A 72089-nucleotide genomic window follows, 5' to 3' on the forward strand; every position below is an offset into this window, starting at 1 on the left:
TAAATTGCCCCCGTCATCCTTTACTGTATGTATATAGATTTGGGAGCCTTGTTTACATAAGGCCCTAGGAAGGAGCCTCCCTGGTTTGCTCCTCCACCAGAAGTACCCACTTACACATTTTCTGAATGCTAATTTTGTCCTACCATCAAGTAGTTTTTTTGAGGCTGTTCTCGGTTCTACATCGCTATCTGTGTAGAGGGAACTTTTATGTCTGGTCTCTAATGATTTAATCTTATAGAGTATCTTTTTGTTTTTTTGAAGAATGACCCCAGTTGGATACATTTTCCTCTAATGACACATTTCTGAGCATCCCAAAGCGTGATCTTTTAAGTCTTATCATTGTCATTTAATGTGATATATTCATCTAATGAATCTAGATATTTACAATACTTATGTTGTAATAATTGTTCTTTGCGTTTCCAGGTCCAATGTTTGGGAGCAGGCTCAGTCAAAGCCAAAGTGCCTAGGAGCATGGTCAGATCCCACTATTTGCCCCATTTGTGAATCTAGGAGAATGTCCAGGCGTCTGTGCTTAATAAATAAGCTATCAATTCTGGAGTAATTAGAGCGTGGAGTAGAGTAATAGGTGTAGTCTCTTCCATTAGAATGCAAGCGATACCTTGAATCAATAAACTGGTGTTCAAAAATGTCAGCTACCTGGCTTCTTGCAAAAGCAATCTGTTTACCCTGCCTGAAGTGTCAATTTGAGGATCCACAGCCCAATTAAGGTCTCCACCCAGCACTAGGCCACCTTAGTTTTTTTTCATCAATAAATTCTAAGAAACAGGAAAGGAAAGCTGGCTGATCCTGGTTGTGGAGCATAGATAGCCAAAAGTAAAAATGTGGTATTTTGGCCTTCACTAATAGGCCTCCACCCTTCCCCACAGGGATTACTATTATTGCTGCCAGATGTACCCTTTCAGAAAATATGATCGCCCCCTCCTTAGCTATCGCAGCAAAGCCCCTTTGATTCCTCGCCAATGAATGTTACATATTTCTTCTCCTAATATTAGTGGGAGGAAAAATGAGCAGAGAAACGCAAGGAAAGAAATGGACCAAACAATAGCAACATCAAAAACATTGTAAACACAACATTCTGGTGAAAACAATAAAAAGATAATTCCGTTTCAAAGAACATGGAAGTTTGGAAATTTCCCAAGAACCATAGGAATTAGCATGGTCGAGTGTACTGGGGTAGGTGTGATGGGGGTAGCTTAAAATAAGTCAGATCAGTGTTGTAAATTGGAAGTAATTAGTAAACATTTATAAGGGCTAGTTAGTATGATGTCAACCCAGAGGGAAGTATGGTCAATATATTGTCATAAATTAGAACAATCTGAAAGTCAAAGAAATACGGCACTGATCTTTTTTTTTTCTTTCTTCAATAATAAGGCACGGTAAAGCATTGGAGAGAAGTGTGAAGCCTAAAGAAACAAAAGGGGGCTTTAACACCATTAATAACCTGGATATAGGGAATATATGTAAGACATTTCATTAAGCAAAAGATACATTAGAAAAGGTGAGAAAGCTTAGATGAGAGAAAAATTCTGACTATAGTCTGTCATCCAGTAGTGGTTTGGCCTCCAGATGTCGATACAGGTCCTCCTCCTACTTTTCTCAAGTGCTTCACAGAAAGGTTGCAAATCTTCTGGGTCTTTGAGGACATTTGACTTGCCAGTGGGTAGGACCTGGATACTTAATGGATAGCCCCAGCTGAATTTATGATTGTTTTCTCATTTCATCTGCTAGTGGTTTAAATATCCTCCTTTGCTGTAGGGTACGCCATAATAAGTACTGAAATATTTGAATCGGGTGTCCATTGAAGTCAATGCCCTCTACTTGTCTGGACTTCCTTACAATTTCCTCTTTAACTGTGAAATAATGGAGCCTGGAGCTAATAGCTCAAGAATTGCCTGACTGTAAATTGCAGGGACGAAGAGCCCTATGAATGTTGATGGTATTATCTGGGTGCTTATCATGAGCTCATTAAAAATAATTTATCATGGAATCCACTATTCCCAGAGTAGAAACATCTCTCTGGTTCCCTTATAATCTACCAACTCCTACTTGCAGCCAAGATGTAACATAGGACCCCACGTTAGCTGAGGAGCCCTGTTTTAATATGCTTGTGGCCCAGGGAGGAGAGGGAGAACCCCCATAAGTAACACTGTAGAGAGTCACTTACTTAGGAGTGGGGACCTGATAGGCAGCAACATGGTGCAGGGATTCAACAGACACCTGCACTCTAAGTCAGGCTTGCACTGTATGATCTGAGCTCTGGTATTCCACTGACGACAAGGGCATATGGAACCCATTTTATGTGGCGTGTTTTTTTTTTTTTTTTTTACCCCAAAGGGAGGCACCAGGGGTCCAGGATGAGCCTGCCAAAGCTCAGTACTCAGTCGGATCAGTTAAGTCGAGTTGCACTATATTGGTGAGATATGCAGTTGCTTGGGTTTAGACTGTCACAGCTGACAATATCCAGTTGGCACCTGTGGCAACACAATCCAACACTCATCCGAGATTGGAGAGTCCAGGGAGGCACAAGGTCCGGCCCAAAAATTGATGGGCTGGATGGCCGCAGAGTGGATTTTTATATCTTTAGCACCCCAGCTAAAACCTGAAGACCAAGCACTCAAGTGGGAGTAGGTGAGTAGCAATGTTGTTCCAGGGGGCCTGTGGAGCTTAAGTTGGTATCCGTAGTCCCCCTACCGTGATGGCAACAGAGAATTTGGGCAGAGCCACACTGGCATGGGAATCAGCCTGCAGACAGACCTCAAGACGATGGCCAGGTGGAAAAGAGGGCACAACTGAGCAAAAGGGTATCTCAGGACGAAGTAGTAGAGGATTCCTCTCAGACTCATAATCAAATTCTGAGCACTGTAACCCCTGCTGATATAAATTGCTACCATCCACTACGGCTGCCAAGCCACACCTTGTGCTATCATTTGAAAGCGTTACCACTTCTATATACCAGCAAAACCTTTGGTAGTTCAAGCTGGGGCATTCACCATGCAAAGGAGAAAAGACATCTGTAAATTATCTGAGGACCAACTGTTTCTACTTCTGTCTGGAAAAAGGGTATAAAGGTTATTTCCAAACAACCTAAAGTCCATTATTCTATAGCTAGAAAGATTATCTACAAATGGAAACCACTGAATAAAACTGGGAGTGGGCACCCCAGCAAACTCACCCAAAGATCAGACTGTATAACCCAAAGAAATCACATCATTTAGGGCACCATGATCATATTACACCAAAGCATTTTAGAGTAAACCATAATGCTTGCTGTCCAAGATTTGTAGCTTGACTTATGCAAGACGAAGATGAACCTCTAAGCATAGCAGCAAATTTACAACTGAATAGCTGAAGTTTTAAAAAATAAATAAATAATAATTTAAAAAAAAGTCAAAGAAGGTGCACTTTCTTTTTAATTTCTGTACATGAAGGCCAGATTCCCCTCCCCCTTAGTCCTACACCTTTTCAATGGAGACCAGGTGTGATGACAGATGATACTCCAGGGTTGCACAGCCTTACCACCTAACCCTTAAAAGGTCCTCTTGACTTGCAGCTGAGAATGGGCAGAGGTACTTCCACCTGTATATGACCACCATCCAGCCATCAAGAATGTAAAAATGTAAAAATAAAAAGGGGCCTATGCCCATCTATAGAATGGCAGAGAAGCAATTATAGGAAGTATAGCAGGTGGCAGTTTGCCAGGGACCAGGCTTTCACTACCACTGAAGAAAAATCTGAATGCAGATATTACTTTCTTAATAGGAATGAAAACTCATTGACAAACTCTTAAATAAGCCCATGTATAGATTCCTAAATGTCTGTTGCACCTTATACTAGATACAGACATTAATATAAACTCATATGGTGCCATAATGGTATTAGTACAGTAAAAATGTTTTTCTTTCTAAAAAGTCCATTTGCAATTTTTCTTATAGAAAAAGATTTTAGTGCATAATATTCATATTGCAGGGCTTTTATAACACCTTTACTAACTCTGGCTGTGGGAGGCAATGTGCCTTTGTAGGATGAAAATGTGAACAATTATTCTTTTTGCCTGCTTTCTGTCAATCATATTTTGGTTAGAATCCTTCACAATACAAACATCTTAGTGGCATGGAATAATGAGAGGGGAGGGTCTAACAGTGGTAGCGGCATAATATCATTGAGGGTAAGGCCAGGTCAGAACTGAAAAATAAAAATAAAAAAATAGAACGGGCCAATAAAAGACATACATAAATATTTCTCTAAACCTTTTTATATTTAAAAAAAAACAAAAAAAACCCCAAAAACTACCACAAGACTATTTTGGGGTAATGTATTCCATTCGGCTAGGCCATGTTTAAATAACATTTTCAACTTTCCCTTGAATAAAGCACTCAGTCTCATCTCACCTTAAGAGGTTGTCATAAGCATCTTCTTCCAATATTTAGCATACATAAGGAAATGATGCCACATAGGATTTCTGTTTTGCCTTGTGGCATGGCATTTAAAGTGGCAACTGGCACTTTACACCACTATTAAGAGAGCACTTATCTATTCGTTAATAGAATAGAAAACTGAACCAAAAAAATAATATCTTAGTTTTAAAGATAACAGCAGTCCTGAGTGCCACTATCAAAGGGCATTTATAATCAGTTCTATATTGCAGAATGCCAGCTGTATGAAAGAGCCCTTTGTAAGTAAGTACTATTGCAGTTAACAACTGCGCATCCAAGTTTTGGTTTGAATGCGACACCTATTCAGTATGTAAGTCTGTCACCACCTACAACACATGTGTAGATTCGAATGTGCAAAGAATGTGTGTTTTCTGAACTTTGCCCTTGAAGGGAATCAACCCCAAAAAAAAGATAAAAAAAAAAAATACCCACATAAAATGTGAATTAATACTGGTGACCCAAAGCTACGTATACCCGTGTCAATGGACAAAAAAAAAAAAAAGGTGTATACACACAATTCATGTATATACATAAACGAAACATTAAATTGCTGTTCAAACAAGACAGGTGTCAAAAGTTCAGAGGTTGTATAACAGTGATCATATAATACATAGTATGGTACAAACCATAGAACAAAAAAGGGAATAAAAAAAACAAAAAAAAAAAACAACAAAATACACCTGAAATATTATTGCATCATCTTTCATCAAAAACTTAGTCATACCAAACCTTTTCTTTATTTACAGTGGTTTTTTTTTGTTTTGTTTTTTAAAAAAGAAAAAAAAAAAATGGGGAAGTAGTAAGGATAGAAGATAAAATATAACACTCACACTGACAGATACAGCAGAGAGGGGCTGGGGCTGAGTGTTTTGACATATATACTGTAGTTCTATATATAAACCACTCTCAATAGACTCCCTTTGGTAGAAACAGTAATAAAGGTGGTTGTAGTTTCCAGATGCACCCCCACCCCCATATTACTATGGTACAAAGATAGGTAACAGAAGGATAAACTGCTTGCTATAAAATAAGAGATGGGGAGAGAAGATGTATTGGGGGCTTTTGTTAACGTTATTTACACACTTATATACACACACCACGGGTGAAAGTAGGTCTGCTAAGACTAACTGGTGGGGAGGTTGGCAGGAGATTCTCAGTAACACTAGACCACTTTCTCTGTCAGGTGGGGCTTGCAGCAACTCCTCTGGCAGCAGAAGAGATTAATAAATCCTCTAACCGAGGGTTAGGCCCAGCCAGTACTCTGTAAATGATCCTGCTGGTTTAGACAAAAGATCACGAGCGTCAAACAAGTCAGTCCAGCAAGGAAGGGCTGGATGTCTTTAATATCTATGGGTTTTTAAAAGCAGGTCCATATTTTACTCGGTACTTGTAGATATCCACAAAGTGTAGGGTCTCAGAGTCCCGGGTGGTAGCACAGGGTACCATACCCTCCACCCCCTCTCCCATCAGCCACTTTCTAGTATCTGTCGCCATCTCCCGGCTCACATGCTCCAGATTCCACTTGCTCAGCCATGATTGGAAGCGCTGGTGTAGTCGTTTGCTGACTCTCTCATGGGACTAGGCGAAACACACCAAGATAGAGATTAATATCAGGTTTTAGGAAACAAAAAAAAAAAAAACAAACGCATCAAATGGTCTTATTTTAACATTTAATGTAAACTGGATTCTTACTGTTGTTCAAATAATTCTGGTTTTAACTACAAACCGCATCCATCCAATGTATTGTCTCCCATATGACTTACACTACAGTCTACACAGCATAATGTTCATTTTCCCCCACAATGCAACAAAGTACATATTGGGTGCGATGAATTTTTATATTACAGCTCCAGATTGAGTAGCGACAGTGACCTATGAGGGTCTAGCCAGGCCGCTCAGTTTCTTCAATGTTTTCTGTCTAGACACAAAGCAAGACCTCTAGACAAATTTGGGCCCATTGATAAAGATGATCATTTTAAGGTACTGGGAAAATCAATTTTGCATTTCAGATCAACAACCTTAAGGAGACCTGTAAAGCAACAAATACTTTTTTAACAATGGTTTAGTTCTATGCAATCATGCACTGGTAACACTGACATATGTACAGTTTTATTTTGACAATACCTCTCCACTTTGGGTCTTTCATGCTATTGCTATCCATGGAAAGGTTGAACAGACTGCAAAATGCAATCTAAATCAGAGTTGTATTTCTAAAGCTTGGCAGCATTTAACTATGAAAATACCTTTAAAATTAAAATGCTGTCAAATAAGCCATATTATTTTGAATAGTCTTTTTGTTCTTCATCTAAAGTCACGTGCACAGCTGCCTTATAATATGACCGAACATAAAAATGGAGACAGTGGAGCATGACCATCTTCCATCATGCATAATGCTAGCCCAGGCTTGCATATACCACTAATATCAAGTCTGCACACAGTCTAAATCTACCACACATCTTAGTCTGCCCACACTTGCACCACTGGCTGCTCCGTTTCAAATACATAGCCCACTGTATACTCAGACCTACCTCTTGTGCCCTTAATAAGGCAGTTCGGCGGTACATGTAGTCCTCAGATTTGATGACATACACCATCTTGTAAGAGTTCAGCTTGAATTTGCACTGCAGCTTGTCCAGACTCTCTAGATTCTCCAGGGTCCGCTTCCCATTCCCTTCTTTCTCTTGTTGTTCTCGGCCTCTCTGGCACTTCCGGATTCTGCGCAGATTCCTGTTTATCCACAAAGATAGGAAGGAATAGGGATTTACCTGTGATAGAGGTCACAGCTTCTAGTTCCATTTGGTTTATATCATCATGTAAGAACAAGCGCAGTTCTAGAACATAAAGAGTTTGCAAAAGTACTCAATCCCAACCTAAGAGCCATTTACAAAAGGAGATATTTATCCAGCTTTATAGTGCCTGGGTAAATGCATTGCTACCTTAACCCAACATAAGAACCATTAATTATATCCATATGTACTGACCATCTGCATAATAAGAACAAACATGCTGCATCAATGATTGCAAAGTGTCATGCATACTGAATTATTGATCTAGAATGTCTTTTTTCTACACCCCAGTTAGCACTGTGTCCCCACACTGGTATATTCCCCCAATGAAGGTGCTTGGTGCATTAGATTGCCACAACCGCAACTTACTGTCTCTTTGGTGCACTAGTTACATACTTTCAATTGCACATTTCTTGCATTGAACCTCTATTTCTTCTGCATTTGATTGCCATCATATACTTGATCAGGTTCACTGTTAACAAACTTGGGTGCTCAACCTTTGTGGAGTTAAGGCTAGTGATGTTTTGCAAAACAATTTTTTACACCGATATCACATCTGCAAGTGTGACTAGGGCTTAATGACGTGAGAGAAGGGATTAGATATATGAACATCTGGAATTATTATTCCTACAGGTCTACAATGTCTATAATGTTGCCCAACTGAAAACAACAACAACCCTGGTACTGTGGAACAGAAATGTGAAAAAATATGCTGACAGAATTGATTGCACTGTACTATATTTGTACTTCACAACACATAATCCATGACTTATAAGTTTGACACCACCAACAAAAACGTGATCGATTACAAGGAATGGACTATTAGACAAATACAAGAAGGAATAGTTCACATGAAGAGAAGCCAAAGCTGAAGAGGAGTGGTCAGACTAAATGTGAAGATAGGATTACTGGAATAGCTTCCCAGCAGAGATGAAGAGGCCAATACAGCAAAAATCTATTTTTGAAGAAAAAAACAAAAAACCTGTCAAATGTTTTCATTCACTAAAGTTAGTGATGGTATACCTGGCACAGGTATCAGATGATGAGCTCACCTGGGTAAGAAAACAGGTTTCTGTGCGAGATGCTCTCTCAGCTCTGGGGAAGTAGAGTCACAGTTCATGTATCTTTCCACATAGTCCGACCAGCGCTTAAAGAAAGAAGACAATGGGTTCAGGATTAGTGCTAGAGCCCAGAATGCCAGAACCATGACAGGCAAGCAGAGAATAAAAGAGTGGAATTGCATAGTGGAGAAGCGGCAGGAAGGCAAAGCGGCTTCTATTTCATTACTCTGCATTGTAAGGAGAGAAGGCATTTAATGGGACATAAAACTTTACTGTATTATTTTAAAAACAAATGTTTGGCTCATGTTCCTGATCATATTAGAGATGTTCTATGTAAAAATTGAGACAAGCTGAACATTCAGCAGCACTGTTGGGTTCCGGTTTATGAATAAGGGCTAATGTTATCTTCGCTGCTCCAGTGATATGACAGCTCTCACATACACAGTTCTGACCCATATATAAACTTGCTTAATATCTACAGCTTAGCAATATGGTAGATATATGTTTACATTTCCATTTCCCGACAGTTATGGTGTTATTTAGATCTCCTAGTGGCTACTAGTTTAAAACGCATTATTCTAATATACCCCAATTACTCAAGAGCTCCAGTCTGCTCTCTCATTGCAGCAAGCAGATTGTCAACCTGTGATACTTATAGGAGACAGGTTAAAGTCAACTTAAGCTAAATAAAAACTCACTCAGCATTTGTTAGATGGGGAAGTGCTGCAATGTGGGGTCTCAGAAGAAATGTGCTGTATATAATAATCAAGAAAATTCTACATCTGCTCTAATCTCAATAGTAGCATAAAAACAAAACAAAAAAAAAAGAAAACACAACACACACACACGCACAATAAAAACAATCCCTCTGCTGCAGCATACATTGCTGCGAATGGGAATTTAATGATCCATGCCAGGGGTTAGTGATGTGGATACATTTTCCCAAATATGACTGTATGCAAAGATAAACTGCTGACCGAGGCAAACCAAGGTGTTCCGATATTCAAAAAATACAATGGTCCCCTAATAACAGCAAACAATTAAAGTTGTGCTCAATATAAAAAATGTTTTGTTAACAAAATCAGATTGTTATTTATACCGTTTCAGACAGTGAATACAATAATGTGCTTTGACACTAGTCAAATGTACTTTAAGAGGCGGTAAGGCTATACTCATTTTTATTGGCTTGATATTTTATTGAAAGCATGTGACTGCAGCCTGCTTTAGAAGCATTTTTATCATTCATGTCATTGCTTTTCCTGCAGCTTTGTAACACTTTCCATTAGGTGTGATAAAGAGTACCTCAGAAGACTGCGAGACACGTCTGAATTTTCATGAGGTTTTCGTTAATATGGTGTAGTACATTAAAAAGAGCATTTTGAATTGTAAAGATCAGTGTAGCATTAACAACCATATTTATGCGAGTTTCTCAAGCAATATGCTATCAAATTAAAAAATTTCCCCAGAAAAAATAAGTTAGCCATAATGAGGGAGACTTTTCTTATACATGTTTTTGTAGATGCTTACCACTTCAGCTAGCATGGAACAGAAGACTAACTTCAAGTGGTATATTACCATGCATATTACACATAGAGGTAGCGGACAAAAAAATAGGAAGGAAAGAGAAATAAAAAAAGGAAAAGAAAGGAAACACCCAGGTAGAGGAGGATCAGTGTGCTTACTGAATGTGAAGGTTTCCACAGAGGAGTGTCTCATGCATTAATAAGTCTCATTCCAGCTTAGCCAGAGTAATCTACAAAAATGCTGGACTGTCCTGGTTGTCTATCACTATGGCTAGAATGACTGCAAGGAGACCTCAATGACTTTCAAAGAGGAGCGATTTTTGAGGCAGGATTGGCAGGAGCATCGATACAAAAAGACTGCTCAAGTTGCTAATGTTTCACAATAAGAGTCTAAGCAGATGTCAGCTTGTAAATTTGTGTGAACAACTCAACTGGAGATACATGGTACCATATACTCCAGTAATATGGCATACAAGGCAAAACTGGTGAGCAATTGCAGATCAATTAATGGGAAATTTCAACCTTCGGCATGAGAAGCGACTCATCAAAAATGGTCCAACAAGACCTCTGAAGGAGATCATAGTCCAGTTGCATTGCAAAAACCACTTCTCACAAATGGAGATACATGTTTGCAAATGCAGTGGTGTAAAAAGCATTGGCAATGGACTACCGAACAATTGAGGAAGGTTAAATGGTTAGAAGAGTCATCCTTCATGTGCATGTGTTGTTCCAACATAAAGTTGTGGGGCACATTTTCCTGGCATTGTGGTGCTTCCCTTAGAAGGAAAGGTCAAAGCCATCTGTACTTCAGTGTAGAGTAAATCATCTCCACTCCATGTTGCAGCATTTCTTTCACACCATGAGGGGTGTTTTCCAGGATTACAATGCCCCATCCACTAAGCACACGTGGAAACCAAGTTGTTTGAGAAGCAGGACACCGACTTTATCCACGTCATGATTTTGGTTTATTACTAACAAATCACGAATTAATGAGATCTGCTGGGACAACATTCGAGACATTTTCAACCTCCATTGACCAGGTGTTCAGAGACTGTGGAAGAATGGTGCTACATATCTCCTACACAATTCCAGACATTGGCGGAATCAATGAAAAGGTTTATGCAGGACGCAAGTTATTGCCTAATGCCTTATTAAGCACCTTTATATTGGTGTTTATATTTATGGTTGACTACCTGTGTAACAGCAGAGTTAGGATGTAAGCAGATACTACTGGAAGACAAGCAGTGTGCCGGAACAGTAATTCAGGATTGGGATAACAATAATGACATTTCTGTAAAGAACAGAGAAGCTGAAAGGACATTGGAAAGAATTTATGACACATTCCAATGATAATGAGCAACTTCAAATTGATAAACACTAATGATTTCACCCTACTTTGGCTGAATGACCAGCCACTATAAAAAGGTCATTCTTCAAGTATGAAATAAACCTAGTAATTTAAAAAACGGAAAAACAAAACAAAAAAAACCAAAACAAAAAACATAAGTGGAGTTTCTAGAGAATAACTTTGGTACACATTTTACTGACTAGTTAAATCAAATGCAGAGAACCTTAATTCTCCTACAAGTGGAAGCAGCCACACAACTTATCTATAAAAGTAGCCCCAATTTAGCCATATTATCAGGAAAAAAAACCTGAAAAATGTATTCTTGCATTGTACATAAGTCATTGTACTCATGTCTCTAACAGTCATCATTGTCCAATTCTGCTAACGGTTCAGCCACTAAAGAGAAAAAACCCAGGGCCAAAGAAAGCCAGGCAGTGAAAAAGCAGGTGGGAGTATGCGTAATGTACTTTAAAATAAAAATAAATTAAAAATAAAATCCCAACATGCATAGTAAAGCACATTTTAAGCATATAAAACATGTACCTCTAGTTCAATTTTGCAAGCAGACTTCTACAAAACACGAACATATTATAATGTTTTTAAAAGGGGCACAATCCCAAAGTCACTTTAAATGGATTATTGCACCATCTGTGTACATAGTCCAATCATTGTATATGGCAACTACCAGGTCGCTGGAGGTTTGAAGTTGAAGCATACAAGTGTTAAGTCCAGCAATAAGATTTAAAAATGGCCAATGACATGCCTCTCCATTCAAATCACCTGAAGGTGGGTCAAACCTGTGATCCTCAAAGTATTTAAACTAGTAATAATCTCAATGAAGTCCTGCACCAAAGTGAAGGAAGAAATTAACCTGCAATCATTTGTGTATGCGGCATGTAAAAATAAAATGCAAATGATGTAATATATGTAGTGGAAAAAGTTGAATATTGCTATAGCATCTCTTCCTCCTTCACTTCCATGGCTCAGCTTCCAATATTACTGGTGACAGCACGCTAGTACTTATCACTATATTCTGCCATGGTTACACATTACCTTGCTTAAGCCAGAAGCATCCATGTTCATGCAGACATGGCAAGGTTACCTGCCAATGTAAAAGCAGTACTATATAGAATAGTCATCAGTTTCTGATGCACAAGGTTTTGATGTTGCAACATTAAGTTTCTTTACGGAGTATGTATACATTGTGTTCAAATTGGCGCTCATCAGTTTGAGGCTATTACATTACTATTTTAAAAGATGTAAAGAAAAACAAAGAAAGGATGTAAAGCCTGAATCCACTGTTTTCAGCAGTTAGGAAAGAAACCCAGAGAAATTTAACTTTCCATGTTCCTTCTGTGCCAGTGGTCAAATAGAGGAACTACACGTGACCAAGTACAACACGGTCTTCAGATTTTGTATAGTTCAATACAATACTGTAAACAGCAGTTTCATTTCTTGTATCATAAACAGCAGCAACCCCGCTCTTATGAACGCTGTGCATTTCTACCAGGAAAACAGTATATAAAACAATGACAAGACACTAACCTTATGTTGGGCCAGTAAGACATTAAAACATTTAACATAGACATACACAAAGACAATTGAAATGTCTGAGGTATTGATATTTTCCATGCAAAAAAATAAATAAAAAGTAAACAATAAAGCAGACCTAGCCAACTTGTGGTTTTCCGGTTGTTGTAAAGCTACAAGTCCCATGACACCCTGCCAGCTTTCATCTAGCCATCTACTAGCAAAGCATGCTGGGGCTTGTAGTTTCACAACACCTGGGGTATATTTACTAAACTGCAGGAAATATTGCCTATAGCAACCAGATTCTAGTTATCATTTGATACATTCTACAAAATGATAGGTAGAATAGGCAACATCTCCACTTTTTCAAACCTGCAGTTTAGTAAATATACCCCCTGGAGAGTCACAGGTTGGCCAGGCCTGCAATAAAGACTATTGAAAAGTAGTGTAAGTAGTGGGAGAAGTGAGCTGCTAATGACTTACAAAACACCTAGGGTTAGATTTACATATCAACCAGACTCTAGCTATCATTTTTCTACAGTAACAACTCCACTTTTCCTTTTTAGAAGTTATAGTAAATCTACCCCCTAAAAATGTAAAAAAAATGACTAACTCAATTTTATAAACATTTGCAAATATTGCAGCTTTTGGAACTCATTGCTGTAGGAACACTAGTGCAGTTATACATTGGCTGCTGAATAATGGATTCTGATGATTGATAATTAAATTTGTGTCAGCATCACAAGTCTTGTGTGTAAATTTAGTGGCAATACAATAGCTTGGAATACCCCCACTGCGGCTAATGCAGTTTGCCAAATGTTCTTCGTGCCCAGTACACCCAAAGGACTACCAACAGGCTAGAATTTCTTTTAGTTTCTTAATTTAGAAGAGGGGAGGGATAGTGGGCAACCCTCAATTATTAGGCATTGTACAAAAATTGGATACACAAGAATTTATAGTGCTCATTTCTACATACACCTGAAACAAAATAACCAACAAACATTTGTGTTCTGTACAGTATTCGGTCAACAGATCAAAATGGTTAGTGAAAAAACGAACAAAAAAGATTTTTAGGCTATTCATGAATGCTATAGGCCACTTATTTCCTGGGAGAAAATGTGTTTTAAAATTCACCACTCAGGTAGTGGCTAAAGGGCCACATATACCATACTGTAAATTAAATTTGTTACCTATGACACTAGCACATTAATCCTGGGTCAAACACCCATTTTAAAATTAGTGCATTTTGCACAATGTAGGGGAAAAAAAAACAACACACAAATCTGTAGGTTTGAAACAATTTTCTAATGTGTTAATGTGTTAAGTTTATACTTCATTTTAGAATATACATGTATATATCCCGATACTTTTGACCACGTCTGTGTTGAAAGACCATATTTCATATCGGTGTTTCAGAATTAGTAACAACTTACTCACCAAACATTAGGTATAATAAAGTTAGAGGAAACTAATGAGAGGACTGTTTATTCACGTAACAATCACATATCCACACTTACACTGATCTTACATTGTTTTTAAATGTAGTATAACCGTGAACTTCCCATGGCAGCTTAAAAATTAAACAGCCAACAACAACATCACTGTGGACGTGAAGTCTTTCCCTGTCAATTCCAGCATGGTCATCTGCTGCGGTTATCTAACAGCAAACCTCTTGTAAGCGGCGATGACAAGTGAATGGGCAGTTGAGCAGGTCAGCAGTTTGGAGACACACTAAGCTTATGCTCTGTTTCTAAATGCCAAGTGTGGATTTGTGATTTTGTGTTCGGTGAATAAACAGTTCTCTAAAAGCTTCTATTTTGACAAGTGCATGTCTATCCCAAACATACTAAGTAGAGCACAAAGTGGAAGTGGACTTCATTGTTGAGCCAAGTGCGGTTAATTATTATAACTAAAAAAAAGTAGGAACCTCTGTTCTTATTTGCCGATTACAGGTAGTAATGTGTTTGCACCATCATCTGTTCCAGATGAGATTACAACAGTGAATGCTGCATCATACCATTATTTTGTTTTAAGAACAACACAAAGGTCATGCAATTAACAGTGAAACCATACAAATTGGTAACATAGTCCTTCAGAGTAACCAGTGAAGGACATTTAAAAAGGTTTATATACACGGATCCCTGTTTTTAACAGGATTCCGTATCAGAAAAGGGGAAGAAGTGTTTAATGCATAAGATGCCAGCACATGACTAGTTGTGTGGTGCTAAAAATAATAAAACTTATGTGGTCCACTATTCCTTTTTAAAGTCCTGGCACCAATCCCTATTATAAGGATTGGCTTTAAGAGAGGAGGGGGCATACAACGCACACTTAAACTACAAGCCAACCACAGCAACGCAGCATAACCGGTAACGGGAAGCATTCACTGCTCTCTCAGACAGTAGCACAATTGGATTCTAAGATCTGTTATCCTACTCATTTCTTGGCTTCATGTATGTAGAGGACAGGGTGGAACCAGTTTAAAATGAATTGTAAGAACACACTTAGCAGAAATTTAGGAATATTTCAAATTGGAGAAATTTGATACCTGCCCTCCATAATACCTCCAGAAATAATATCAGCTACGATAAAAATATATTTTGCCTGGACACAAACTGACATCTTTCTACTGAGATAAACAAGATTTTTTTTTTAGCAGACCTGTCTGCAGTTCTATAGTGTTATTATATTCTGCTTTACAATATAGAACCCCGTTCATGCAGGAGAGGACATGTAGGAGCACTCCTTCAAACACAACTGCACACATTTTTTACATACGTTTTTAAAGACTTTATGACTACAGTACATAACTAAGATGTTTATTTTCACCTTTTAAATGGCACTAGATAAAACAAAAACCCCACCATAATCTGACTCATCGCCATCGGTTACAATACTCAAATGTCTTCCATAGAGTATTGATCATGTGTTTTTCAACAAGATTATATACATGGGAGAAAAGAAAAAAGTAAATGAAAAATGCGTGAGTGAGTCCTTGTGTGTTGCTATTAGATGAGCAACTAGTATTGTGGTTAATTACTATTTGTACAAGGAAATTAGTAACAAAACAAAAACTCTCCATTCAGAAGGAATTTTATGCCAATCTGATGCCATCCCTATATGAAGGAATCAAAAATTCTACATTAAAGGAAAAATAAAAAACAAAAAATATGTTAAACTGCCCAGTTGACGCTTATGTAGTAACAAAATAAACTGCATCCATTTAAAACCAAGCAAATGATGACACTTTGGGCTTGTTTAATATGCTTAGAGAATTTGCATCAGGTTGTGTCATTGGTGGCAGGTGTAGCCATGACCCCTAAGGTACCAGGATTCTAAGCTCAACTCCATTAATCTTATGCATTTGATACCATAATGTTGGGAAGGGAGGGGGCTATCCATCATCTAAACAAGTAGCAGAGCTCAGTTTTAAACTAAACGCTAGGAAGTGGCTTAAGTTTACAAACAGAAAAGTACAACAATATAACTAAACAAGACTGTTGCACAAAATTTGAATTGAAAGCTATTTGAGGCAACCCTTGTGCAGCTTTGATCCTTCCATATATTTTACATTACCTTGTGCACTTATTCTGTTTGGTGTACTTAATTGTTCTGCATATCTCTTGTGGCTCCAAGAATAAAGGCAGATTATCATGCAACTTTTAGTGGTTGCAATGTGTTGTAGACACATTGAGTCAGTGACTTAAGAGTTAGTATTAAAACAAACACAAAAAAAGACCCACAACATGGATGTCTAACATTCTTTCCAACAAGCTGGACTGCCAAAAATCAGCCCCAGATAGAAACCATACGCAATACACTTTACCAAACAAACATTTCTTTTGCAGCTTTAAAATCGTTGCTTGCCAACTGGTAGCCTCTACAGTGTTTTTGGTGGCCCCCAATTTTCCAGGAAAGCTCCACAGATTGTTGCATGACAATTTTTGATTAGTATTTGGCCCGTGAACATATGGTTAGAGATAAAAGCAGACTTCTTCATGGAAATACTCTGACAACTGTGATAAATGATTTCCACTGGTACACTACTTAAAGTAGCTACATTTGCCAAAGAGAAAGTAGAGAAGAAGAAATAAGCTTAAAAAAATAAAGACACTGTACAGTTTAGAGAGTTCAGAGAAAGCTAATGAATAAGGGTTAATATGGGGAGGGGGCAGGGATGTGACAGGAAACAAAACAAAAAAAACAAAACATAACAGAACAAATCACTGAGTCATCCTGGATCGTTAAAACAAGTTTATTATATTACAATTTGATTCTGGTTCCAAAATTTTGGATATTTTTGGAAGGTTCTCATTTTTCTGGATTCTGTAACAAACCACAGATGGGTAGCATTCTGTACAGGTATATAAAAAAAGCAGATAGTAACCGAGAGCCCCTCAGGCACGAGTCGGGCTTACCTCGGTCTCCGCTGGGTCATCTGAATTTTCTTCCTCAGTGTCCAACAGTTCAATTGTTAATTGGACTTGGCCACAACTCTGGGAGAACAGCAACTGCAAATTATATATAAAAAGTTACAATTAGTTAAGAATGGAATGTTAGGAGTTTGTCATGTACTCTTCTGTTTTCATTCTTGGCAACAAACCTAACCTGTGACTTCTCCTACCTATTGGCACCTAATACTTCATTTCCAGAAGAAGCATGAGCCCTATATACGCCAATGGTAGCTGTGACCCCCCCTTATCTGTATCATGTCCATATAGACTATGCAGATTGACAGTCCTATTAAACAGCATTTCTATCAGTACATGTGTAGCATTCACTGGAAGATCATATTTATGTCACTTTCTCATAAACATACACATTTAGTATTTATTGGTGGATGCAGTACAAAGTGGTGTTTTGCCTCATGTAAAGTACAACCTCAACGAAATAACCATTTACTAATGAAGCAGTAGTCTGAACAAACAGTAGTGTGTAGTGTGTAGTAGTAGTAGACTGACTGCCCATACAAAAGGATCTCCCATCTCCTTCATTGTGTATTCTCTTTGGGGGGATCCAAACTTGAACAGTAAAAAGGCCAGTAACTAGAGACTGCCAACGACTGCAGACTATCTCCTTTTAAGAAGAATGTATATGGCACAGGGTTCCAGCATTTCATAAAGACTACTTTCCAGTAAGGCGGAGCAATGTATTATATGCCTTAGAAAGCAACTCAGCTTTCACACAATAGGCACAGGTGCTCAACGTCTGCACTCATTCAGGATAGGAGACATTGTATTTGTATGTTTTATTGACGTAAAATAAAATGTAAACATTAACTGTTACACAAGTTTGAACAATGTTTTTAAACATAATTCATTTTCTTACATTTCTAGTATTCCCCATTGTGTTTCTATAAAGAACTTAAAACAGTTTTGAAAAGAATATTTTCTATCAAGAAAGAGGACAAATGCAAAATCTAGCAGAGATGTGCACCTCACCTTGAAACAATTCTCATCAGCCATCAACTGTTCAGCCTTTCGCTGGTAGTTGGCCTCACCCAGGCTGCGGGACGCTTGGGTACCAAGTAGACCCCCTGTGGCATTACAGTTGCTCTCAGAGAGGTAGAGATCAGTCACCTGCACACAGATTTCATCACTGACAATGTGCTGGAGCTACAAGAGTAAGCAAGAAAAAGTGGGGTCAATTAACAAAACAAAATCATGCAAACACAAGCAACTACTGGTCTTTCAATCTAAGCAAAATCTTCATTCAGGTAATAATGTAAAGCACCCTGTTTGCTTTAGCTTGTAGTTTTAGTAGTCATCAGTGGAGAATAAGCAGCTGATTACAGTGAAATTACCAAACCTACAGTTAACAAATTGTAACAGAACACTGGAATCAAGGTCCTTTAATTGTTAGAATACATTGGGCTAGATTTTGTAGAAGGTACTAAATAAATGAAAGCTAGAATCTGATTGGTTGCCATAGGCAACATCCCCACTTTTTCAAACCCGCAGCTTAGTAAATCTAGCCCATTGAGTAATTTAACATACAAGAAATACTGAGAAGTATAGCAAGTTACTGTATTCTCGAAACAAGCATAACCAGAAAATTGCATCTGGCAGATAGTTTGTATTGTAATTGACTATACAATAGTATCAAGCTGCATAATGTAAATTTTTTGTCACTGAACATTTTTAAATACAAGTTTCATACACAGTTGGCCAATCTGAATATACAACATCTACAGAGTTTAACTGCACTGATGTGCCAAAGGAAGGAGAGTTACCCCTTCACTCCAACCTGTCGCTGTAGGCCACATGAGCATTAAGGCTTTCCTATCTGGACAATTAGTGTTAACGGTGGTGTCACAGGGGAGCACCTTAAGAGCATGTGGTATGGCAAAAAAAGTAAATATTCTGTGTACGAAAAGCAATTCTCTAGCATATAACATAGCGTGTATGCTGGTACTATGTCTGACATGGAGCCTGGTCAGAAGTGATTACTTAGAATCACCAAGCAAGCCAAGGTAAAGAAGAGGGTGTGTTATAAATATTAGATATAGATATATAGTCTATTGCTACATAAAAAAGCACCTTTAGAGCTATGAAAACATCTGTTACAGGGCAGATATTAATGTTTAACTTTATTTACAATTTTGATTTAATGTATCCTAATATCTGAAGGGTTTTTTCCCCCCCAATTTATAATACACATAAAATAAATGTTTCAGATCAATAAAACATGTCAGGACAAACTACATATACCTCAGAAAACCTGAAAAAATTATATTAAAAAAAAGGAAAGGAAGGGAGGGGGTAGAGAAAAAATTCTGAGACATCACATGAAGAAAGCCACTGGGTGGTGCTGTTACATACATATTGCTCGGTTTCCCTGTATACAAACTGCATCCCTGACAAGCTGGAATTTGAGGAAAGCCACATCAGAACATAAGCAATTTGGCAACACTTGCAGGTGTCACTATTTCCGCAATTTCAACTAAAAAAGGGAAAGACTAAGAAAACAGACATCACATACAACAGCCCATGTTGCATATATTAGTTTTCACTCTTCTAAAGTCTCCATCCTCACCTAAAATATCCATTTTGGACATTTAAATATCATGCCAAAAACACAGTACTATTGTTGGGACTGAGCAGCCTTTCTAAAAAGGACTTTATAAGTAAAGATACTTATAAAGTTGGACTGAACAACTAAGCAGCCATTTCATCTCACATGTAAGGTTAATGGGTCGTGTTCCACCTTTATAATGATGCTGTGATTGAACATAATTACTGTCAAGCCCCTAACTTGGAGTACAGAACATCAGAAGAACGGATGCAAACTTTATTATTGACACAGAACTCTGCCCACTTATATTTTTATTGTATGCCCTTATCATGTACAGGAATAATAAAGAGGTCTACTTGGGGAGAGCTCTGTCCTCTAATGTGGGGCATAATATAAGTTTTATATATCTAAAGTCAGAAAATAAAGCCTTGCACCCTCCAGCAATGAAACCCCAGTGTTGGCATCTGTCACCACCAAGGTTTCAGTCGGCCACAAATGTGCCTCCTGAATTAGCATAAGGAAAAGGGACATAAACAAAGTGAGCATCCTCTGAATGTAAAGGCCAATGCCTTGTTTCCACAATCTTAGGAGTACGATCTGGCACAAGAGAAGAGAGGAATAGGGAGGGTGGGGGGCTCAGAGACAAAACTATAAAGACAACACTTGAAACACATTTTGGAAAAACCTACAGCATGCCTGTGGCTCGTGCCAAGAGCTGATGCTTTACCAAGGACACTGGCGCCTGCACCTTAAAAGTAGCACAGCGCTACCTTTACATGCAATAGCTCTTACTGCTCGTTCTTTTCTAATGTGGTCCGTCATGAATATATTATATCATCTTCTTCATAACGCCACCCTTACTATAATACAAGTTTCTGCACGTGTTTTAAGCTTGCGTTATTGAGACGTAACACTGGCAATAAAACCATAGTTCATAGCAAGTGATTGGCACTATTGGTCATAGTTAATTGAAAGACTGCATCATTATTATTGGTTCAGAATAACATTTGTAAAAGAAACCTTCCCCAAAAGCAGCCATCTAGAGACAATAAAGACATTTAGGAGTGTGAAGGCCAATTTCTCATGCACCAATGTATGCAACCTCCATATTGCACTGAACTTTGAAGGACTGCAATGTCACCCATCTTCCTAATTACATAGGTAACAGCACTACCAAACAGCCCACAGCTGTACAAAGTTCACTAGTCTTTAAACATGAGAAATATCACTAATTAGTTGCTTCATTTTGCAGTTATGTTTATGGAAGGAGAGGCGCTCCATTATCCCAGGTAACCACGCACTTTACAAGCAGTATACAGGTAGTCCGTGTACCGACTGCCTGCAACAGCTGCATAAACAAGCCTCCTCTGTGGTGAATGTTACACATGCAACCAAAATACCTGCCATTATATTCTTCAATGCAGGTTTTAATAAATACATTCTTACCCCTAAGCAAGGCTGAAGAGGAACTTGTTTTGTTTTAGCACATTTGTCTATGTTACATCTCCATTTATTTATTACTAGTTCCATTTATAACTGTCTTTATAGTTCTTCTTTCGTTACATTTACACATGTTCATGTCACAGAAATGATATGGTACCACTCACCTGCCTGACTATACTTTGTATCAGCTTGTCCATAGTAAAGGCAATAAAGGCATGGATGGTGAACATCTCCCGCAAGGAGTCCTCATATTGGTTCGAATCCATATTCCCGTCCAGCAGGTTACGAACCATATCTAGGAATGCTGGATAATAATCCACAGCATCTATGTCCACTGCAGAACAAAGAGGAATTGGATTCAAATATATAAGCTTCACGAGAGCAAAGCAAGAACAGCTACTTGATTAGCAAAAAAATGTGGCGTATTAAAAGAATACTTTAAAAAATAAAAATAAAATAAAAAAATGTAATACAGGAGATTTTGAGCAAACAAGTATAATAACCCAAAGCATATATGATCGGTTATGTTCCTATGTTCCCCTACCTCGTGTCCTTACATTACGGAGACAGGAAGAAATTCTGGTATGCATAACCTAAACAAAAGTTTCAATTCATATATCTTTTGTGCTGGAAAGCTCCCAAATGTTACAAATAGCCCTTTTAAAATTACAAAAAAAGTAAACAAAAAACCCCCAAAAAAGAGTTTAGGGGAAAACACACAAATGGTGACAGCAAGGAGAACACTATCCCATCAACAGTACTTTAGCTCCACTCTTAAATTTGCATAAACTCCAATCCCCTTTTCAGTTCATAACCCTACACTTACTTGGCTCTTTGAGCCGCAATTGGATGGCAGGACTGTCATTCTTGTCCCTCTTCAGACCAAGCACCTCTCTTTCCCACTCTTTTTCCCTCATCTCCTCCTCAACTTGTTTTTCTGCTTGGTTGTAAATGCGTAGGAGGCGAGAGCAGAGTATCTGGTGCAAGCGCAGGAAGATGTACCAGTTATTGTTAACGTAGAACAAGTTGTATGCGTCCTCAATTGCCCTAAACTTCTGCGCTGCAGTGTTTCCAAACATCAGCTTGGCTTTCGGTGGGCTGCTGCCGCCAACTCCCCCCACCCCATTGTGTTTCTTGGTAATCCCATCTTCTGTTTCAATGGTCTCCTCCTCTTCTTCCTCCTCAACATCAGATAGCTCCCCTCGCTGGGAGAAGAGCAAGTCTGGGATAAAATGGTAAACAATTTGTTTGATCTTGTACTTGTCCTCCTTTTGGATTCCAGTCTGTCGCTTCACATGGTGAATGATGAGAGAGGCTGCATCCTCCAGAATCTGTTTGTCCTCATAAGTCAGTGTGAGGTGAGGTCCTGTGGGAACTCCAGAACTGTCTTCTGATGCTTGCTCTTGTCGCTGCAGAAAAGCAGACAAGTATCATGAGAAACTTTACTCCATGTGTCTCATAAGCCTCTGTCTGAATGTACAATGGCACAGGTAGGAGAGATGTAGGCAGATTTTGTTTATAAGTGTTGCTATAGATAGAACAAGCTGTTGATTAGGGCACACTCACCTCATCATAGATGCTCTCAATTTCATTGAGCAGACTCTTTGAGCGAAGGATTTTTGTGTCAATCTGTTTAAAGTTAATACCCTGATGGTCTAGCGATTTCAGGTAGTACTTTTCATTCTGTTCTCTCCATATTTTATTAAAGCCTCGCTGGGCTTCCCTCCATTCCTCTTCCTTCATTTTTAACCTTAAAAAACACCAGTGGACAGTTAAAACAGGAGAAAGGAAAATGTGGAATACTATCGTCAGAACATAGGCCCAAAAGTAAATGTTTAGTGGGTAGAACTTCCAGTTTATAATCTATATTTCACTACAGATATGAGTATTATTGCAAGATATAGATGTAAAGCACAATCTTGCATAAAATAGAAAGGAAAACATGAACCAGATCACATCTTGTCCGCACAATGAAACATTAGCAGAGAGGAGACTGCTAGCAAGAGGGACTAGGTGCTGGTTTGCAACTTTATTAACCAACTGTGATTCAATATTTGTAATGCTATGAAATGCAAAATTAGAAGAACCCAAAACCAAACAAACGTTTTTTTTTTGTTTTTAAATGGTGTTGTAATCTTAAAAAAAAAAATAATAATAAAAAAAATCCACCACTAACCTTTTCAACACAATTGGGACAGCAACAGCTGGGTTTTTCTTCAGACCATCTATAATATCAGCAGCCTTGTCTGCATATATCCTTTGAAGAGCCTTGCGGTGGATGACTTCCGATGTTCCTCCTAGAGTGTTGTCCAAACGAAATTTAGCCTGGTCCTCTGCAGATAGCCGTGAAAGCTTCTTCTGAACAGATTCTAGCACACGTATAGTAGATAGATTGGTCTCCAGCACAACATCCAGCTAAAGCAAAGGAAACCATATATCAGACACCATGTGTGGTGCATTTATAGAGACAAGAACAGCAAGATATACAATATGGATAGTCATTCACAAACTGTCTCACCTCAAACCGCTCATCTTCACAACGGTAAATGTGCTCTTCATACTGTGTCTTTTTAGAACTGACAAACGTGGAGTCTTCTGACCAAGAGGGAAAAGAAACCCATGTGTCATTCAGGACCTGTTCATGGAGGGGGCGGCAGGGAAGAAGATAATAAAACCAGTTAGTGAATCACCACCCTGCGCTGGGTTTAAACAGATTTTACACGTGTGCCATATTAAAACATTTCTATTTTCATAACGCCGTTTGTTCCCTGGAACCCATATACATTTCAAAGTTTAGTGATATTTTATTACATACACAAACCTAAACACCACTTAAAATGTTACACAAAAGGCTATTTCTTTTATTTTGCCTTTGATTTGACCAACAGTACGACCACTGCAGCCAGATCTGCATACCGGGTGCTCCATTTACGCACTTATTTTCACACACACATATATATATATATACATACATATATACATATATACATATACATACACACATATATACATATACATACACACACACACACACACACACACACACACACACACACACACATTCCATCTGCTAAGTAGTGGTAATAAAGATACATTTCTGCAGTAGAATGAACAGAAAACGGAGAATACATGATGCATCTTTCCAACAGTAAAACCATTGACTTCTGTACAACTGTTGCAAACATAGTGGGGGGATTTGGAGCAATAACAGATTTATTGAAATTAAATCTTATCTGGTCAAATGTCAATATACTGTAATAAACTACTATATTGTTAGTAGCTGTCATTACACACACGTGTACGTGTGTGCGCGTGTCCGCCTGCAACGTCTACTAAATACATTTCTTCATCTTTCTGCGATTTTAAGCCATAAGCTTACATCAGTGATTCAGGCCCCCCGGAGCCATCACCTGTGGTCCCAGCTTCTTCTTGCTTTGTCAGATTTGTTTGTTATAGCTTTCAACACTTGTTTAATATACCTGCTGATATGTTATTACAGATAGGCATCGCTTTGATTAAATATATTGATTTAACTTATGACCGATGTTGAGTATTATGTGCGGCCCTTTGAAGATTAGAGAGCCACACCATACAGTCCTTGAAGTGTATAACGTTGCCCATCAATGGTTTCTATCATTTAACAGGGCTGTTTATTATCCTAGGACATGGCACACCCCAATAATGCTTGCCGCATCAGAAATAATTGCATTCATACAGCAGCTTTGCGTCATATCACAGGGAACAAATTCTGATATTAGGGGCAAGGCTGGAAAAAACAAAAATTGCCACCTTATATTGAAACAATACTATCAGAAATAGTTCAGTATTCAATGCAACCCACCTTAACACTATTGGGTCTAGCATTAACGCCATACTTGCCAACTCTCCCGGAATGTCCGGGAGACTCACAAAATTCGGGTAGATCTCCCAGGAGAGCAGGCAAATATCCTGCATATGGCATCTTGCTCCTCAAAATGAAACGATTCGCGTCATTTTGGCCCTGCCCCCACGACAAAAACAGCAGTTTGTCGTGGGGGTGGAGACAAAATGACGCAAATTACTGAGCCGCGCCCCACCCGACCTCCAACCACACCACCCTGCCTGGGATCTACCGAACTTAACTGCAAACCTTACCAAAGGTTGGCAAGTATGATTAACACGCTCTAACGATGCCTCCGATATTAAGTTTATTGCAGGTTAATACATGCTCTTTTGGTTCTTAAATTAAATCATAGTTAACATTGTTACAGCTTCCTCTCACCTCTTTGCAGAGTGGTGTTCTTCCTGTACATTTGGGCTGTTGGAAGCTTTTGGGTAGTGCTCTGTAACTGGAGCCCAAGCGTTTGCATGAAGCATAATCAATCTCCATGGCAATGCCTTCTGTGTTCCGCTCTTTTGGGAAACTTTCCATGTGCGAAGACTCTTTGTAACCCAAAAAGTTTTTAAACCAGGTGAACAACTCTGGAAACTTCCTGTTTATGAAAAAGTAAAAACAAATTGTAATAAAAATGTAATCTTGAATAACCAGGGCTGCCAAAAATGTTAAGACAACTTACGCAAGAAAAGGAGACACCAATTGTACCAGCTCTGGCCGGGAAATGACCTCCTGATTAAAGATCACTAGACATCGCAGGAAGTTGTCATATGCCTCTGCACTTCGCAAAGCTTTACGGACCTGTGGAGGATGTAAAGATAGAGATGAGAAATGTATTTTCAGCTTTGGAAAGCAGTCACAATTTTTAGTTTTTTGCTTCCTCCCTGGATAAACAGTGAAAAATTTCCAATATAGATATTCCCCGCGAATGTCTATTTTTAAGGTTTCGGAAATATGCATAATTTTAGGAAACCACTCAGACATGCATTAATAACATGGTGATCATGTGTATTGCCAAAAATAAATACCAACACAAACACCTAGGTATATTTATTCTGGATCTTTCTAAAATAATGTATTTCAAAAGGGTAGCAGTCTTTAAAGACCACTGCAATTCAATTTTACCATTAATAAGTCACTTAATACCAGACAGTATATAAGATGCCAGATGTAGTCACCTTATCAAAGAACTGAGACTCTGCCCCTGCTCCATGTTTGTTTGCATCTGCCAAGGATTGATCCTTCGGGATAAGTATTTTAGGTTTCTTCTACATGACAAGAATGGAAAGAGAAAAGTAAGTCACAAACGAAGTGCGACACAGCAGAACCTGTTTTCCATTGTGCATTATACTGATCCATTCAAAGAGAAATCAACATTTACAGAGCACATGAAACATACTGCTGAATTAATTCACCGCATTCCAACATGTGTACAGACATTAATGCATCATGAGACCAGGTTTGAGATGTTACATGAATTTACAAGTAACCAGTGAACACTTTAAATAAATGGAAGTACTATTAGAGGTATCCCATGTGAATCAGAGTATTGTTTTGAAATACTCCTATTTGAGGTTTTATTCATTGCAGTATTACAACATTGCTATGTTACATGGCATGACATTTGTTACATGATACTGGTTGGGAACCTGGTGCATTAAGCGGTTACCCTTATCTGAATAGATCATTGCTTGCACACCTTAACAGGAGGAGTGGCCCCAGGTCCCGAGTGCCGACGGATCGGACAACCATTCTGGCTGGGTCTCTGCTGCTTATTGTTCATCTGAGGTTTTTTCACAGTGCCTCCATGGTCATTCCTCACAGACTCCACCTTTTCAGCTGTGGTTTTGCTCAAAAGCTAGATGTGAAATCAAAATGTTTAAGTACCATGTAGAAGCACTCTCCATACAAAGGATTTTTACTACCCAACACAACCTTCTTTTCAAAATATGAATTAAATTGTTAAGGGGCAGATTCAATAAAGAGCAAGATTCCTACAGGACTTCGCTCTTAACTGAATCTGCCCCCAAGATGCGGAACTACACATTGGTTCCGGACATCAAAAGTATTGTAGTAAAAATAAAGGAGTAATTAAACTAAACTGTAATGTTACCAAGGAATACTTTGCAGATGTTGCGGGAAAAACACAATGCAGGATGTAATGTGAGTAGCGGTCATCGTGCTCCCCAGTGTTTTTTTGCCCACAGGTTAATTTACTTCACAGCCTAAGTCGACATATTTGGGATCCTAAAGAGTTTAATAATCAACTTAAATGGCGTTTAAAAGTGAGCTGTTGACAAAAGCCAAAACTGTAAAAAAAAAAAAAAAAAAAAAAAAAAAAACCACTAAAATTTCTTCAGAGGGAGAAAATTTAATCAAAGTATGTAATATAAAGATAAATTGCTTTGGGAATGACAAAAAAAAATTAAAGTTAAAAAGACCAGGTAAAAGGTTGAGAAGGTTAATGAATTAAAACAGAAATCCACTTTGACATAAAGACAACCATTTTCTGGGATCACTAATTCACAAGGAATCAGTGGCAGGACTGCAGCACTTTGCTGCAATGACAAGCCCTCTATAAAGAGCTGGTACTGTAATCTAAGCCTTCCAGCCTCCCAAAAGAAAATCTTGCGGATCTCGAGACATCTTACCACTGAGCTGTTGGCATCAGGTAGGAATTGTCCAAATTCTGATAACAAGTCTTCCTGGTTCTTAAAAAGTCGAGCAACCTGGGCATAGACCTCTTGCTCTGTCAAGGCTGGGGTGTAATTACCACCTGCTTCCTTAGCATTACGCTGTTCCTTCTGGAAAAACAATTTTTATAGATTGTAGACCAACATAAACAGAACTAAAATATAACCGTACACTGGAGCATGCTTTAGCGTTTACCACCCTCATCTTCAAGCATGTGAAGGATGGTTTCTATATCTATGCTGACATGACCTGCCCTTTATTAGTAGATACAGGGACTCCTTCAATAACATGGTGCTGTGTACTGTAACACATAGCAACTGAGGTTTACTTTCATTGTGATAACTGCACTATAAAACTTACAATTTAAAACTGGATGCTATGGGTTACAATATGTGCGTACATTAAACAGGACACTACTTAACATAGGGTATTAATCTTTGAGCAAATAAAAACTAGGTTGCATAAAATAAGCTCATACCCTTTTACTTATCCTTCATGGCGTAAGTTACAATGCAAACTTATCAGGTGGGCTTAACTGGTTCTTCACCAATGACAATTTCTGGTTGCACCATCATTTCTACAACTCAAAATATACCTAATCATGTTGCATATTTCCACCTTTCCTTCCATTTCATCTCAAGCGCTTCCTTCATTAGGCTTTTATTGGCTGGGGTCTTTCTGCTGTCTATTTATTTTATAACAAGATATATATGTTCCACTATAAAGTATGCCTTAGTGTTCTAACAAAATCTACATTTACAACTAAACTCTGCACCACACTACTTCAGCATTGCCCTCCACATCTATAAACTGAGAACATAAAAGGGAAGACGTCTCGGACTGAATGGTCACCTTGACATTTCGGCGACAGAGACACGATAAGCCGCATTTGTCTGGGTCACTGATTTTTGAAGCGTCATGGATCATACGCATCTTCTGTGACCAGTGTGTGCTTGAAGAGCGCTTTTTAGCTGTCTGCATAGTGAAAGAGATTGGTCACAGATTTATTGTGTGACATTGCCTCATCCCCAACAGGTGTGCAGGAACAAAGGAATTGGTGTGATTTATTTCTAATCTGCTACTATATACACCATATAATAGTGTGCACCATTGGTGGCGATACCTTTAAACCAATATGATCTGTGCCCTGAACAGTACAGATGTGCATGATTTTAAGTATTGCGTTTCTTTTTCACTAACAGACTAAGGATAAGTTACTACAAATTTACACCCAACACCACTCATAACAACAAGATGAGAAGGTCAATACGCTTTCCAACCACCACTTTGTGTGATTAACAGTGAAGCCCAGGCATTCTCACCTGATAGGTGTGTAGGATCTCCAGGAAGGCCTTATAAATGTCAGGCTGGCCCTGGAAGCGATTCTTAATTTTGTTCACATAATTGATGGCGTGGTTAAATTCAACAGGCTGGTTATTTTGCATGGTAGGCGTTGCAGCAGCAGCTGTAGGGGTGGTATGTGCCAGTGGCCCCGGTGTGTGAGGCTGTGCTGGTGGAGAGCGTGGAGAAGGATACTGGATTGGTGTGCTCTGTTGGTTTGTTGGCGTATGTGCCTGTGAAGGCACCGGCTGATAATAAAAAAAAAGAATAATTGTGCTAATTGGTCAAATACAGCAAATGGATGCAGGCAATATTATGAAATAGTAAAAGATACAAAAAAACAAAACAAACTGAGCACTACTAAGTACAAGAAAATAAAAACGTGTAGGCTCTCAATCGTAATGTTCCACTGCTAGATGAACAGTAAAATATCACAGTACACTTACAATGTATAAAATATTTGACTGGATTCTGTAAACTTATAGCAGAATATTCTTAAAATAAGAAGTCTAACCATAAATATGTACTACTAGTTTAACTGTGGAACAGACCACTGACAGAATTGTAAGTCCAGACTAAAGGCTTATTCCAGCATGTATATAGACTAACACTAGGATCTCCTCAAATGAGCACTGAAGAATTGGTAAGAGAGCCAATACACCTATGCCCTCAAAAACAAATCATCCTCATCCTGTTCAGCTGTCTAACTCTTACCTTATTGATCTTTGCTGGGGCTGGAGGAGGGGTTGGGTGTACTGGAGGAGGGGCTGTCTGGGTGGACGGTTGTGAAGGTGGAGGAACCTGTGGGACGGGGGGCTGCAGACCATGGGTTGTGATCTGGTGGACTTGTCCAGGTGTTGTGACATTTACTAGGTCATTTGTTTGCACCTCAATTTTATAACCAGGGGGTAAAAAGGTATTAAAACCCATAATTAGGTCTGGATGGCCTTTGAAAAGCTGGGAAACTCGACTGATGACTCCTGGAGTGTCAATACTATGGATACAAAAAGGAAAAGAAAACATAAAATATACATGTATTTTCAGATCATCCAGAGATATGGCTCATAACAGTGATTTTCTCTGAAAAACAACAGACTTTCAATAAGAGTATGTTTTTGAAATGTGTTCCACAATCAATTTTCATGCTACAAATGAAATTTGATTCCTCAAACTTAATAAGCGTACTATTAAATGGAGGTTTCCATTGTGAAATGTGCATAGTGGAGGGGGAAAAAAAAAAAAAGGTAATATCAGACTGCATATGCTGCTTTGGCAGACAAACATCCTCCTAGCTTTCCCAAATACTGTTTGGTATAGACACATACCTGCTGTTCAAAGGAATACCTGCAGGCTCCGTTGCCACACTATACATTTTTGTATTTACAAACTTCCCACAAACAGAAGACTTAAGCTATTATGCTTCACTGAACATTAAAAGAGAAATGTGAAGAACATTAAAAGAGAAATGTGAAGAACATTGCTAAGTATGGCAGCAGCCTTCAGCTTTTATTTTTGCTAACTAAAGATCTACTGTAAATCCCATGTAAACAATCTGGTGAGCATCTATAACAGCAAGTCAAGTCATTTACATTAGTTATGTGTGCTTCCCATAAAGCAGAAGAAATAAACAGAACATCTGCATTAACTATGCCTGCGCAAAAGAAAGATCAGTATCATGGGTAGAAAGGGCTAAGTCTGTAAGCATTTACCTTTGAGATTTGAACTCCTTCATAATATCAAGGAAATCATTGTACACCTGGGGTTGGCTGCCAAATTGCAGTTTCACCTGATCCAGGTAAGAAAGTGCATCCTCTACCTGAGAGGGAACAAAAGAAATACTCAGACGTGCTAAAATGACAAAACACAACAAGAGCAAACAACCACACCTTTCTTTACCTGTAACCAAGTCATGCATAGAGAAACATTTTTATAATTCAATATCAAAAATTGGTCTAAAAGCATTACTTTTTTGTTTTGTTAAGTGTGTCATTCCTTTTACCTTTAATCTTTGAAATTGTTGGCCCTGGGCAGGTGCGGCAGGGGAGGTCGAATGTGCATGACTTTGCACTCCAGGACCTCCATGGCCCGGCGCAGGGGTGCTGTGATGGTGGGCGCCATGTACTGCAGCAAGAGCTGCTTGTCCGTGACTGCCAGAGCTTTGAGGCACTGCCGACACCTGAGAGGAAAGTAAACAGCTGAATCGAATAGTAAAGGGAAATACAGGAGACTTATTGTCTGCAAACTGGAATAAGTTGTTTTATATAACCCCATTTCAATTAAAACATAAATGCTTGTAGCACGGGTCTCTACAAATATCTTCTCCCACACGGTGTATTATATTATAATTTACAGAGAGCCAGCCACTTTAATATCTGTATATTCCACTCCTTAGCAGATGAACAGTCCAATCAAAAATGCTCCTGCTGCCTACACTCAGTGCGGGTGGGTTGGTCCCAATATGCAAGAGAAGGCAGCTTATCAGAAAGAAAGCAGACAACTGTCTTGTCACGTGACCTCCTCTGCATAAAGCAGAGAGGTCACATAGTATCCAGTCCAGCGTACTCCCCATAAAAGTTTACCAGCCCAGTGGCATTAAGAAGTAACCGGGTAGAGACAGTGTAATATGTGCAATAATAATAGAAAATTGGCAATTATTGCCCACACTTATATTATTTATAAAGACTCTGGAGGTAATGGCCCACTTAATGGCTGGACATACATTTTTTTATACAATTCATTTTTTTTCATACCTGGCAACTAAGCCTCTGCCTGCCTGGACTGGCCAAACCTGTGGTTAGTAGTCTAACACACTCTGCTAGCTGCAGTGCTGATTATAATAGGATAAACAATGGGTTGTCCTATTACACAGCTGAGTGGAGCACACTGCAGTCAGAGTGTGCTCTCTTACCCTTCTCTGTGGGTAAGAGGGAGAAGAAGCTAGGAGAAATAGTTGTAATATTAAGTAAAAATGAGAGAGGCTTGAGAGGCATGTGGTGGAGCCTTTTGGAAAGTTGGAGGACTGCTCATTAAAGTATATCAACGTTGCCCACCACTGACTTCAATGCTGAGAAAGTCTAATGGAGCAAAGTGGAGCATTACAGAGGAGCCGTCCTAGAACACTCCTTTTGACATGCAAGTCAACAGGATATGAAAAGTAGTGCGCAACAGCTCTTGGAACCAGCAAAGAGCTCAGCTGGGAGACTATTTAATCCTTAAAAAGGTAGTGGACCTAATGCAACGATTAACAGACAGGGGACAGCTGAGGTGTAGTTGGTGAGGTGAAGAAGTCTCACAGGGGCAATCATAGTGGAATCCAGTGAGGACAGCCTGTGGAAGGGATGGCCACTTAAAAGAATTACAAAAAAGACAACAAATGAGTGCATGGACAAAGACTTGAGGCATGATGTCAAAAAAGGGATGAATTGCTTAAATGTAAGCAGCATGACTTGGCCAGTGCATGTGAGGTTGAATGGAAAAGCCAGAGTCCAGGACCACCCACTGAAGGAGCAGAATTACTATGGTATGATTTGGTTACAAAAACTTCATCTTGAAATGAATAAAAACTCTATAGACAGTGGAGTTATTTGTAATTTACTTAGAAAATGATTTAACCCCCATCATTCTTTAGCCAAATTCTGACCTGAACTTCCTACCCCTCATCATGCATGTATTTCTATTTATCAAAAGATTTATATAGTGAACACAGTAAAGTTAATTTAAACCCAGGAGACATTTTTAGTTAGAAGAAATGTATATCTAGTAAGTGGGAGCTACTAAACGTCAAATGGAATAGGAAAGTGCATGTCAGAAGATGTACACCTCATGCTATTTGTTCTACAAATATTTACTTGTTATTAATATGTGACCTGTTACCTGCTGGAATATCCTGCAAGTGGCTGTAATATGCAAATATTTGTTAGGACTGTGCCATATGGACACTACGAAAACAAGCATTTTTCTAGTTAGAAAAGCAGGCAATAGCATTCAAGGAGCTCAATCTATCCAATGTGACTGATTGAGCTAAGGAGGGGGTGCATCGACCCAGTCACTCAATAGTGATTAACCTTTACAAATAAAAAAAGGGGGGGGAGGGGGGGGGGGGGGGGGGGGGGGAGTGTAGACAGGGAACTCCATCCACCAGAGCTTAAAAACACCTGTAACAGAGAAGGAGTTTTTGCCCATCATTTAGACTCATCACCTTAAGTTGTGGGAGACTGCTTTTCTAACTTAAAGACCGCAAGCATTCAAAGCACTCCTTTTTCTAATCAGATTATTACACTTCTTGTGACATTTTACAGGCACATACACGCATAACAAAAATATAAAAAATTGAAAATTAGAAGCAGGGAGGAAATTACCTGGTAACCAGGTGTTACAGAGTATTGGATGCCCGCTGCGGGCTGCATTGCATCAGATTGTGGTTCATATGCAGGAGGTGCTGGAGCAAGTACACGGTGTTGATGGGTGAATGTCTCAGCGATTCGGCGAGGTTGGGGAGGATAAGTCGCTACCTCTGGGTCATCTACTCGGCGCTTCATCCTGAGAACATAGTCGGGCGCCAGTGATGCACCTATGGTAGGTAAGAGAGGTTAATAAACTACAAAGGGTCTTTAAGTTTTATTTAAATGAAGAGCACCAACAAATATTTTACAATGGTACACGCTTTAATTTTAAGTACTTAGTAACCACTACAACAGACGATAACAGCAAATTCCATACAGTGCGACAGTTTAACTAAAGTTCTATGGGAGGCCTCATAACAATACATCAGACATATGAATATTTACAAAGAAGTATGTACATATAAAAAAAAATTCCATCACAAAGCATTTACACTTGTTTTGGTGTACAAATTATATTTGTGTGTACATACATGCATAGTTAGCAATTATCCAATAAAAGCATAAAAAAAAAAGTTGTTACTTGTAAATGTTCACCAACCAGAAAAGCAGACTTTTTGATATTATTTACAAGAATATATGGATGAACATGGCAAGATGAAAATACCCTAAAAATAGTTTGTGGAATTGATTATTCTCTTTAGATGGGAACAATTTGAAAGGTGCCAATAGTTCAAACAACTGGGTGAACTATAGATATATTAGAAAAATTAGATAATTTACCATCAAAATCCTATGGTGGTCGAGCTTTACACTACAGAAAGTTAAAGCAGCAATCCCATGAAAAAAAAAAATTATGTGCGTTCTTTTATTTTGTTCTTTTAACATAACTCTGGCAAGTTAGAAGAATGATGGTATTAACCATTTTTTCTTGGTTTGTTTCTTCAGACTGCTATTCATTATTTATATATACAGTGTCATGGACTACCATGGCAACCACAGTCACATGACAACTGATGAATCATAGGCTTTTCAAATTCTATTTCAATTCTAAAAATATTTTCAGCTGTACCAAACGTGCATAACTTACCAACAGGAATCTGCAAATACTGTGTGTTCATATTAAGCTTACAAACTGTACACGTAATATGAAAAGCTACTAATTTGACCCAGTTAATATTAGGAGTAACTATATAGCAGCCATTGAGAGGGGACTGAATTGCACTTTGGTAAAATTTAAACAAATTATTTTCCAAACAATTTGAATAAAAGAAAACTGATCAATGATCGACCACAACTCTTCAATTTAAGTAACAACAAAATAATAATGTGGCTTTAGCTCCGTGAAAAGAGGCTACATGAAGCAATACAAAAACAGGCAAACTAATTTGATTGACCAACATCAAATGGCTGCAGAAGGCCCAACAAGCTGCAGACTCAACCCATCACCCTCAGTTTGCGGTCGGGTCTCTGACAGGAACAGGAGAGTTCCATGCATGGACCAGTCGCAAGGGCTCCAGATAAGGATCGGGGGGAGGAAGGGTCAAGTTTAAGAAAAGGTTTTCCTAGGTGGTAATGCAGCTTTAAAACCAGGACTCTACCAACACTAGAGAAAATTAATGATTTGAAAAAAAGAAAAAAAGAAAAAAAAAAAAAAGTGTAGCAGAAAACTATATACAAGGTTATAAGCTTTTATATTTCAGGAAAAAGTTAGTAATCCTACTGCAGTTATTTTGCAATTTGCAAAACTTGAACACATGATGTGCAAAAAAAACCAAGCACACTGCAGAAGATTCTATTAAATAGACTCAACTAAGGGCAAGTGCAGCAAGGATCACCCCAACCTCAGTAGGAAGGTGAAGTCCCTCCCATGCAACCTTTACATGAATACCATGCCCAAATTGTTTCATCTTTCTCTATCACACCATACAAAGTGCAACAGAAATGTGGAATTCATAAATCTCGGCAACAGGTGCCAGGTAGTCAATACATCTAAAAACATTACTGCTGGCATATATATTTTACATTCATTAACTGTCAATGGATACACATCTGCCATGACTCCTTTAAGCTTTCTGCTGGCTCTTAGATTCGACTGACTCCTGGGGTTCCACATTATTTTGTACAATGCAGGCTGTAGAACCTGTCCAATCATGTGCCTCACATAGTCCATTGTCTTAACTGTTGAATACTGCTATGTGCTCTCTGTGGTGTAGTGGCCCTTTATATCTTGAGGATGAAAAGTGTCAGTATATTGACATCAATAGGGGTTCTATTGGAAAGATAGATAGGACAATTTGGGCACCTAAAATTATGGTGTGTAGGAGTAGATTGCAAGACATGTGACCTACTATTAAAAACAGAGCTGAACAAATCCCAGACACTAACCTGTCCCTGCAGGGATTGGGTTAAGAAAATGTAAAATAGTATTTGTCATAGTTATTTCCCCTCCAACTATAAGACAACTTTATAATAAAGTCACTGTCCAATAAAATGGCCAAACTAAAGATGCACGGAATGATTTTTAAGAATATGCAACAAATCTACCTATCAAGACCAACAATGTTTCATTAAATGACAAACAGTAACGATGGATGTAAAATTCAACACAGAGGATTTATGTATTTAATACATTACAGTGAGTTTGTGTGTGTGATGGAAGAGGGGTCTGTGCAGTTAGGACATAAAGTGAAGCATCATCACAATTATTTGTTGAAGACTAAATAAAGTGGTTCATAATTTATGAAAATATACCACCACTTTACATTTATGGCTTCACAACTACTTTATAAGTGAGTATTTTGGTTCTAAACACAGCACGTTGCAGTGCTGAAAGTTCACCATGCTCTGCAAGTCATTGACTTGAGGCAGCAGCAATATAATTAGACTGAACAGCTAAAAACAAAACCACAGACAGCAAACTAGAGACTATCTCGCAGTTTGCATTGGGGAATGTAAGATCATGTGACTGATGTAAGTTAGTATATTTTTTTTATCATCTATCACTTTCAAAAACATGGTGGCTTTTTTTCTTGTTTGACTGCTCAAAGTATTTATTTTGATTTTATGGATTGCTTTTTCTTTGTCCATAATCTGTACAACATAAAATACTTTTTACATACATCCCCCCTTTTTTTTTAAAAGAAAAAAAAACTATCAAAAATAAGATTTTAAAAGGGCTCAAATTCTCAAAGCTGCTTGAGCTAGCCAATCAAGTGGTTTTGGCACTATGATATATAGCGACTCACATTCAAAATTCTCTCGTCTCTGATGTTGGTATCTGCATGTCAGTAAGGACAGTGTGCATCCATTTTAAATGAACAATCTCTTGATTTTGACTCATTTAAACTTGAGCAATATTGCAATTTATCCACAATTCAATCAAATGGCCACAAACATGATCATTGTCTGATTATTATTTTTTTATGAAATACATACTGCTACTATGAGTCTTTAGGAATGTACAATATAGGAAGCATGAAATATTTGTTTACTTAGACAGAATGGGCAATCCAGATGTCAATAAATAGAGTACTTAAGCTTAGTTTACAACATGCACATTCAAGTTAAAAAGTAGATAGGAAGGATAACACATGTAAATCACTTTTATATGAAATTTTTGTATCGACATGAGATCATTGCCTGAGAGCAGCTTAGTATAATAATCAATGTAGATGATAAGGAAATCACAAATGTAGTCTAATAGTCATTGAAATTCGGCATTTTAACCAAATGTGAAATCTATAGTAGGAAAGAAGTACCAGATTATATTTTGGCAACTATATACATGTGCTTTAGCCTTTCTTGATGAAGCTAAGCATGCCACTGTGAAACTTTTAAAAAACGCATTTAGTCCATGAAAAGGATTGGTCTGACTAAAATGTACCTAACAGTGAAACAGTACTTATGAAAACAAAAACTTATAATAGAACAAAAATATTAAGATGTATATTTACTAAACTGCAGTTTTCAAAAAGTGGAGATGTTGCCAACAGTAACCAATCACATTCTAGTTATCATTTATTTAGTACATTCTACAAAATAACAGCTAGAATCTGATTGGTTGTTATAGGCAACATCTCCACTTTTTCAAACCCACAGCTTAGTAAATATACCCCTAAGTTTATGTGAATAATTTAATTCGCAAAATTCAATTACACATAATTTTACGAAACATACTAAATATTGTATTTTAACTATACTTATTTAGGTCTTGAAGCAAATGTAAATCTATGATTGCTCACAAAAAGATATGCAGATATTAAATAAGGAGCAAACTAGACAAGTATCCTTTTTATATCTTAAGTGCCATGTGTTGGAAAAGGAGGACTTCCTATTATATCTAAATGTACTGTCACACTGGTACTTTGTGTGTCTGCATTTTAAGCAGGTTTAATCCCTACATATGTTGGCACATTATAACAAATGGATATTCTAAATCCATGTCTTTGTAAACACTGTAGCATACTAGTGTAACAAAGGTTCAGAAAATACATTAATATATCTAATCATTACATCTGCATAATATCAACATAACAGTACCTTAAACAGGCAAAAAACTACTGTAGCATATGTTTCTGCTAACAGTGCGGTTTATTTTAAGCCACTTACTTGGGGTGCTGTGTAAACTTTCACAGAATAATGGAAGCACCCATTGAGCCATTTCTGAAGGACTTTCTAAATAAACAAAGCATTCTGGCAGTCACAGAAGAGCAAGACAGTACAGTAAACATGTTATCACAACACATAAGGACTACTACTATTTTCCACATTATTGTTGCAACAATTGTTCAGTAGGCCAGCACTACTAACAATAACATCCCACCAAAATATTCATAGTATATCTTGTAGGATATAAGATATCAGTCTCCAAGCCCTGACTAACAACACCCCCCTTCTCACAATATATCAACTAACACACCAACAATAAATACACATTGGCCCGCATATTCCGGGCAAGTAAATGGATGTTATACAGGTGGAATCTGCACAACACACTGCCTCTCAATATGACATGGATTTACATGATTATACAATTCACTTGCATTTGAAATACCCCTCATCAATAAATAGTCACTTATGCAGCAGACAAATGTGCTTACAACTGTATTGACCATGTTTGTTAGTCTTAGAAACCGACACATTTTCGGTGACATCTGTTAAAAACTTGGGATGTTGCTGAAAGCATTACAGTACCCACTGAACAACACCGAGAAACCTTAATATTAATGCTTCGTAAGCACAGACATTAGCCACAAAGTAAATATATTACACAAAAACTGTTGTGAGATTCCCGAGTACAGAAAATAGCCACCACACCATAATGTGACCCACTGCCACATCCCACAGTACTGAGAGCCCACCCATTACTAGCACTGGCAAGAACCCCATCCACTGTCCCCAAATCACACAGCACCTCCTGAGAGCCGAATGGCACCATGCTCACCATACCGAGGGACAACTGTACCACCAAATCTTATGCTTCACATTTACCCCCCATCTTTCCAATATATCCCATATCAGCTCATCCCCCACTACTAGCCCCACAGACCACACTTCTCTCTAACATTTGTCCCCACCACCACCCGAGCATTTACCACCTTGCAGACCCCATGAAGCCATCACGTTACTCCCAGCTTACTAGATCCACCCATAACTTATACCGTCTCATACTATGGTGCTCCTGCTCTCTCCCCCCCTACCTTCGATTAGGCTTATATGCTCGGTTCCGCTCTCCGGTAAGCGTCCATCCGTTCTCCTCTGTCACAGGGGGAAATCCCGCCTCCGACGCCCCGCACGGGGCGCGCCAGCTTATTGGCCAAGGTCAACCGCCCATCATGGACGAAACCCAATAAGTTACCGAGAGAAAAAAAGATCAGGGAGGACCAATAGGCGGGGCAACAAGTCACGCCTCCGACCCTGAGCTCTAACAGGCAAGCGCGAGCGGAAAACGGTAGTCAATGGATTTAAATCCCGCCCACTGTTCTACTTCTATGACGAACAATGACCCGCCTTGTTCCATTGCTATTGGTTACCAACCTGAGCGTTGGGCGTGGAATGTTATCGTGTAGAACGGCGGACGTCACGCCCCCACTCGAGGACACGCCCCTTCGTGTCGTGTTTACATGGGAAGAAAGGAGCATAGGCCGGAGAGTAGCAGCGGGTGGTTATGGCGGCAGCAGAGGTGGGGGGAAGCCCACCCGAGACAAGAGAAGCGGAGGGTAGAGGGTCACAGGAGAACTGATGGGCAGATAGACATGAGCAGGGAGATGTAGAGGACTATGTCTGCGAGTCGCTGCCTGTGCGCTATGAGCGGTACAGGGTGACCGGGGGAGGAACACTGATCAGAGGATGTAACTCCCGACAGGCGGACAGTACCGTGCAGATAGGGACGATACACATGGCTGGGGCCTATCTAACCATCTTGTCACTAGATCTCCGGATCGGTTCCTTAAATTAACATAGCAGCGCTGATGCATATTCTGAACCAAAATATTAAATAAGCCCGTTGTACCGAACCTCCCCATGGCCGATGTAGAGCAGTATTAACCCCAGAAGGTGACAAGCGCTCAGTTATGTGGCACACTGTATAACCACCCCCACATACATACACAATGTGCGAGCGATCCATACATTCTCCTCTGCATTTCATCCTTTACTGGCCTTAGGAAAGTGATCTATGAGAAAAGCCCTGTTCCCGAAGACTGCATATTTTTTTGCAGTAAAGGGAAAAAAAACGCATTGGATTTAATACCTAATAATTCATGTTTGTGCTTTCTTTTCAGCTGGTGTATAAGCAATTTGGGAAAATATGGCAAATATACACATAAAGCATGCAATGATGATGTATATAACACACTGGATCATTAGAAACAAGCACCATACAACAGTTTATCCATTTATTTTTCTCCTAAAAGCTCGGTTCCTGCAAGCCTTAAAGGAGAACTAAACCCAACCTAATGTTATCAATGTCATTAAACAGGAACCAATTCATAGGGGGGCTCTGTAATATCAGCTTTTGGTGATTGGGTGCTATGATGCTGCACATACTGACACACACACATAGCTTACTGTAGTGTGATGTGTAAACAGGTGAGGAGGTTAATCAGACTGCTGTGATGTAATATGTAAGTCAGTTTTACTGATCCAAGTCACTGGCCAGGGATGGGGGGCACAAGTCTTTATGTCGATGCAGTAACCAGGTTTCCATCTACCAAGCTCCCTTCTCACAGATGTTATTAGGTGAGATGTGTGTGCACTGCCCGTAGTGACAGTCAGATGTAAGTAGTAGAAACAGAACCCTTTGGGGACCTTTATATAAATGTCACCAGACTGCTGCATGCAATACTGCTGTGTGGTTATATGCACCGTAGTCAGACACTGATGCCGGAGTAACCCAGCCGGTATGGATAGTCCAGATGATTAATAAACGGATGCACCAGTAAGAGGCTTGGATTGCACTGCCCGTCTATGTCACCGATTTAAACCAAATCGCCTCGACTCCAACATATGGAGGATCTCCCAGAGCCGAGTTACCAATGGCTGCAAAGTTGCGTCTGTTTATTATTATTTGTTTGTGCAGAGTTCTCACCGACATATCATGTATTTTCCATTTGTTGTTCCTCAGTGAACCTCATGTATGATAGTCCTGTATAGAGCACCGACATGTCATACACCACAGCTCGTTCCGCCAATGTTACCAAGCTGATGATTACTACCAAGCAGGACTATTAGGCTGCTGGCCCCAGCTCACCTTGCCGAGACATCTCTACCAAATGTTACCGTGATCCACAATATTACAACACATCATTAGGGCTGCCCGCCCCCTTCCACTACATCCCTTATCAGCCCCTTCCCCACTTCTGACCCCACAGAGCAGCGTGTCCTCCCCGGCTCCCCGTACAGCCCCTCCACCACCACCCGGGCATTTGCCACCTTGCAGACCCCACGAATCTAGCCCAGTACTCCAAGCCTACTAGACCCACCCTTAACTTGCTCGGTCTTACTCTATCATGCTCTGCCCCTCCTACCTTCGCCTAGGATTATACACTCGGTTCCGGTCTCCGGTAAACGTCCACCCGCTCTCCTCTGTCACAGGGGGAAATCCCACCTCCAACACCCTGCACAGGGCGCCACCGTGCGCGACAGCTTATTGGCTAAGTATAAACGCCCATCATGGACGGGAACCAATACATTACTAAGCGAAAACAACCGGGGAGGAGCAATGGGCGGGGCAATAAGCCACGCCTTCGACCCTAAGCTCTAACAAGCAAGCGCGAGAGGAAAATGGCCGTCAATGGAATGAAAGGAGGCCCCGCCCATTTTTCTACTTCAATCTCAAACAATGCTCCGCCCTCTTTCATTTCAACTGGTTACCTACCGGAGAGCTGGGCGTTGAACGTTAACTTGTAGGAGGACGATGGAAGCCACGCCCCCAACAGGAGACACGCCCCTTCGCGTTGTGTTTACATGGAGGGGAAAAGGCGCTTAGGCCGGAGAACAGTAGCGGGTGGTTATGGGGAGAGTAGAGGTCGGACGAGGGAACCTGTGCAGCCATTAGTACGCTGCACACCAGATACAAGGGAGCAGGGGCACCCAGGGGAAGCCCCGAGTACAGGCCAGGGTCTCAGGAGAATTGGCGGTCAGATGATAGGAGGGGGGATGTAGAGGACGATGTCCGCTGTGTATGCTCATCTCTTGCTGTCCATGTGCTCTGAGCTACCTCGGAGGTGAGGATACAACATCTCTCCCTGCAGGGAGAGGAGATATAGCCACACATTCTGGGGGGCCAACAGAATGATCTCTTTATTACCACAAGATCTATGACGACTTCTTGGACCTCCTACACTCAGCATTATTTTAAAGCATTTAGGGGCCTGTTTAACAAGCCCTCAGACAGATGAGTTATAGGGCTTTATATCAGAGATACGTCCTACATTAGTCAGAATTCATCAGTCCACATTATTTTCAATGGGGACAGCAAAGTAGAACTATTTATCAAGCTCAGAAAAGTTTAACTTTTCAGAGTTTGGCCCTGATTGCTAACGCTGTTTTCAGGACGCCATTAGCAGTTCTAGCCTATGGCTAAAGCACCACTGAAGAGGGGTTTCCTGACACTACCACTGAAGAGGGGTTTCCTGACACTACCTGGCAGGCTGGACGCTCCTCCTCTGATTGATCTGTCTGTCCATATGTATTGATGGTCCTGTCCATATGTGTGGACCATCAATTTCCACATTGCTAACAGAAGTGTAACCATTTGGTAAAATATAATGGTGGTATATGGAAATACTCATTGGTGCAGATTCAATTAGTTGCCTGACATTGCATCAGTGTCCTGCTGTGCTCCTTGCTGGCTAATATGGTACAGAAATATATGCTCATTTTCCCTCATGTCTGTAGGACACAAGGGAAAATGAGCGGAGATTTAAGTAAAAACCCTAACGTGATGTGTCACCACGGACTGTTCCGGAGACACATCGCGTCAATTTGCACCAAATTGAATCTTACCAATTAAGTGTAAAGTACACCATGGACCTCATTCATACCTGCCTATTTTTTGGACCTCCAAGGGACAAGTGCATGATGGCGATTTGAATCATCCTGCAGCAGGGGTCTGGGCCATGAGGACACGATTTGCATTGAATTGTGTCATCCGTGCCTCGCCCACTTCAGAAAAAAAGTGAGATGGGGTAGAATGGCCTACTCTGCCAGGAGTCTGGGAGGGCTCCCCGAAATTCATGAGTCTCCTGGCCATTTGGGAAGATTAGGCCTCATTTATAATCTGAAAAACTTCTATTTACATAAAAAGCGCATGTGTTTACATTCCAAGATGGCATTTGTAGAGGAGCAGATGTTTGCCTGCACAGAGAGGAGTAATGTGTTCCTTTCAAAGTACAGAATAAGCATAAACTGTGCCTAATTTTGCACAGCATTGTACAATCAAGACTTCCTTTACTGAGCTAAATTATTGAAATGAGATAAAGGTGTAGAGAGGGTGCATTTTATGGGCGTTCCTTGCTGCACAGAGAGTTTCATGACCATTTACAGTCCCTAAGAATGATGTTAATGGCACCCATTTTGGACTTTGGTGGAGAAGCACATTTAACAATGAATTAAGCTGCTTCACACACATACAAACCTGCCATATGCAATAAAGATGATCTTTGATGTGATGTTTACATTATGCAAAAGTTTGAAGATATTTAATTTCCCACCTCTCTGTCCACTTTGCAGAGGGATCTCCCGAGAGCATAGGGTAGGTATGCACACTTATCTGTGCTTGCCAAACGATCCATGTACATTGGTACAAAACAATGGATTTTTGTGGTGCACATCAAATGCAGGTTTTAAATTACTTCCAGAAATTTTTATTGTCCTACCTTATTTTGGGATATACAAAATAGTTTAGAGTTGTCTAAGGAACATCATATATTTATATATCTATAGAGAGTAGTGCAGCACCTGTTCCTGCCAATGATCAGATCAAATCCACTATTAAGGTTGAATGGTCTCAGAAAATGTTATTTTAATAAATAGTGCTCTGTAGCATAGGGCTGTATACACTCTTCACACTCACCTACAAGGCCCTCACCAACTCCACTGCGCCCTACATCTCCACCCTCCTCTCTATTCATGCTTCTTCCCGCCCTCTCCGTTCTGCCTCTGACCGTCGCCTCTCTTCCCCCCTTATAACCTCCCACGCGCGTATCCAAGACTTCGACCTCGCTGTCCCCCTCCACTGGAACAAGCTCCCTCCCTCCATCAGAACTTCCCCTAATCTGTCCAGTTTCAAACGGGCCCTAAAAACCCACCTTTTTCTTAAAGCCTTTCTGTCTCCCACTTAACTTCCTACCTTATCTTCTGCCTCCGTCCCCCTACTCTCCCTCTCTCCCCTGTGTCTCTCTGTCCACCCCTCCCCTTAGATTGTACGCTCCTCTGAGCAGGGCCATCTCTCCTGTTTCCACCACTTTTAACTCTGCTCTCCAGCTACTTAGCCCTCCTCAGGGTCCTCCACCCCACGTCCACTCTCGCTCCCTCCTCCCCCCTCTGGGGGTCTCCCTGTCTTCCGCGCCCTCCTTCTTGGGTCCCGTCGTTTGCGGATCCTCCCTCCCCCTTCCCCGCCCTCTCTAGCTGTGCATTGAGCTTACTGAGTTACTGTGCTTACTGTTAACTGTACTGTGCTGTCTCCCATTGTATTGTAATTTGTTTGTCCCTGTACGGCGCTACGGACACCTTGTGGCGCCTTATAAATAAAAATTAATAATAATAATAATAATATACACCAAACCTGCAACTCCAACTCTTCTATTTTTCAACTGTACGACTCCATAAATGGCAAATGTATATTAATTATTAATAACAAATGTACTGTAGCAAAATGGTAGCACAAGGCATTTAATCACCACCACGTTAATCAGCCTACTTAGATTAATAGAACATAAATTATATTTGATTAAAATTCATGAACAAGAAAACTTTTCTCACTTCCTATGAAATGAAATATGCAACAAACTATTAATTTAATAATAATAGGATATACTTTAAAACTAAAGAATATATAAAATTAAGACTAATAGAATATGATACGTAAATTGTGCTCTACTTACAAACTGTTTATAATTACATTACAAAATGTTTAATAGCAACAAAATATATTTATTTGAGAAAAGAACCTGAACAAAAAATGCTGTCAGATAAAATATTCAATACACTGTTACGCACTTAATACTTTAAATAAATCTATGAAGAATTTGTCCTCAGAATTTCCTCAATCAGATCCTCCTTCATGAACACCCTCAAATCTGGCAAAGCAGTAACCATCAGGACAACGAATCTTACAATTTAAAGATATAGAGGAATTGCTTCTTGCACTGTTAGTTTTGATGAACTGATCATGTATTTCTACTTCTTTTAGTGCAAGTGAGAAATTTAGACGAAATGTATTTAATTTGTTCTCTATTGTTGAGAGGAATCCATTCTATGTGGCTATGCTTTGTATGCTTCTTGTGATACAAATATTTTTCAAAATCAAATTCATCCTCAGTTGATGAGGTTGTAGACATGGCGGCAACACTAACTTCTTATTCCTTTTGACATTCCTGTAACTCCTTCATCCTAACTGCTACCTAAAACATAGCATCTTTCCCTTTAGTCAGCTGTTGATCATCCAGCAGAATCCGATGCATTGGGTCTACATGAACAGCTGCCAAAAGAATCTTGTTTTCTAATAATAGTGCCTCTCTTTGTTTCATTGAAACAGCAATACCATCTGCAATTAACCCTACTCTTTGGACAGGTGAAACATCAGTTTACTCCAGTCCCTCAAGAAAATGCCTGGAGTTAGGTCCTTAACTTGTCATTTGTTAGTTACTGTAAATAGGTGATGAAGCAATTCTTCCAATTCTGTCACCTGTGTCTACTGACCTTGGCTTAGCGTCACTTGAGGGTTAGCCATGTCAACAGAAAGGGTTTCAGGTCAAGCAAGCGCGGAGTCATTAAGTAGGTACTGCCCCAGCATGTGGCTTGATCTACAATTGCCCCTTTTCCAGCGCAACCCTTCAAAATTAAATCAACGTTAGGTGTTCTGGCAGGAGTAACTAATTGCCTTCATTGCCAATCATGCCCTTCTTGCAGACTGTCTGTTATTGCCAACTGATTTGTGTGCACAATACAGCGCATGTGATGAATTTAGAAGAGTTTTGCGGCAGCTTCAACAAGATCATCTAAAGGATCATATTGTTGTTGTTCAGTAGCAACTTTAGTTTGTTCCTCAGCTGCAGGAGCGTGCTCTTCAGTTTCATTCAATCCTATATTTCTGAATGTGAAGTGTACTTCTGTCTGTGGGTCACCTTCATAATCTGCATTCATTAGTTTCACTGTACTAATCATGTTTGAAGCATTAGTTACAATGCCAAGAACCTGTTCTTTTTTTAAGTTCATAATCTTGCAGATCTTCTTCCACTAAGATCTGGTGAATGTTGCTGGTCTGAGGCGCTTCAGTGTTTTTGGTTTTTTTTGCTGCAAGTGTCTTGGTAACTAACACTTGTCACAAATTAATTGGACATTGAATGCAAAATAGTTCACTCTTTGGCATGTGCAGACATCCATTTTAAGAAATACAATATGTCCAAGGGGAGGTTTTTTTAAGTTACATAGTAACATAGTTGATGAGGTTGAAAAAAGACACCAGTCCATCAAGGTCAACCTATTTTGGATCTCCTGCGATCCTGCACTTATATTTGAAATTAATCCAGAGTAAGTAACCGCCAATCTGTTTCAATTGTGAAAAATCCCCCCAGACTCAATATTGCAGTCCTATTTTTACCCTATATCCACTACAATCCTTCATTTTAATTAACGGTCGTATCCCTGGATACACCTTTCCGCTAAAAATTTGTCTAACCCTTTCTTAAACATATCTATTGAATCTGCCATCACAACCTTCCCTGACAATGAATTCCATATCTTGACTGCCCTTACTGTAAAGAACCCCTTCCTTTGCTGGTTGTGAAATTTCCTCTCCTCTAACCTTAGGGGATGACCACGTGTCCTGTGTATGGTCCTTGGGGTAAAAAGTTCCCATGAAAGCTCTCTGTATTGACCCCTAATGTATTTGTACATAGTAATCATATCTCCCCTTAGACGCTTCTTTTCTAAAGTAAACATGCCTAAACTGGCTAACCTTTCCTCATAACTTAATGACTCCATACCCTTTATGAATTTTGGCGCCCTTCTCTGAACCCTTTCTAGTTCCAAATTATCTTTTTTATAGAGTGGTGCCCAGAACTGTACTGTATATTCAAGATGAGGTCTTGCCAATGATTTATACAGTGGCAAAATTACACTGTCTTCCCTTGCATCTGTACCCATTTTTATGCATGCCAATACTTTTTTTGCGTTGCAGCTGCTAGCTGACATTGAGCACTATTGCTAAGTCTACTGTCTACGAGCACTCCCAAATCCTTTTCCATTATAGATTCTCCTAAATTAATTCCATTTAATTTATAGATTGCGTTCTTGTTTTTGATACCTGAATGCATAACCTTACATTTATCTCTGTTAAACCTCATATTCCATTTGGCCGCCCAATCCTCCAGTTTATTTAAGTCCCTCTGTAGAGAAGCTACATCTTGCTCTGATTTTATTACCTTACAGAGTTTAGTGTCATCTGCAAAAATAAAAAACTTTACTCTCTAAACGATCACCAAGGTCATTAATAAATATATTAAAAAGGAGTGGTCCCAGCACGGAACCTTGAGGTACTCCACTTAAGACTTTTGACCAATTAGAAAATGTTCCATTTATCACAACTCTCTGTTCCCTATTCTCTAACCAGTTTTCGATCCAAGTACAAATTTTGATTCCTAGACCCAGTTCTCTTATTTTGTAAACCAACCTCTTGTGTGGCACTGTATCAAAGGCCTTTGCAAAATCTAAGTAGACCACATCTACTGTCCTGCCCTGGTCTAAGTTCCCACTAACTTCCTCGTAGAAACTAATTAGATTAGTTTGACATGACCTATCCCTCACAAATCCATGTTGATTCCCACTAATAATTTTATTGCGTACCAAGTAATCCTGAATACTGTCCCTTAAAATACCTTCCAGTAGTTTCCCCACTATTGATGTCAGGCTTACAGGTCTATAATTCTCTGGTTGTGATCTCGTCCCCTTTTTAAACAACGGCACCACATCTGCTATTCACCAATCCCTTGGTACTGAGCCTGATGAGATTGAATCTCTGAAAATTAAGAATAGCGGTTTAGCTATTTCCGAGTTTAACTCCATAAGGACCCTTGGGTGTATGCCATCTGGACCTGGAGCTTTATTTATCTTAATATTCTTCAGTCGCCTTTGGACTTCTTCCTCTGACAACCAAGTATTGATTAATGGTATGGTTTCATTTCCATTTTTATGTATTACTCCTGCCATTTGTTCCTCTCTGGTAAATACTGAAGAAAAGAAAGTGTTTAATACCTCTGCTTTTTCCTTAGTATCATTTATCAATTCACCCATCTCACGTCTTAGGGGTCCTATATTATCTTTTTTAATCCTTTTGCCATTTATATACTTAAAAAACTTTTTGGGGTTCGTCTTACTTTCTTTTGCAACATGCCTTTCATTTTCTAATTTAGCCAATCTAATTTCCCTTTTGCATGTTTTTTTACATTCCTTGTACCTACGGAAGGACTCCTCTGACCCTTCAGACTTAAACAATTTAAATGCACGCTTCTTCCTTTGCATTTCTTCCCTTACTTTTTTATTTAGCCACATTGGTTTAGACTTAATTCTTTTACATTTATTTCCTATAGGAATGAACTTATACGTGTATGTTTCCAACAACATTTTAAAGACAGCCCACATTTCTTCCGTATTTTTTCCTTCAAATGCTTTGTCCCAGTCTATGCTCTTTATAGACTCCTTTTGCATATTAAAATTTGCCTTTCTAAAGTTTAAAGTCCTAGTTGATCCCTTATACCGTTGTTTCTGGAAACTAATTTCAAATGAGACCATATTATGATCACTGTTTCCCAAGTGCTCCTTTACTTGAATATTTGATATTACTTCTACATTGTTTGTTATTACTAGGTCCAGTATAGTCCGGTTCCTAGTTGGTTCCTCTACTAATTGGGACATGTAATGGACTTTTAGCGTGCTCAGAAACCTATTTCCCCTAGCTGTACCGCAGGTCTCAGTACTCCAATCAATGTCCGGATAATTAAAATCCCCCATAATTAAAATTTGACCTAGTTGTGTAGCCTTTTCAATTTGCTGTAGAAGTTGGGCTTCCTCAATCGTACTAATATCTGGCGGTTTATAGCATATCCCTATCAGAAACTTCTCTGAACTTTTTCCTCCACTGGATATTTCCACCCACAATGCCTCTATATTATCACCAATATTCTCGTATATAACTTCCTGAATACTTGGTTTTAATTCTGGCTTAATATAAATACATACTCCTCCTACCCTTTTATTTACCCTTTCCCTCCTGAAGAGAGAATAGCCTTCCAAGTTGACTGCCCAGTCATGTGTATCATCCCACCAGGTCTCCGGAATACCTATAATATCATACTGCTCATTCATTGCTACTAGCTCTAACTCCCCCATTTTACCTGTCAGGCTTCTTGCATTTGCAAGCATACACTTAAGTCTATTGCCTCCCTTAGGTATTTCTTTTTGCTTTAAAAAGGGCCTCTCCTTATCGGCTATGCTTCCCTTTCTCCCCTCTCCACCCCCTTGACTCTTGTTAAATTCTTCCTTACTACCCTCAATGTCTATCCCATAAATACTTGCTTGCCCCTCCCCCCCGGAGCTTAGTTTAAAATCTCCTTCAACCTTCTAACCATCCTCTCCCCTAGCACTGCAGCCCCCTCCTCATTCAGGTGCAATCCATCACGACAATAAAAATGGCAACTGACCGAGAAATCAGCCCAGTGCTCTAAGAATCCAAAACCCTCCTTCCTACACCAATCTTTTAGCCACGCATTAACCTCCCTAATCTCCCGCTGCCTCCCTGGACTAGCGCGTGGCACAGGTAGTATTTCCGAAAATACTACCTTGGAAGTTCTTTCTTTTGGTTACGGGCTTCATCAATTACTATTTTTCTAATACTATCTCTTTCCAGAGAAATACCACGTTTGCAGGCCATTTCTCCATTCAGACCTAAAAAACGTGGTTGTGACAATAATGATAAAGGCACACCATCCTTTGCATCAAGTTCTAGGATATATTTTTCAATGTATCTGCCGTCATTGTTACAATAACTTTATCACTGACAAAATATCTTGCAACTGATGTCTGAGAAGTTTTCCGATCCTTTGCTTGGCTGGAGATGTTGGGCATTAGTTCCTTGCTTTGTTCATCGGGATAATTGCTACCTAGCAACTGCAGGTGAGTTAGGCTGCAAGCCTCCCGAATATGCAGTAAAAATATTCTCGGAGCAAACATAGTTCAGCCTGTAGCTGACATAATGTCTCTATCCGTAGCTGGCAGCATGAGGGGACCAGTAGTCAGTGTATGGTGTCACCCACAGACAGCCCACACATTTTTCCCCAAAGGAAACTTATCAGTCTCCCTCTATAGATTGGGAATTACAGGAGATTACAAGAACCTCTGCTTCCAAGACACAAGAAGAGCTCAAAGAGGAGACTTTGTGCAGAGATCCCAAGATGCTATCAGAAGATCATCCACAAATACATGGATCAACGCTAAGAGAGGCAGCAGTTAGGGTAAGTTCACCCATATATCCTCTTCATCAGAAAACTCTCAAAGAGTCATATTTGGAGTAGCATCAGATTACCACAGACAGGTGGTTGTTGAAAACAATCCAGTCTGGGTTAAACCTCCCTTTAAGTCGTTTCCCCGGCCTGGCATTTCATATTCCTTGTTGAAGGAACTGCAGTCCTCAGACGAAGTAATGGCAATGGCTCTATGGCAGGGAAAAATAGAATTGGCGGCCCCAACTGCCAAAGGGTGGACCATCCACTTATTTCCTATAAGAAAGCAAGACGGTCCCTGAATGTCAAAGCTTTGAAACCAAAGAGGTTTCATATGGAAGGTATCCCAGACATTCCTTACCTTCTCACAAGGGATTGCTTCTGTATAAAAATAGATCTGAAAGCAGCTTTCCACTCTATATCAATTCACCCCAATCACAGGCGCCTTCTCAGATTCTATTGGAGAGACCGTTGATTTCAGTGGACAGTTATGGTTTTTGGCTTATTGCCCCTTACACTTTTACAAGAGTCATGAAAGCAGTGGTGTCACATCTCTGTCAGCAGACTGTCCAATGTATCATTTATCTGGACGACATGCTATTAGTGCACTCAGACATTCATACGCTTTTGAGACACAGGGACTTAACTCTTTCTCTGTTAGCAAACCTGGGGGTAAATGTATCATAGCGCGGGTTGTACAAGTCGCCGAAAATCGGCGAGATGACAGCTTAAATTTAAAGCTATGCTGCCTTGTAAAGGGAAGTTTCCCTTTACAAGGCACTGCAGCTTTAAATTTAAGCTGTCATCTCGCCGATTTCCGGCGACTTGTACAACCTGCACTATGATACATTTACCCCCTGGGGTTCATTGTGAACATCCCAAAGTAGATACTTACCCCTTCCCAGACCATCATATTTCTCAGGTTCGACCTAAATACCCGTTCTTTTTCTTTAGCAGTACCTCCAATGGCTAGACACAAAGGAATGCATTGTAAAAACTTCAAAAAAGTGCAGAATGGTTCTCCGCAAGATAGCAAGAATTATTGAGAAGGTGATTGCAATGTCCCCTGGTTTTCGACAATTACTCCTGTTATGCAGAGAGTTGTAAGGTCTCCTTAGAACTTTGATTCATGCTTGACATTCCTGGTCAGACATAATACATCTTTCTGGGAGAGTAAAAAGAGAGCTGTCCAGATGGGACAGTTTCCTCAGACCTCCTACTCGACCACTTCTAGACGCACCTACATTCATGACAATCACCACAGATGCTTGCCTGAAAGGTTGGGGAGGTTTCTCCCAAGTGAAAGCAGTAAGGGACCCCTAATCAACCGAAGGATGCCAATGGTTTATAAACGTACTGGAAATACGAGCAGCAAAATTGGCTCTGAAAGCTCTAGCCTACAGCCACTTGAAAGAGGTCTCTGTCCAGCTGTGCTTGGACAACTTGACCGCAGTATCATATATAAACAAAATGGGGGGCACAAAGTCAATATACCTATGCAAAGTAGCATTAGAAGTATGGGACTGGGCAATTCCGAGAGATATAATCCTGACTGCAACTTACATTCCAGGGGAACTGAATGAACTGGTACAGAAAGGAAATGGTTATCGCACTAGGAATAGAACTGTCCTCATTATAACATTCATTCAGTCCTATTCTGAATAAAACCTTGAGGGGATGCTCTTCCAATATAGACAACCGAAGTACGGTATAAGTATATGAACAGAAGGCACTCCAGTTCTCTATCAATAAGAATGTTTTTTTATCTATACGTATGATATCTAAAAATTAACTATTGAGATTCCTATCATTGGGCAATAAGCATTTATTATTAGGATCACATATAGGCAAAATATTAAAAACAAAGTATATTAAAAAATAAGAGATAAGAAAAAAGTGAATTAAAATTGTAACCAGACCTTTAAAGGAAGTGAGACATTAGATTGTTGAGGTCACTAAAAGGATGGGAGAATTTCCCTATAATTGCCTTATATGTATCACAAACTAATGGGATGATTGGCAATTCAACTGCACACCTGACACCACTCATCTCATTATACAACACTATGTAAGATCATGGCAGGGGGATGCCATTGTGTAATTTCGTTTCAAACCCCCCTCCAAAAAAAATGAAAAAATTGCTAATTGCATACAGAAAAGACGTAGTTGAAAGTTTCACATATGTGTCTCCGTAGCGGCAAATAAAAATTATGTTATGCTCCTTTATACGTACTTAGGTTTTTTTTTTCAACACAGAACCTTTTATATTATAGTATATAGGATATTAATGTGGACAAAGCTGTGGAGGCTGTAAGTGTTTATGGTCTGTAATGAGTAATTTCAAGCAGTTTATTTGGAGTACGACAAACGTCCCCTCCGAAACCAGAAACTGGTACAGTGTCGTTGGTCCAGGGAGCGTGTCTTTAGGCCAAGTGTCAGCCTCTTAGAGATGTCAGATGCTAAGGTGGTCGGTCGTTATCGGCTTCCAACTCATGTCATCATGGACACTCTGCACATTGTACAGAGTGACCTAGAACCTCAATGAAACATCCCTACAGCAATACCAAACTCTTGGCGGTGTTACACTTCTGTGCATCTGAGTCATTCCAGACCAGAGTGGGTGTGGCAACATGATTGTCCTAACCCACATTTAGTAAATTAGTGACACACACAAACGCAAGTGAACACACAATTCATTTTGACTTGTGTTGTTACTGGCCCAATATTCCCAGTGCTGCTGAACCGTAGCTTCCCCCGAGTTACCTGAACGCAGGGGATGGAACAGGCACAGAACAATAGATGGTACAACTTCTGGCTCCCTTGAAACGGGTTGTGTCACACCACTCTGTTTGTTGAAATAATTGAATACAGCACTAGTTTAATTTATCAAATGTTCCATGAATAAATGTGAGTGTGTTGCATATCTGATCCAGTTTTTCTTGCACATTGGTGCTATTGTTATTCATTTGATGGAATGGAATAATTTTGTCACGCCTGAGGATCTGTCTGTACCCAGACTGGGTTGTGTTCTGGAGCTGGACTGGTGACTACGTAGTCAAAGCTGGGTGGCCTGATAATGTTCCTCTGCATGTAGTGAATGGACTGGTGCAGATGGTGATTACACTAGCAGGGGAGAGCAACAGGAACTGGATTGCTGGTCGGACTGGAACCGGAATGCTGGAAGAGGATTACTGTTACAGGAATGATGTGATCGGAATGCTGGAAGAGGATCGCTGGAACCGGAATGCTGTGATCGGAATGAAACCAGAGTGGATGGAACCAGATTGCTGGAATCGGACTGGAGCCAAAATGCAGACTGCAATGTCAGCGCTGGATAAATAGCAAGACTGCAAACTGCTCGGAACTTTTCACGGTAGGCCGCTGACGTCAGGAAGCCGCGGAATAGGTGCTAGCGGAGGGGGTCAGTGTGGTAGTGGGTGGCTGGCCCCTCCTTCAGGCCCAGCCACCTTCCTTAATGTGGCCGTGGCGCGGATCCCTGTGTCAGGAGGTGAAAGTGACTAGAACAGGACACACGTATACAGGTACACACACTGGGCACACATACTCTAGGCAGACACACAGTGCACAAACATACTGGGCCCCGCCTACCATTTATTTGGCCCCGCCTAAATGAGGCCACTTTCAGACTTTTTTCCAGGGCCACTTTAAGTTCCCAATCCGCCCCTGACCTGGTGTGTGACAAATTTGAGTGAAACAGGCATATAGGCACTGTCATGAGATTCCGTTGCAGGACTTCCTGTATTTTCAGGTGCCTGTTGTTCTTCCGCACCGTCACGGGTGTCCTCGGCAGGGGGTTTATATTCACCTCCACTGGAATCCTCGGCATGTACAGCTCACATAATGGAAGAAAAAGCAAACATTAAAATTATATATGTTCCCTAAAATTCAACTTTTAGCATTATAAGTTGATTAGTTTACTAGTAAACTTCATTACACACATTAGTCATTTCATATGAAATGTATACTTTTTTTTATGTACAGTGTGAAGCAGGACATCCATCCCAACTATCCTTGCAGTTGGAACAAAGTCCTGACTGAGCGGGACAGTCACATAAAGTTGTAACTTCCCCACTAGAATCAGGACAGTTGGCTACCATTGCCATTGTATTAGAAGAGGATGGGAAGAGATGGACAGCAGCCTAGTACTGTCTTAAATAATAGCAACGCCCCTTTCATGCACTTTCTGAATGGAAACCCCCCATTAGAAACCCTGCTTTTGCCCCTGGTCATACACCACATTTGGATCCAGTCCCACAGTTTATCCGCAATGCAGATAAAAATGCAGCATAATGGGCTGCAAAGCATCATCATCTGCAAGGATTGGGCAGCACACAGTCTGTTGCTCAGATCCAGTGGAGTAACCTCCGCAGGAGGCAACCGCAGCTGCTTGCGGATATTAGAAGGTCGCTTGCCACACGTAAGTTCACAATTAGATATAAATACACATAGCCGTAACTAGGGCTCTGCGATAGGGGCAACCGCCCAGGGCGCAACGCTGAATGGAGGGGCAGTTTAGGAATATTTTAGGTTCATTTGGTTAAAATTGAGGGTTATGGGGGCGGCATGTTCTTTCTCGCCCCAGGCACTAGAATTCTAAGTTACTGCTCTGTAAATACATATGATTATAGTTTTATCTGGCCCATGTAGCTGTATCCCTGTGTAGAAGACGAAGTATTGTAGATAGTAATTTGGCTTGTAATAAGCTTCATTGTAAAAAGTACAAGGTCTGGTATGTAATAGTGATGTGTCAGTATCAGTGTGTGATTACATTCACTTTAGGATAATTAAATTTTAATAAACCTCCTAGGTCATGTCTTTATGGAAGTTGTGTAGTGGTGTTTGTATTTGGACAATGGAGCAGTAATACTTCATATGTGGTGTTTAATAATATAAAATGAAAGCTAACTTTATATCCATGTATCTATCTATCTAGAAGAGAGAAATAATATTTAATAAAATACTAAATGTGTCATATTTCTACCAACAGAATGCCACCATTGCCGCCAACAATAGGATGCCAGGGAGGAGGCAGAGGAGGAGCCCTGGGAGGCAGGGAGTCCATCACATGACCCTGAAGAAGAATGTAAAATATCTTGGTTTAATAATCAAGTAGTAGTTTTGTTTTCAGCATAAAAGTATAGGCCTCAGAATTAATTTGTTTGCTAAATCTGTATTTACCTAAGCCAGGATTGCTATTATACAGGTATACAGGGCCGGACTGGGACTAAAAATCAGCCCTGGCATTTAAAGCACACAGGCCCATCTGCTGTGGGCTCGATGTACTATATTGTTGCATCCTGAAGTGGCGTTGCTGGTGCAGTCCAACATGAAGCATCAGCACAAACTTGTGTATAACACTGTCTTCTGCCCACCCTGATCAATTCCCTTGTTATGCAAATCACCTGGAGCACCGTGAAAATGCACAAAACCATAATCTTTTAAAATATATAGTTAAAATATAATGTATAATGTGTCCATGCTACTTCCCCCTGAATCATATAAGACAGTAATTGTTTTGAGACGTAATGGCCATAGTAATTTATTGAATCATAACATACTATAAGCCACAGCATAAAACGTAAGTATTTTTAATAACGTAAGTATTTTAAATAACAAGTAAAACATGTAAAACATAAATATTGCACAGAACTGCATGAAACTACCTATTTACTACAATTTAAACAAACGATAAGTGAGCAGATCCTCCATCATGACCCCTTCCACCAGCTACAAGTCGCTCTGCTACTGAACTTCCCACATGCTTTATGACTGCTGTCACCTTTGCTGTAACTTTTATTTGGTATATTTAACCTAGACTGAAATTTCCTTCAAGTCTTAAAATAATCCAAGGAGATTTTTTTGGAAATCACATGTTAAGAATAAGCTTAAGCAATATCTAAAGGATACAATATTGTATTGAATTCTATAGCAGTATAATTATTGCTTCTGATCTCTCCATTATGGGCGAGGAGTGATATAAATGTTGTATCCTTTACATATCACTTAAGCTTATTTTTAACCTTGTGATTTCCCCCCATAGAAAAGCTAACCCCTAAGATCCCTGCAAAAACTCTGTGCATGGCGAGCTTTTAAGGAATGAGTTGACTTCGCAGGACTTCACTCCTTTCTGCAACTCTGTCGATTATGCCTTCTACATCAAGACTTATGAGAATGTCTTTTTCTGTAGCCATCAGCATGAAAGAATCCAAATGGTCCTGGGATACAGTATTCCTCAGTCGATTCTTGATAAACCTCAAGGTGGAGAAGCTTCTCTCACAAGCAACTTGTGTGAATGATAGAGTCAGTATGAATTTGTAGGCCAGGCCAATCACATTATAGGCATCTGCTAATAAATTGTATCGCCGTAGAATTTGATAGCAACAAATGGCACAGTTCTTACATGTCGCACATGGCTTATTCACCAGCTCCATTTCTATGTCACCACCTTCTTCACTCTGGTCTTCTGCAGGGATTTCTGTTGCCACTCTAACAGTATATTCTTCTAGCGCTGATGTCTTTAATTTTTCCCAGTGCAGAGCTAGATTAGTTAATTCACAGCGCAAATTTTCAGCTGTGGCGTTTTCATCAAATTTGATCAAGACTTTACTTAAATCTTCCATTGCTGGGATCTGAAGTCCTTGTTCTCTTATGATGGAAAATTTCCTAGGGTCCAGGCAAGCATAGTCAGCGTACAGTGATCCACTGGCGAGAAAACGTTGATATATGCTCTCAGTGATTACGTCAAGAATCACTAACCAGGCATGGTTTTTTTCTTCCTTAACCTTTTTTGAGGTAGGGAGGTCTGTACTTCAAGGTCACAGTCTTCAAGTTCTTGCAGCTTGTCATTTGCCCACATTACAAAATTATCTGCAGTGTTCTTAACCACATCAAAATCTCTTACAAGTTTTCTAAGATTTTCCTGTGTCCCAGACACCATGTGATGAGCTTTTAATATGTCCAAACCACTTGTTTGTAGATATTTTGACAATGGTGTTGTCAATTCAAATATACGCAGAAAAATTTGAACTGTGAGAATGGTCTCGTATTTAAGAAGAGATTCCACAAATGTTTTTGCTTTTAGGCGCACTTCAGCTCTAGATCTTGGGTTCTCTTTAATCTTTGCCAATGTGACAACAAGGTCAATGTACAAAGCAGAATCAGGTTGGGAAAATGATCCAAATACTTTTCTAAGTGCTGCATCTTTAGACCACCAGCGAGTTTCACCGATCACAGAGAGTCTTCGTTGGTGAGGGTCCTGACTGACACTTAGCCATGTATTCATTCCTTGAAAAGAGTCCCGAATAAATACTGCAACATCATCAATTAAAGCAAATAGCGATGCACTTTCAACAACTCCTATTGTGGTATCTGCCAGTACTAAATTCAGTACATGCACATAAAACCAGACATGAACTTGGTGTGGTGATTCGGTTGACAACCATGTAGAGAAGCCTTTATATTGTCCTTGCATGTTTGCTGCGCCATCAGTAGAACTGCCAGTGCAATTTTTTATGTTTAGTTTGCATGACTGTAGAACTTGCTTTACCAAGTTAAGGAAGTATTCTCCAGATGAAGATTCACAATCTACCACTGCAAGGAGCTTCTCATGAATTTGATCTGTTACATATCCAACAATTACTGAACACTGTTCTTTTGATGTGATATCCTGAGTGGTGTCAATTTGTATTGAGAACATCCCAGCTTCTCTAACATCACTTGCCATGGTCTCCTGAATAAGCTGTCGTATAGTTTCTATAACTTTGTTAAGAGTTGTTTTGGAGAGAAAAGTTATAAACGACCCTATCCCCTTTCATCTTGAATGCAACTTCTTGCTTTTTGTTATGCAATCGCTGATATGTTCTCGTAGACAAGCATCGTACTTGCTGAGCAGTAAAACAAACTCTAAAAAATTGCCGTGATCGACAGAAATGTCCTCTAAAGTGTATGCAGCCTCAAATTTGTTTCCCCTATAGCTAAGTCCGCGTTTACCAATCACTTTTATAATGTCTATGACACGCTCCAATATCTGACGTCTTTTTCTGACTTGTTCTCTGTGTACAGACATTTGATTGCAAAGCAGTGAGTTATTTATATCTGCACTCAGGCGTGGGCTGGGATACTTCAGGCAGGGGGGCACACAGGCGGCCGCATCTCATTACACGGGATACGGCCGCGTCATTGATGACGCGGCCGCATCCCGTGTCATGTGATGTGGCTCTGTGCATTACATTTTTTTCATGTTCTTCAATTCTTTGATGAATATGTCTCCTGTCTGTCATTCCTTCAATGAATGGATTTGTTACAGAAGTCTCTGAAAATGCAAGACAGACAGAGCAAAATACAGCGTTTTGGACCTCACGGTTCCTTCTGTTGACTGGTGCTTGGGGATTCTGGAATACATAACTGTGTTTCACTTTCTTGATCAATTTGCATTTCTTCCGTGGATGTTTTCCCCGGAATAGTGTGACCTTATTGATGACGACTGAACATATCATTTATTTTAACACATTTTTCCGCATCAGCTTCAAGATTCTTCTTTTTCTTCTCCCTGATTTTTTCTGCTCCACCTTTTCTTTTTTGTTTGGAGTCCATCTTTTCTTCCAACAGGGTACAAAAACCTTTCAAGGGAGATATTTAGGGGTTTATTATTATCCGGCCCTGCAGGTATATCACTAAATGGGCCTAATAAGTGTTTGCCCTTAAGTAAAGCAACCACCCACAATATATCTGCATGTGCCTCCTGTTCCAAGGTTCTTTTGGTTTCAAACAGTTAATGACTCGTGACTGCAAGATTTATTGAAAAGTTTAACTTTATTTTTACAATGAACATAAAAGTGAAAGTAAATTAATATTTAGCTTCCAATATTGAATCTCATATGTCCAAGTAACAGTCAATTTCCAGGGCCCCACCTTTCACACGAAAGCTGGAAAAATATCAGGATCAGCACCTTTCATCATGCAGATCCAGTCTGAGGCAAGGGCCTCTCTGGTTGCATTCCAGCTTTTATACTCAGAGAACAAAGGATCTTGGAATCAACTTACATTTAAGGGTATGAACATTGTTTAAGACTCTTTATTGGTACACTACTGATGAAAAATAATATATTCTTGCACATGTGCAGAAAGCATCTGAGACACCAACCTAGCAAAATATGTGGAGACATCTTGGCCTTGCCTTAGATCAGAAAAGCATTTTACAATACACACAGAAAAGTATGGAGCTCAGTGGCCATTTTGATAGGCCTGTCACAATCCACCCTCACTTTTATGGGTGTATTATGATGGTACTGGTGCTCGTACAAATATATCATATATACTAAACATGGTGCCAGCTCCCAGACACTTGGATGTATTCAATCCTCAATGCAACGTAAAATTGACCTGTAAGATCACAAACTCTAACTAGACATAACAAATGCCCTATAGATAATTTCCCTTTAGCCTATCAGTGTGTTTGCTAGCCATCAAAATCTACACCTTTACTCCTGAAACCTCATAATCCTATGTTACTTCTCTGCCTATACTTTGTATGTGGCTGCAGTACCTCAATTCCACCAGAGGCGCTGATGTTTTGCCCCTGAACCTTACATCTCGCCTGTCGGAGTTAATCTCCTTACCTAATTAGTACCAGCACATGTTTCACGGCTTCATATATCCTTCCTCAGGCTGTGCTCTGTGCAGTTCATCGTTTGTAACAAAGTAAAGAAAAAAGAAAAGGAATGATCCTATGGGGCACTCATATGGATAAATAGATTTGAAGAGTAAGTATATCCTTTAAAATTAATCTTTATTGAATTACATCATTAAAATATTCTAATAGCGAAATATAAAAGGTGCATATTGAGTTGAAACATAAGGTGAAAATAAACTGATAAAATAGACAATTTTTAAATTGTCTATCCGCGATATTGCTCAAATTAGTTTATTATACATATATTGAACAAATGTCATACAATTGTTGTCTGCAATATTGGTAATTAATTTACTTCTGGTAATAACATTAGCCTTCGATCAGACCCATTGAGTTCATATTTTTGTTGACGCGCGTTTCGCTAATAGCTTTAATTAGGCAAGCCGATGATAAGATTAGATAGGCTATTTAAAGTGGAAAGCCCTCCCCTAATCTGAAGTCATTCTCAACGACGTTATAACAACAATGGTTGGTATAGCAACCTCCGGACATAGTGGGGAATATAATGGAAAATTGTGAATTAGTTTAAAAAAGCAGAAAAATTACTGTGATCATTAAGTCCATATGGGGTCATGCTGCCCATTAGAAAGATTTGTTTGGTCTCTCTTCGTAATAGCTCATTCTGTAAGTTACCACCTCTCAAGCCTAAACTGACTTGTTCCATGGCAAATGCTTTTAAGACCTTGGAATCACTTTGATGGTACTTAAAAAAATGTTTGGCCACTACTGTCAGTTGTTTAAAATTGGCCTTATCATTGGCAGCTCTTTTTATATTTCCTATGTGCTCCAAAACACATTTTTTGAAGGGTCTACTCGTCATTTCAACGTATTTCAAATTGCATGGACAAGAGAGGCAGTAAATGACATTGATTGAGTTACAGTTTAGGTATTTTGAGATTTTGTACATTTTACCAAATTTGTTATTGTACTCCTTAATCTGATTCATATTAGGACAAGCCTTGCACGACCCACATTTGAAAAAACCACTAGGGATGTTGGAGATGATTTTCTTAGGAGTTAAGAAGCTGTGTACCAGATGGTCCTTCAGATTTTTTGACCGTCTCCGTGTTATGGAGATTCTCTCATCTGTCTGTTTGAGATCATCATCTAATTGTAGGATATACCAATGTTTTTGTAGAATTTGAGTTATGGCCCTCCATTCTGAGCTAAAAATACCTACCATCCTTAATTTGGAGTTCTTATAATCCCCTTTACCTTTATCAGTATTGGAGTGAATCAAAGTATCTCTGCTCAGTTTGGATACATCTTTTTCAGCTCTTTGAATAGTGCTATTATTATAGCCTCTTCTTCTTAATCTACTTTTCAATTCACTCGATCTCAACTTATAACTTTTGTCATCTGAACAGTTCCTCTTAGTTCTCAGCAATTCAGCTTTAGGGATTCCTTTGATGACCGGCGGGTAGTGGGAACTTGATGAATGCAACAGGCTATTTGTAGCCGTTTTCTTCCTGTACATATCTGTATGTAATTTAACATCTCCAGTTTTAACGATGGTTAAGTCTAGGAAGTTGATTGACGAATCATGTATTTCTGATGTCAATTTGAGATTAAACTTATTCTCATTTAGGGACTTAGTGAACTCATGGAATATTCTGTCATCACCATCCCACAATAAGATTACATCATCTATATACCTCAACCAAATTAATATATGGTTGTGTCACACACCGCTCTCATAACTAGGTGCTGCTGTGTGACTTGCCCTTTAAGGAATTATGTTGGTGCTTGTCTCCTGTTTCAGAGTCTACCTTTTCATGGCTGTTTTCTGTTATCCTAATTGGAAACCTCCTGCTAAAGCTTATTGGTTACTGAAGACTATATCAACCTCTTGTGATCAGGGATTCATTGCCTGATCTTCGTGTTACTCACACTACCGTGGGTTCTGGCTGCATATCTTACTCCCTGAGTGTCTCCTGGATGTTATTCGGTTGCCGAGATTGCCTGTCATCGCTGATCTCCATTTGGCCCTGCTGAATACCATCTCATGGTTCATCTCTAAGCTGCAACTATTCATTGAACTTTCATCTGCACATTGAACTGTCGTGAGTTGCTTGTTATAAACTGTGCTCATATTGATTGGCTCTATTACTGCCCTGCTCGGCTGTTTATAATTCTGGTGAACTACAATCAAGTTCTGGTCATCTGTGGTTCTAGGTCCGGCACGGCTATTATTACCATTCTGCTGTTTGTGATTTTGCTGGACTATTTCTAAGAACTATTGCCGAGCTAAAAGCCAGTTCCTATAATCAAGTTCTGTGCGATATCAGCTGCTTTCTGTCAAAGTGATGAACTTACGTTTCTCTGTGATTTGGATTTCTATTGTCACGCTGTACTTCTAGTAACATTCTATTGCATGTTTCTAGTTCTCCAAGCTCTTGGTCTATATATATACATCTGTTGTTCCGCTGACAAGAACCGTTACATTACCTATAATCATTCGCTAAAGTGAATCACATTCCATCTGGATCAGCCAAGTCTATTTACTATCCTCATCGGACTTCTAAGCTGTGTCAGTGATTCTCCTTTATTTGCTGTCTGTACTACAAGGTTACAAATGTTCTGGATCATCATCTCAGCGTTGAACTGTATTGCTTGTTTTCATGCTGTTGCTCATGGTTACCATTTGAAGTACTGATGTGACTGTTTTTATATTTCAACTACTGTGTGCTCAGCACAGCTGAGTTGTACATGTTTTTCATCACTGCTGTTGCACCATTGAACAATATACTAAAGTTGCAACACTACTTTATCGTCTGTGTATTTCTTCATTGTGATTCTCCATCTGAATTTATCCCAGCGTGTTCTGTCTCCACCACCCTCTGCTTTACCAGCTAAGTAGAGGTTGGGGATCCATAAATATCCCTAGCCGTGACAGTAAGATCAGGCCAAATGTCATCCCCTGGTGGAGCCTTCCGCAAGGGATATGCTACAACATCTGATTGGTCATGTGGAACGACAGGATAATACACAGCTTCAAGTATTACAATGTCCCCAGGCACTTGCTGGTCGTTTAGACTTATTGCCAACTAATCCACCAGAAGTGCCAGCTTCTTCTCTGGATCAAGTCTCAGGACACCAGGCCTCCCCTGTGATTTCATCTACTCTCAGGTTACCTGCTCCAGCCAAATTTGATGGGAATCCCAAAATGTGTCGTGGTTTCCTTAATCAGTGTTCGATTCAGTTTGAACTCCAATCACAGAATTTTCCCACTGATAGGTCCAAAGTGGCATATGTGGTTTCTTTGTTGAATGGCCAAGCCCTAGCCTGGGTATCTCCACTTTGGGAAAGGAATGACCCACTTCTTTCTGATTATTGTCAGGCCGTGGTCTCTTTAGGAGAACGAGAGTAGGCACTAACCGGTATTGACGCTACTGAACTAGCAGGTGCGGAGTCTAACGTACCCCTGGTATTCGCCAGGGACCCCCGCAAGGAGGTTTGGACTTCGCTGCACAGGGTACGCAGGTCGCGGTCCTGCTAGCCAGTTTCCGGTGTAGTGTAGAAGGGTCAGACGGTCCGGGTCAAGCCAAATCGGAAATGCAAGGTACCAGGGAGAATCCAGAGAATAGTCAGACAAGCCGAGATCGTGGAGCAATATGGGTCACACAGAAACGAGGAGTAGTCAAACAGGCCGGGTCACAACTGAGAGTCAGGAACACACAGAACACTATAGGAGTAAGACAACCAGGAACACCAGGATATAACCTGTTACCCTGGCACCCTAAGGGCGCCAGAGTCAGGTTTAAATAGATAGGGGAAGTACCTTATTGGAGGCTTCCGGGCAGCGGCATCAGGAGAGAGAGAAGTGTCCCGTTGCCTAGCAACGGGACGGAGACAGGGCGCATGCGCCCGCAGGACAGCAGGAAGCCGCAGCGAGTCTGTTGCTAGGCAACAGACCACTCGGCGGAAGTCGGGCGTCTGTCCCTGGCTGTAGCGATCAGCGGGGACGGCGCCTGACAGTACCCCCTCCTTCCTCTCAAAGAAGGATTGGACCTCAGAAAATTAGCAAGAAGGCGAGGAGCATGCAGATCGTTCTCCGAGACCCAAGATCTCTCCTCAGGACCATAGCCTCTCCAATGTACCAAATACTGGGGTTTGCCCCGAACAAAACGTCTCTTCAGAATTCTCTCCACTTCAAACTCATCTCCTAGGGAAGTCTTGATGGGTGGAGGAGAGATAGGTTCCTTGAAAAACTCGTTGAGAACTAGGGACCTTAGCAAGGAAATGTGGAAGGTGTTATGGATTTTGAGGGAAGGAGGTAAAGATAACTTGTATGAGACAGGATTAATAATTTGAGAGATAGCAAAAGGGCCGATAAACCTGGGAGCCAACTTCATCGATGGAACTTGGAGTCGGAGGTTGCGGGTAGCCAGCCAAACACGGTCACCCACTCTCAAAACTGGAAAACTCCTCCTATGGCGGTCAGCTGCTCTTTTATGCCGTTGTACTGCTGAAGAAAGTGCTGTCTTAGTCCGACTCCAAATCTGAGAAAAGTCATGGATGAAGGAGTCAGCAGCTGGTACCAGAGAAAGTGGAGCTTCTGATAAGAGAGGAGGAGTAGGATGTCTCCCATAGACAACAAAGAAAGGTGAATGACCAGAGGAGGAATGTAGAAGATTGTTATGGGCGAACTCAGCCCAGCAAAGAAGGTCACTCCAGGAAGTCTGATGGTCAGAGGCAAAGCAGCGTAAGAAGCATTCCAGATCTTGGTTCACTCGCTCCGTCTGTCTATTCGTCTGAGGATGGTAGCCGGAAGAAAATTTGAGTTTGACCCCAATCCTGGTACAGAAGGCTCTCCAGAACCTGGCGACAAATTGTACCCCCCCGTCGGAAATGATCTCCTGAGGGCATCCATGGAGACGGAATATGTTCTTCAAAAACAGGTCTGCGAGCTTAGAGGCTGAGGGAAGACCTTTACAAGGAACGAAGTGGGACATCTTGGAAAAGCGATCCACCACGACCCAGATGGTATTGTAGTCGTGGCTCAGAGGAAGATCGGTGATGAAATCCATGGTAATGCTGATCCAGGGGGAGTCAGGAATGGGAAGAGGAAGGAGAAGACCAGGAGGACTTTGTCTAGGAGTCTTGTGGCGAGCACAGATACAACATGCTGATACAAACTTTCGAACGTCAGAAGCCAGAGAAGGCCACCAGTAGTATCTGGAAAGAAATTCCTTAGTCCTCTTGAAGCCGGCATGAACTGCAAACTTTGTCTCATGTGTCCAGCATAGTAATTTAGGACGAAGGTGTGGTTCTACAAATGAGCGTCCAGGAGGAGGAGAGACGGATGAGGAATTGGTAACTGCTACCACCCGGACAGGGTTCAGAATAGTCTTGTTGTTAGAAAAGGCCAAGGAATCTGTATTATCAAAAGATCTTGATAGCGCATCGGCCTTGCAATTCTTGGAGCCAGGACAAAACGTGAGAATAAGTTGAAATCGAGAAAAGAAAAGGGACCAACGAGCCTGGCGAGGGTTAAGACATTGAGCCTCCTGAAGGTAGGTTAGGTTCTTGTGATCCGTCATTACGGTTACAGGATGTAATGCTCCCTCGAGAAGATAGCGCCATTCTTCAAGCGCCATCTTGATGGCCAAAAGCTCCTTTTCTCCAATTCCATAATTTAGTTCACTACCGGATTTTTTTTTCGAAAGGAATCCACAAGTCTCTACAGTACCCGAAGGAGATCCCTGGGACAGGACAGCCCCAATTCCTACGGAAGAGGCGTCAACTTCGAGAAGGAATGGTCTCCCCTGGTCTGGAATGTTTCAGGATGGGAGCCGCAATAAATGCTTCCTTAAGAGTTTTGAAGGCCATTATAGCTTCGGTAGGCCATGGTTTGCAGCAGACTCCTTTGCGGGTTAAAGCCGTGATGGGACAGATGATGGAGGAAAATCCTTTGATGAACTGCCGGTAATAGTTGGTGAACTCAATGAAACGTCGTGTAGCTTTGAGACCAGCGGGATGTGGCCAGTTGACAATAGCCTCCACTTTCTTGGGATCCATTTGGAGACCGGTGCCAGAAACCAGATAACCAAGGAAAGGCACTTGAGAGCATTCAAAGAGGCACTTGTCCGATTTACAATAAAGAAAGTGTTCTCTGAGACGGGAGAGGACCGTCTTTACATGTAGACGATGAGAATGTAAATCTGAAGAAAATATTAGAATATCGTCCAAGTAGACAATCACAGATTGGTAGAGAAGATCCCTGAAGATCTCGTTGACGAAGTATTGAAAAACGGCAGGGGCATTGCAGAGCCCAAAAGGCATCACTAGGTACTCGTAGTGCCCGTCGCGGGTGTTAAATGCCGTCTTCCACTCATCCCCCTTACGAATGCGTATTAAAATTGTAGGCCCCTCTGAGATCCAATTTAGAGAAGATCTTAGCACCCCGGATGCGATCAAATAGTTCTGGAATGAGAGGAAGGGGGTAGCAGTTCTTGATGGTAATGGCATTCAGGCGACGGTAATCTATGCAGGGTCTTAAGGATCCATCTTTCTTCTTTACGAAAAAGAATCCAGCCCCCGCGGGAGAGGTGGATTTCCTGATGAATCCTCTTTGAAGATTGTCAGAAACGTACAATGACATAGCCTTTGTCTCTGGTAGAGAAAGTGGATAGACCCTGCCCTTAGGAATGGCCTTGCCGGGCACAAGTTCGATGGGACAGTCCCACGCACGATGTGGAGGAAGACTCTCGGCGGCAGTTTTGCTGAACACATCAAGGAACTCCGCATACGATTACGGAAGCTTGACCTGGGAGTCAAGAAAAAGTCAAGGTAGACGGGTGGGTGGGAGAACCTTGGAGAGACACCGATTGCAACATGAAGTACCCCAGGAGGATACCTGGGCATGAAGCCAGTCAAATTGTGGTGAATGCATCCTGAGCCAGGGTAACCCCAAGATAATAGAGTTAACGGACTGCGGAATGACCAGGAACCTGATCCACTCATGGTGAAGAACCCCTACCTGCAACTGAACTGGACCAGTGATACAGGTGATGGAACCGTTGCTGACTCGGTTACCGTCAACTACGGTAAGGACCAATGGTTGCGGCAAAGGAGAAAAGGGTATGTGCAGTTTGGATACCAGAGTGGCGGAGATGAAGTTCCCTGCGGATCCAGAATCCATGAAGGCGGAGCATTCCAGAGAAGTACCTGTAGACTTGAGGGTGACTGTCATCAGGAAGTTGGTATTTTTAGGAAGATGGGGAGTTTGGAGACTGGATCCTAGGACAACCTCCCTTACATTGCCTAGAAGGTGGAGTTTCCCGGCCTCTTAGGACAAGAGGATAGTAGATGACCTGAGTCACCGCAATACAGACAAAGGCGGTTCCTAATTCAACGTTCCCTCTCATCCCAAGACAAACGAGAGTGCCCAAGTTACATAGGCTCTTCGGCTGGAGGGACTGGAGACTGAAAACGAGGAGCCAAACGAACAGTGCGACGGTCTTGATCTCTTTCAGCGGAACGTTCCTGATGGCGGATGTCCACTCTGATGCTAAGAGATACCAGCTCGTCAAGTTTGGTAGGGAGATCTCGGGAGGCGAAGGAGTCTTTAATAGGATCTGACAACCCTTGCCAGAAGGTAGCTGTTGGTGCCTCGTCATTCCACCCCAATTCAGAGGCAAAGGTACGGAATTGTACAGCGTATTGGCCAAACGAGAGGGAACCTTGACGAAGGGCCAGAAGGCTAGAAGCGGCATAAGATACTCGGCCGGGCTCATCAAAAACCTTGCGAAAGTTCTCAATAAAGTGTCCGAATTATGGAGAGATGCATCATCTCGCTCCCAAAGCGGGGAGGCCCAGGCCAGGGCTTGTCCAGTGAGGAGGGAAATGACGTAAGCTACTTTGGCTCTTTCGGAAGAAAAATTCTCCGGTGCTAGTTCAAATTGAATCGATCATTGGTTAAAAAAACCGCGACATTCCTTAGGATTACCATCATACTTCTCCGGTGTGGGAATGCGTAGGGTCCTAGACATAGCGACACTCCCACTGGACGGAACAGAAGGAGCAGGAGCAGCTGCCTGAGGGATATTCAGGGAATACAAACGGGAAATCACTCCTTGTATACACTGTAGGAGTTGCGCCTGGTTGGACTCTTGCTGTTCCATCCGCTGTCCTAAATGGAGAAGGAGATCTCGTGCTGAGGGTTCTCCGGAACCGTCAGTCATGGCCAGAGTAAACTGTCAGGCCGTGGCCTCTTGAGGAGAACGAGAGTAGGCACTAACCGGTATTGAAGCTACTGCACTAGCAGGTGCGGAGTCTAACGTACCCCTGGTATTCACCAGGGACCCCCGCAAGGAGGTTTGGACTTCGCTGCACAGGGTACGCAGGTAGCCAGTTGCCGGTGTAGTGTAGAAGGGTCAGACGGTCCGGGTCAAGCCAAATCGGAAATGCAAGGTCGTGGAGCAATATGGGTCACACAGAAACGAGAAGTAGTCAAACAGGCCGGGTCACAACGGAGAGTCAGGAACACACAGAACACTATAAGAGTAAGACAACCAGGAACACCAGGATATAACCTGTTACTCTGGCACCCTAATGGCGCCAGAGTCAGGTTTAAATAGATAGGGGAAGTACCTGATTGGAGGCTTCCGGGCAGCGGCATCAGGAGAGAGAGAAGCGTCCCGTTGCCTAGCAACGGGACGGAGACAGGGCGCATGCGCCCGCAGGACAGCAGGAAGCCGCAGCGAGTCTGTTGCTAGGCAACAGATCGCTCGGTGGAAGTCGGGCGTCTGTCCCTGGCTGTAGCGATCAGCCAGGACGGCGCCTGACAATTATGCAGCCTTTCTTTTGATGTTTCGTCGGATCTTTGACGAACCTGTCCGTATCACCTCTGCCTCAATGGCCATTCTTCATCAAGGGACTTATACAGTGGCACAATATGTAATTGACTTTCGTATATTATCTTTACAACTTTCTTGGAATGAAGAAGCGTTGGTAGCTGCTTTCTGGCAAGGGCTATCAGACCGCATAAAAGATGCATTAGCACCTCATGAACTCCCTACTATGTTGGATGCTATTATCTCTTTATGTAACAAAGTGGATTTGCGCTTTAGAGGAAAAACGGAGGAGAGAGGAGTAGGACGTTGTGTAACTTTTGAATCTATGTCACATCCTCCTTCACAGGTACCTATGGCTGATGAGCCTATGCAAGTTGGAAGATCTCGGTTGACCCCGTAGGAACGTGACCGTAGACTGCGTGAGAAGTTATGTATTTATTGTTGAATACCTGCTGTAAGAGGCCGGGAAACGCCAGACCCTGATCTGTTCTGGGGAGGTCAGATTGGGGACAGAGGAAACCTCCTCATCTATTGCTTGTACCATTCCAGTTTTGTTATTGTATGATTCCAAGAAACATTCTACTCAAGCCTTAATTGATTCTGGTGCTGCAGGAAAATTTATTTCACAAGATTTAGTTACCTTATGGGCCATTCCAACTGTTCCGCTGGAGAATCCTGTAGTCATCACAGCTATTGATGGCTCTCGACTTCCTAAGGGTGTAATTCATGCCCATACCAAATTAATTTGCCTTAATATAGGAGCACTACATTTTGAAAGTATTTCCTTTTTTAAAATGCCATGTACTATGTCACCTGTCATCTTGGGCCTTCCATGGCTTCAATTTCACTCTTTTCAACTGGATTTTAAGACTTCTGAGATTCTATCGTGGGGTCCACAATGTCATTCTAAATGTTTACACAAAGTGAAACCACTTTGTTCTTCCAAGGTGAATGTACCATCAGAATTTTCTACACTGCCTCCTCAGTATCAATCATTTGCTGATGTCTTTGACAAAGTCCGTGCAGAGATTCTTCCTCCTCAAGCAGCGTGTTGTATCTGGCGTGTTTTGAAGCAAACTCTCCTGAGTTTGCTAACTCGCAGCTTCATACATTTGAGAGCTGTATAGCTGCAGTGGCAAACAGTCGGGAGTTTGATCTCTGGCGATTTTGCAAGTAGCGATTTTGACAGAAGCAGAACTCTGGCGATTTTGCATGAAATCTCAGATTCATACATCGGCGAGTTTCAACTCTCCCGAGAAAATCGCTGGAGTTGCAAAATCGCACTTTGATACATTTACCCCCTGGACTTTTTAATGCCCCAGCCGTTATTCAAAGTGTCATTAATGAAATATTCCGGGATCTTCTCTACTCCTATGTTGTTGTATATCTAGACGATATTCTCATTTTTTCTAAGGATCTGGAGACTCATAGGAGACATGTAGTTGAAGTACTAAGTAGACTCCGCAAGAACCACCTTTATTGTAAATTGGAAAAGTGTTCATTTTAAGCTATATCTATGCCTTTCTTGGGTTTTATTGTTTCTGGATCAGGTCTACAGATGGATCCGGAGAAAGTTCAAGCTATCCTGGACTGGCCACTCCCAGTGACTCTTAAAGCCATTCAACGTTTTGTAGGTTTTGCGATTACTACAGACGGTTTATTTTGAATAATTCTACTATCATGGCTCCTATTACAGCTCTTACTAAGAAAGGGGCTAATCCTAAAAAATGGTCAGTAGAGGCTTTGGAGGCCTTTTCCTATCTCAAAAAGGCCTTTTCTTCAGCACCCATCCTTCAACAGCCAAATCTTTCGCAACCATTCTTTTTAGAAGTAGATGCATCTGCAGTTGGAATTGGAGCAGTTCTTTCCCAACGCTCGTTGGCCAATCGTTTGTTACCATGTGCCTTTTTCTCTCAAAAGTTTTTGCCAGCTGAACAAAACTACACTATTGGAGATAAAGAATTACTAGCGATGAAATTGGCCTTGTCTGAATGGCGATATTTATTGGAAAGAGCACAACACGTGGTAACAATCTTTACCGATCATAAAAATCTGTTATATTTACAAACGGCACAGTGTCTCAACCCTCGACAGGCTCGATGGTCCCTCTTTTTCTCTCGTTTTAATCTTCATGTCACCTTTAAGCCTGGACATTTGAATAAAAGAGCGGATGCCCTATCTCGGGCTTTTGACACTTCAACTGATGAAGATCCTTTTGAGAATCGTCTCATCCTGGATCCCAAATTCTGTTGGCTTCTACTGTGTCTGAGACTCCTCCACCTGGTAAATCTTTTGTCCCTACTACACTTCAGAAGAAGTTACTACGGTGGTATCATGCCTCTAAAATTTCTGGCCATGCAGGATTTCGAAAGACATATGAGTTAATATCTCGCTCATATTGGTGGCCATCCGTTCGTACTGATGTTAAAGATTTTGTGGCCTCCTGTGATGTTTGTGCTGAACATAAATCTTCTCGTCTGGCCCCTATGGGACCCTTGTTGCCTCTTCCCATACCTTCTAGACCATGGACTCACATCAGTATGGATTTTATAACTGACCTTCCTCTTAGTAGAGGTTATAATACGGTTTGGGTGGTGGTAGACCGTTTTTCAAAGATGGGTCATTTTGTACCGTTGGAGGGATTGCCCTCCTCCTCAGTTTTGGCACAACATTTTATTAAAGAGATCTTTCGTGTGCATGGATGCCCTCAAGAAATTGTGTCTGATAGAGGAGTACAGTTTACCTCTAAATTCTGGCGAGCATTATGTAAAGCTTTGGGAGTTCAGCTTAATTTCTCATCTGGATACCATCCACAATCGAATGGGCAAACAGAGAGGGTGAATCAAGACCTTGAGACTTTTATTTGTATGTTTTCTTCTGCTTCTCAGGATAATTGGATGGATCTTTTGCCATGGGCAGAGTTTGCACACAATAATCTGTTTCATGAGT

General features: G+C 40.5%; 1 protein-coding gene across 6 annotated transcripts; it reads right to left on the reverse strand.

The window, feature by feature from the left end:
• Positions 1-5172: 5172 nt before the first annotated feature.
• Positions 5173-41559, reverse strand: SIN3A (SIN3 transcription regulator family member A). 6 transcript variants are annotated; one of them, XM_075208260.1, is made up of 23 exons: positions 41439-41559; positions 38020-38085; positions 33427-33638; positions 31068-31244; positions 30778-30884; positions 29783-30062; positions 29050-29316; positions 28580-28702; positions 27685-27837; positions 26733-26891; positions 26212-26301; positions 25716-25834; positions 25421-25631; positions 23678-23794; positions 23336-23574; positions 22726-22909; positions 21986-22568; positions 21324-21493; positions 18144-18317; positions 17121-17213; positions 8293-8387; positions 6983-7181; positions 5173-6032 (listed from the first exon to the last, which is right to left on the reverse strand). In XM_075208260.1, exons 2-23 carry the CDS (start codon positions 38069-38071, stop codon positions 5802-5804), a joined length of 4035 nt encoding a protein of 1344 aa, XP_075064361.1. In that variant the 5' UTR covers positions 38072-38085; positions 41439-41559; the 3' UTR covers positions 5173-5801. The 6 variants fall into 6 exon arrangements, with proteins under 6 accessions (XP_075064361.1, XP_075064360.1, XP_075064362.1 ...); XM_075208259.1 differs by lacking the exon at positions 41439-41559 and adding an exon at positions 39111-39381; XM_075208261.1 differs by lacking the exon at positions 38020-38085.
• Positions 41560-72089: the final 30530 nt, after the last annotated feature.

The sequence above is a fragment of the Mixophyes fleayi genome, chromosome 4 (assembly GCF_038048845.1).
Source record: "Mixophyes fleayi isolate aMixFle1 chromosome 4, aMixFle1.hap1, whole genome shotgun sequence".
Classification (NCBI taxonomy): domain Eukaryota; kingdom Metazoa; phylum Chordata; class Amphibia; order Anura; family Limnodynastidae; genus Mixophyes; species Mixophyes fleayi.

What these genes read in the sequence shown, in the direction of transcription:
- SIN3A (XM_075208260.1), bottom strand. Translation starts at nt 38,071, where the DNA reads ATGGCTCAATGGGTGCTTCCATTATTCTGTGAAAGTTTACACAGCACC. An exon ending in CCCCAGCAAAGATCAATAAG is followed by an intron (nt 29,317 to 29,782) that starts GTAAGAGTTAGA and finishes TTTTATTATCAG; the next exon opens with CCGGTGCCTTCACAGGCACA. An exon ending in AAACCTGTTTTCTTACCCAG is followed by an intron (nt 7,182 to 8,292) that starts GTGAGCTCATCA and finishes GTGGATAAACAG; the next exon opens with GAATCTGCGCAGAATCCGGA.